Genomic DNA, 72,089 nt, shown 5'->3' with positions numbered 1-72,089 from the left:
CAAGCCACGTACACTTTACACAAGCCGATTCGACGAAAATTTTGCAGAAGTGGCATCGATCATCAATGGCAACCCGATTTAGACGATGTCTCTCGTTTCGCCACCTACAATCGTGGTTTTCTAAATTAGCCTGGGTCGTGCCATTGTCTTCCAAATCGAACAATGAGTTAGTGCGATCCCTGAAACTGGTGTTGAAACAAAGCGGTCGTCACCCACTTCGATGGTAAACAGACAATGGCACCGAATTTTTTAACCAAGCTTTCCAAAACGAATTAAAGAAACTAGACATTCATTTATTCAACACCGACAATTCCGAAACCAAAGCCAGCATCGTGGAACGATTTAAATGCACCTTGACAGAAATGCATGTGGACATATTTTATGCATCACACTCTCACGTACATCGACGTTTCTCCGCACTTGGTTCAAGCGTACAACTAATCTTACCATCGAAGCATCAGACGTGCCCCCCCCCCACAAGAAGTGACTCCCGACAACGAAGTGATTATTTTTGGGCGCCTTTCTGGTACGTCCCCGATGGTGGCTGTCCCTAAGAAACGTGGAGTGTTGACAGCAGGAGATTGGATGCGCATTGGCAAAACCAAACCCACTTTCGACAAAGGTTACTTACTAAAATGGACCACCGAATTGTTTAGTGTCACTGGACGAGTGCGTGGCCGTCATCCTGCAGTCTATAAATTGGAAGGCATAAACGGCGAGTGTTATAAGGAACGTTCTACTTGCCCGAGTTACAACGCGTGTACAAAAAATAAGACGAAGTGTACGCCATCGAAAGCATTCTCGAACGACGAACCCGAAAAGTGGGAAAACGTCGTGTCAAAGAAGTCAAAGTGCGTTGCAAAGGATATCCTCCCAGTTTTGATTCTTGGATCGACGATTCGCAAGTCATTGACTGTAAAAAGAAGTGACCATTTTGCCCTTCCACGTAGCCTCAGCTACTGCTACCACCGCAGTGACAATTCCTTCACTGAGTTCTTCTCTGCAAGTTTACTAAAGCAACCCTTGTGGGTGTGGTGTGGAGAACGTGTGCCTAAATAGCAAATCGCCTATTTCTGCCAATCCTTGTGGTGTATTGTGTCATCGGTGCAGCCATTGCCAATTTGAGCTGGCAAAAGAGAGGCAAACAATTGTGGACTATTTTACTGAGCAGCTGCATCGGTTAGCTTCATCCCAGTCCTTCCCTGAAATATTCCACGAACGGAATCAACGGGAGTCTTGTTTCCAACACCAGTCACCACCCACAACAACAACCACAACAACATCAATCCTCTTTTAGACACTCCTTTGACTTCATGTGACCCGTCGGACAGCAGCAGAGCTATGAAATTATGAACAACAACAACCAATTTTACTTAACGTTCCCGAGTGACAGTTCCATGAAGGTGTTTCCCAACAATAATTTGCGTTGTTACACGGCCATATTACCTCAGGCCATCCAATTAGATCATGAAAATCATTGGTAAGTGGCTTTGGTAGAAAGCATTCATCCTACACAAGTCCTAAATGTCCTTCCAAATCAAAACGTTTGTGCGGTCGAAGTCTCGAAGATATTACGAGCAAATGCAAAAGTACTTGAATACCAAAGTAGATTATGAAATGAGAACACATAAGTCAAAAGTGGACCTATAACTTGATAATTCCCCCAGGCTATTATTTCAGCGGTCAACATTTGGTGAACACGATTGCTACCAGGTTTAATGCCGTGTTTCTCAAATCTTTGGAGAGTGTCAGAAAAGTGTCACCAGTCAGTACCATACAGTGGCTTGTCACCTACTGATGAAATTTCCGTAGGGTAAAGTGTTGTCCCTTTTATATTGTCCCGAATTGTTTGAAATTTTGGACGGACGTTGCGATGAGGATGGCAATTATCAGGAAAAATTAATTGCCATTCATTTCCGATAACGATTATTTTACAAAGTTATTATGTTCCCCGGTAGAAATGAATCAAGGACTCAGTTTGATCTTTGTAATGCCGATGTGATGAAGTACAACGTGGTGGGACACACCTCCTTGCCGTTACTGCGTATCATTCCTTTCAAAGTGGATTCTACCACGAACACTGACGAGGAAATACCTATCAAGCTCACATAGAATTTGTACATCCTCACTATTTACCCTTCAGCAAGTAGTATATTTACACTGTCAACATTGCTATAAAAGGAGATCTATAACAAAATATTCCACTTACCAAAGGGAAAGTCACTGTGAAACTCCATTTTCGAAAACTATTCTCTAACGACTCGTAAGTTATATATACAGTGTACCGAGGCGTCGCTGGACTGTGAGGACATGGTTTAGGAGATTTGTTAAAATAAGCCTTTCGTTCGGTGGCTCCTGTTTTGAAACCGATGATGAAACGAAGATTGCACCTCTGGAAAGATGCCGCTTTGACGCACGGTAAAGAATTTCTCCAAAATGTCATCATAGACAAACAAAATCTTAAAGAAGCTTTCCCGAGAGCAGGCAAAAATGTTTTGCTTCAAACAGGCAAATATATTTTGGGCCGACGAGAAACGCCTATAAATGCCCTGAACAATGCTGAGTCAGTCATTGCTGCTTCCCTGACGCCAGAGCAAGGACAAGGCAGAGAGAGACGACGAAAATACCCCTTCAGAAGAATTGGCACTCATAAAACTAGAAAGACTGAGAGAAAAAAAACCGTCAGAGACTTAGACGCTTTTGATTATTAAAAAAATGTCACAGAGAGAAAGAACGAAAATGATGTGCCGAGAGTCTTGCACCTGTTCCAAGTCGGAACTGGATAAGTTTGCCATGCCACCCAATTTAATGACCATGCAAGAATCCCAATGGGTCGAATTTCATCCCGTCTCCTCTTTGACGGATTCGGTTCACATCGAGTTTGAAATCAAAGGACAGCCAGAAGATGACATCTATCTGAATAGTAGTTATTTGAAAAAGAAAGTAATCGAAGCAGTGCCAATATAGACGACGGAAATAATGTAGTCCCCGTCAACATTGTCATGCATTCCTTGTTCAGCGTAGTGGATTTGTACTTGAATAACAAACTAGTCATCAGCAGCATGATACTTACTCTTACCGCGCCTGCCTGGAAAATCTCTTGACGTAAGGAAAAGAGGCCAAGAATACTCATCTGGATGCTTGGGTGGTAAGGAAACCTGACACAGCAGACGAGAATAAGTTTAACGACATAACCGCGAGAGAATGTGTCGATCTTAAAAATGTAGGCTATCATAGCCGTGAAGAGAAAATCAAAGCAAGTCGTAGCTTATAATTGATGGATCGTTTCCATTTTTACATGTGGTTGCAAAAGAAGTATTTGCTGAACGATGTGGATGTTAGCCTGAGAGCGAATCTCAGCAGTGCCGCTTTCTATTTGACGGCTACGGCTACTGATGATACCACTTACAAAACCAATCTCGAAGAGGGCCAGACTCTACGTGCGACATGTGAAAGTGTTACGTAAAATGGGAAACGACATCAGTTACACTTTGAACAGACCGACCGCCAAGTAGCCGATACGACGTGTGGAATTGAAAATTTTCACCATTCCCGCTGAACAGCGATCTGTGATTGAAGATATTCTGATCCAAGGACAGTTACCCAAGCATTTAATCCTTGGCATCGACAAGATTTCAGCCGTCACCAAAGCCTACAATGAAAGTCCTTTCCAGTTTAAACATTATAAAGTGTCCAAGATCGAAGTCAGTCGATGGCAAGACTTTGTGTACCAGACCTTTCGAACCTAAGTTTGACCTGAATAATTACTTGAGATCGTACTTATCCTTGTACGAAGCTACCGGACAATATAGACCAACACCAGTCACAGAATTAAGTACGAAGAATATGCAGGAGGCTACACTTTGTGGGCTTTTGATTTCACTCCTGACCAAGTCAGCGACGAGGAACATTTCCACCCAATAAAATCCAGTCCGATTCGTGTGAAAATCCAGTTTGCAGAAGCTCTACGCGCAAACAATACGGTGAACGTCATCCTGTATGCCGAATTCGACAATACGATAGAAATAAACAGTTTGAGAGAAGTCATTCTAGACTATTAGAAGCAATGGAAGACTGTAATCCCTCTTTGAATGTTGGAGAATCTATGGAAATGGAATGGGATGGTTCCTTGGAAGCAGAACCCCAAGACAAAGAAGAAAAGGACATAGTGATGAAGTCCAGATGGCCAGGACAAGAACAACATTTTGTCTCCTGTTTTGCCAAACACCTGACAGAAAAAAATACGGAATGTATCAAGAAAGATTGCTATAGATGTCGAAACGATCATCCTAGTTAAATTCAACACGATAAATGTCTGATGCTGAGTCAAGAAGCAGCCGTGTTGCATCAGTGGTTAAAAGACTTGCATGATCATTCCTCTCCTCCATTGATGGCACTGGATATCCATCGTATCGAAGCTCTCTTGGCCCAGAGTGCGGAGACGAAGCGAAGAAACGGTTACTTGTCAGAGATTTTCAAGCAAAATGTTAGGATCGAATTGATGACTTATCATTACGTGTGAAACAAAACTCAGAAAAACAAAGCACAAAAATGGATAAATGGGAACTTTGTTACCTTTTGAACCCCAGTTAGTGCACTACTTCTTGGAATCCTGTCGTGTGTGCTAAAGATGAACTACCTCATCGCAAACTTCAAGATCATCAAGATTATGTCATCAACGCGGACGACAGTCATCTACCATGAACCCACTGGGTAGCCGTCTACTTTCCTCAAGAAGGTTGTGTAGGGTGTCTTGATTCGTCTGGATTGCCACCTTTGGAAGACGACATCATTGACTTTATGAAAAGAAATGCCCAGACGACACGATTCAATAATGTGAAATTACAAGGCACAGATTCCATGGTGTGTGGTCAATATTCGGTGTATTTTCTTTATCAAGGCAGTCTTGGATCTTTTTTAGAACATTTAGTGACTTATTTTGATCGTCACTCATTAGAAACGATGAGAAAGTAGATCGATGGTTTTGTGACCATTATGGTTATCTTTTGTCTTTAGCTAGGAAATGTGGTGTAGATCAATGGCCCAGTAACTTCCATCGGGAGTCTAGCTTAACGTCACGACGTTGTCAACCTTGTCAAAAACGGCTTCTTATTTGAAAAATTGTTAGTTTGTATGATTGTTTGAAAACATGTTTCATGGTTACATTTTGTTTGAATAAAAAATGTTGTGTTTTTTAAAGAAATTGTATGTCGTTTGTTTTCAATTTTTATCATGATACATGCTCTTTGATTTCTCTCTATCATTCTCCCTCAAATCAACAATTCTAGTGGTTCTACCCAACAAAAAATCGTAGGGATGTTTCCTATCGCGTCCATATAAAGCGAGACAGTCTCCAGTCTGACCATCCGTTGTTGACTCATCCTCCTATAAAGATGTGTTCAAGACTAGCCAAGCTGAACGAACCTTACGTGAATTTACACCGTGTCAGAAAAAGCCTAATACCAAAGCCTGAAGACATATAGAATGTCAGAATGCTGAAAGTGACCGAAGACTTGATAGAAGAGCTCTTGAGATAGGAAATCAAGAAGGAAAAATAAGAATGACGGAGAATTATAAACATCAGAAGCAAAGAGAGCAAAGAGAACAGCAGCACAATCAGGAAACAGACAGAGGATTTGTTGACTGCCGTGTAGACAAGATAGAGTTTTCCCTTCTCTTTCCGAAGAAGCCGACCTTATCCTGTGGGAAAGCCTGCTGCCAGACGTGGACGCAATCTTAGACGATACACGATTGCCATAACACCCCGTCCACAAAATCAGCCCTTTTCAGGGCTATCTAATACTTTAGAAAAGACATACTGATTGAATTGCCAATTCTGTGTTAGTAAGTTAAAAATAATAGAAGTGTATCTGTAAGCACTTCATTTCTGTGTTTTATGTATAAAAAAATAGAAGTGTGTCTATAAGCACTTCGTTTCAGTAGCTTGTCAAATTGTGTGTAATTTTGATTGTAGTTAGTGCTTGTAGGTAAAACAGTGAGTGTTTTGTATAGGTCAGGACGTTCCATGTTTTTTGTGATGATGTGGGTCTTGTAAGTTGTGGTAACACGGGATGTTTTTCTTCACTTCCGCGCTTGACAAATATCAAAGGAGCGCTCGTATGTCTGGCTACCCATGTGTATGCTATATATGTCTATGTCCCGCCAAACGTTCTAGAGTGTTTTCCCGCTCCTTGGTCCCAATAGAGGTCATCCACATGCAACATTGTTGCAATATTGTTACCAACCTTCAGTACCGTGACGTCACCTCACCTGTTCCATTCCTATTGTCCCTATAGCAATGGTAAGTCCCATTGTCCCTGAAAGGTCCCACGAACTTTTTGACAGGAATTTCCATTGTCCCTATAAGTCTTGTCCCCAAAGACTCCCACGACCTTTATGACTGAGATTTCCATTGTCCAAAATGTCCCACTATACTATTTAAGGGCTACTACTAAATTCATACTTAACTATTATGTTATTTTCTAGGTAACCTGCATATCTGCATACACACTCTCACTATTGTTGAGTGTGAAACGTAGAAAACTAGAGATAAATTTTTTTTACATCGTTTGACATTCCTAAATCTTTACGCCTGAAAACTATATCCTTGACTGTGTGTGCCCACAGAAGTTAGATTTGTTGAGAAGTGTCGTCCTGAAGAGTGAGTTGCATCTTCAAAGCTTCAGTTTGGGTGTAATTTTTAGTAGGGAACAGTGACAAGTTTAATACCGGGTATATCATTTCCTAGCACAAAAGTAATGACAGATATTAAACTCGCAGATTCACCTATGATAAACCAACTGCATCAAGAATTTCCGGTACAGTATGTACAGGAGATCAGAAATACATTTAAACTTTCAAAGCAATTATATGTATGTATGTATGTATGTATGTATGTATGTATGTATGTATGTATGTATGTATTGTGTGTGTGTATGTATGTATGTATGTATGTATGTATGTATGTGTGTGTGTACTGTATGTATGTATGTATGTGTTGTGTTGTGTGTATGTATGTATGTATGTGTGTGTATGTATGTATGTATGTATGTATGTATGTGTTGTGTGTGTATGTATGTATGTATGTATGCATGTATGTATGTGTTGTGTGTGTGTGCATGTATGTGTGTGTGTATGTATGTATGTGTGTGTATATATATGTATGTGTTGTGTGTGTATGTATGTATGCATGTATGTATGTATGCATGTGTGTGTATGTATGTATGTGTGTGTGTGTGCATGTGTGTGTGTGTGTGTTATTCTACATGGGCTGGATCTAAAATTGGACTGATGGGGAGAATTTTGAAGTTATAGATATGTAATTTAACGTAGTCACTGACATTTTGTCTTTTCGCAATGTAGTTTTGAAAAGTAATGTAACATAAACTCCAATTTCGCCATTCATATATAGATCACAGTTAGGAAAATAATTCATGTATTCTGCTCATTTTGCTTCACATATTTAGTAAAAATAATTCTATTAGGTTCGATAAAATGGAATAGAAGTTTATTTTTGGCGACGCTCTCTCTCTCTATCTCTCTCTGTATGATGACAACTAAAAGGTAAATCAGTGCAATTGTCCCAAAACTTGCACATGTATTGGTTTTCACTCTATATTTGTCAAGAAATAGAAGTACGAAAATGTGTATCAATGAATTACCAGATGCTCTATACAGTGTTTAATGAATGTTTATCGATGTATGACCAGAGGCTTTATACAGTGATTATTGAATGTTTGTCGATGTATGACCAGAGGCTTTATACAGTGTTTATTGAATGTGTATCAGTGTATGATCAGAGACATTATACAGTGTTTATTGAATGTTTATCAATGTATGACCAGAGGCTTTATACAGTGTTTATTGAATGCGTATCAATGTATGATCAGAGACTTTATACAGTGCAGTGTTCATTGGTTGTGGATCAATGTATGGCCAGAGGCTTTATGTAGTGTTTATTGGTTGTGTATCGATGTATGACCAGAGGCATTATATAGTGTTTATTAGTTGTGTATCGATGTATGACCAGCGGTTTTATACAGTGTTCATTGGTTGTGTGTTAATGTATGACCAGAGGCTTTATACAGTGTTTAGTGAGTGTGTATCAATGTATGATCAGAGACTTTATACAGTGCAGTGTTCATTGGTTGTGTATCAATGTATGACCATAGACTTAATACAGTGTTTATTGGTTGTGTGTTAATGTATGACCAGAGTCTTTATACAGTGTTTATTGAATGTGTATCAATGTATGACCATAGACTTAATACAGTGTTTATTGGTTGTGTGTTAATGTATGACCAGAGTCTTTATACAGTGTTTATTGAATGTGTATCAATGTATGACCATAGACTTAATACAGTGTTTATTGAATGTGTATCAATGTATGACCATAGACTTAATGCAGTGTTTATTGAATGTGTATCAATGTATGACCAGAGGTTTAATACAGTGTTTATTGAATGTGTATCAATGTATGACCATAGACTTAATACAGTGTTTATTGAATGTGTATCAATGTATGACCATAGACTTAATATAGTGTTTATTGAATGTGTATCAACGTATGACCATAGACTTAATACAGTGTTTATTGAATGTATATCAATGTATGACCAGAGGCTTTATACAGTGTTTATTGAATGTGTATCAATGTATGACCAGAGGCTTTATACAGTGTTTATTGAATGTGTATCAATGTATTGACCAGAGGCTTTATACAGTGTTTATTGAATGTGTATCAATGTATGACCAGAGGCTTTATACAGTGTTTATTGAATGTGTATCAATGTATGACCAGAGTCTTTATACAGTGTTTATTGAATGTGTATCAATGTATGACCAGAGTCTTTATTCAGTGTTCATTGAATGTGTATCAATGTATGACCAGAGGCTTTATACAGTGTTTATTGAATGTGTATTAATGTATGATCAGAGACTTTATACAGTGCAGTGTTCATTGGTTGTGTGTTAATGTATGACCAGAGGCTTTATACAGTGTTTATTGAATGTGTATCAATGTATGACCAGAGTCTTTATACAGTGTTCATTGAATGTGTATCAGTGTATGACCAGAGGCTTTATACAGTGTTTATTGAATGTGTATTAATGTATCACCAGAGGCTTTATACAGTGTTTATTGAATGTGCATCAATGTATGACCAGAGGCTTTATACAGTGTTTAAATGTGTATCAATGTATGACCAGAGTCTTTATACAGTGTTCATTGGTTGTGTGTTAATGTATGACCAGAGGCTTTATATAGTGTTTATTGAATGTGTATCAATGTATGACCAGAGGCTTTATACAGTGTTTAAATGTGTATCAATGTATGACCAGAGTCTTTATACAGTGTTCATTGGTTGTGTGTTAATGTATGACCAGAGGCTTTATACAGTGTTTATTGAATGTGTATTAATGTATGATCAGGGACTTTATACAGTGCAGTGTTCATTGGTTGTGTGTTAATGTATGACCAGAGGCTTTATACAGTGTTTATTGAATGTGTATCAATGTATGACCAGAGGTTTTATACAGTGTTTATTGAATGTGTATTAATGTATCACCAGAGGCTTTATACAGTGTTCATTGAATGTGTATTAATGTATCAGCAGAGGCTTTATACAGTGTTTATTGAATGTGTATCAATGTATGATCAGAGACTTTATACAGTGTTTATTGAATGTGTATCAATGTATGATCAGAAACTTTATACAGTGCAGTGTTCATTGGTTGTGTATCAATGTATGACCAGAGGCATTATATAGTGTTTATCGGTTGTGTTACCAATGTATGACCAGAGGTTTTATACAGTGTTCGTTGGTTGTGTGTTAATGTATGACCAGAGGCTTTATACAGTGTTTAATGAATGTGCATTAATGTATCACCAGAGGTTTTATACAGTGTTCATTGGTTGTGTGTTAATGTATGACCAGAGGCTTTATACAGTGTTTATTGAATGTGTATTAATGTATGATCAGAGACTTTATACAGTGCAGTGTTCATTGGTTGTGTGTTAATGTATGACTAGAGGCTTTATACAGTGTTTATTGAATGTGTATCAATGTATGACCAGAGGCTTTATACAGTGTTTATTGAATGTGTATTAATGTATCACCAGAGGCTTTATACAGTGTTCATTGAATGTGTATTAATGTATCACCAGAGGCTTTATACAGTGTTTAAATGTGTATCAATGTATGACCAGAGTCTTTATACAGTGTTCATTGGTTGTGTGTTAATGTATGACCAGAGGCTTTATACAGTGTTTATTGAATGTGTATTAATGTATCACCAGAGGCTTTATACAGTGTTTATTGAATGTGTATTAATGTATCACCAGAGGCTTTATACAGTGTTCATTGAATGTGTATCAATGTATGACCAGAGGCTTTATACAGTGTTTACTGAATGTGTATTAATGTATCACCAGAGGCTTTACACAGTGTTTATTGAATGTGTATCAATGTATGATCAGAGACTTTATACAGTGCAGTGTTCATTGTTGTGTATCAATGTATGACCAGAGGCATTATATAGTGTTTATCGGTTGTGTTACCAATGTATGACCAGAGGTTTTATACAGTGTTCATTGGTTGTGTGTTAATGTATGACCAGAGGTTTTATACAGTGTTTAATGAATGTGTATTAATGTATCACCAGAGGTTTTATACAGTGTTTATTGGCTGTGTATCGATGTATGACCAGAGGCTTTATACAGTGTTCATTGGTTGTTTATCAATGTATGACCAGAGGTTTTATACAGTGTTCATTGTTTGTGTGTTAATGTATGACCAGAGGTTTTATACAGTGTTCATTGGTTGTGTGTTAATGCATGACCAGAGGTTTTATACAGTGTTCATTGGTTGTGTATCAATGAATGACCAGAGGTTTTATACAGTGTTCATTGGTTGTGTGTTAATGTATTACCAGAGGCATTATACAGTGTTTATTGGTTGTGTGTTAATGTATTACCAGAGGTTTTATATTATGTTCCACATTTTTTGTGTCAGGTCCTTAGGCAGTTGTTTATATGACTAAAAGCACAATCAGATTTAAGGTTCTGATGGGACCACTACCATGTATTATAGCAAAAATGTATTCCATTTCAGTGCTGATAACTACAAAAAGTGACAATGGGATATGAAAATAGTTTCTAGGGAGGTTCTACCTTGCTGACAGAAGTATGCTAATCTCTCTCGTGAAGACCTAAGCCATGTCTTTAAGGTGTTATATAGCGGTGTGGTGATATGAATTATTATTGGTCACTTATGGCAGTACACTGCACATGCCCTTATGAAACCTTGCTATCTCCACCGGACTACTGGAGAGCTTCCAAGCTGATCCGATGCTAACACTTTGTTCCAGATACCAGGCTAGACCTGAAAAGATACAATATGTTCACTTAATTCTAGAAAACAGTAAGATGTAGATCAATGAAGTTAAAATGTGTTATATATGGTGAATTCAAAATAACATTAAGGTTGCAAGCATGGGAAAAAATATTAGACTTGACAGAGTGAGACTCAGAAGTGTGAAGCAATGGCCATGTATTAAAGTGATAAATTCATCCTAAAAATATATGATGTTTCTAGAAGCATATTTAGCCATTTACAGCTTAAATAATTAATCAGGTAGACTATGTATCATAAAGTTTAAGGCAATATTGGTGCAGTGAGGTTTGATCATTGGTGCAAACATTAGTACATACCAGTATACACTGGAAAGTCAAGTGACAATGTACTAAATTAAAATATATTACTATAAGCAATCTTATTCATGAGGAAAATAACAATTTTAGATATTGCAAGTGAATACAGTCAAATGTGGCCACACAGATCAGCTATAGGTACCAATAAATCCTATATCATCAACTAAATGGGAAATTCTGGTCCCCAAAACTTGTAAACAAGGATGGAAATTTGCATATGTGGGACATATACAATGTACTTGTTAAGATCAAATGTGCAAACATAATTCAAATGATCTGTTTGAACATTTATAGCATATTTTTAAGAGTATTGGTTACCAGTTATTAAGCTCATTGATTCAGTAGAATCAGATGTCAGCTGATGCTACAATACCGCACTCTGTCAAAGTACGAAATAGAAATATGTTACCATACATAGGCATATTCATGATGAAAATAACATTTTTGGATATTTTCAGTGCACACAGCCAGAAATGTGCCTTACAGATTCACTATATGTATAATGTCTGCCTATATGATGTACTGAATGTGAACTTTTGATCCCAAACATTCCAAAATATACGGATATTTGTTCATGTGGGATATGTAACCATGTTAAGATCAGTTGTACAAAGTTAAATTCAAATAATCTGTTTGAATATTTCTTATGTAATCTTTAGAGTGTCAGTTAACAAATATTATTAATAATTACCCGTACAAAATAATTAGGTGGATTCCACCTGGAACTTAAGCAGACTCCAGGCGGAATCTGCCTAAAATGTTAAAAATCTGGTTAATACAAAGGCGGACATGAAAAATTTGAAAAGTCAAAGATGAATCCATCTAAGAGTCCGTCTAACTCTAAGATGGACTTTTGTCAAATTCCTGCTAAAAATACATCTTTAGGTGTAATTTTGGACTTGGTTGATTTTCCACCCACCATCTAGGTGGAATTAGGAACTTAGTCACTGGCATCTATTATATGAAAGGCGGAATCTGGACTTAGTTTATTTTCTAACCAACATCTAGGCGGAATGAAGAACTCAGTCATTTACATCAGTTAAATAAGGCAGAATTTGGACTTGGCATTTGTGTGTCTGTAAAGTTAAATGTAAATTTTGACTTTTTTTATTTGTGCAGCAGCGATGAACTGAATATTTGTATCATATTCATTTTACAAAGATAATGCTATTAAATTACATGAACGATTGAAAGAAATTTTTTGAATAATACATTTTTTAAAAAAAATATGCAGGTTTCTATTTTATTTGATATATTCAAGCTTCGATGATGTGACCCAACAAATTTGAAAACAACATCAAGGTTCAGAATTTCTGAGGTGATGTATTTATTCCACAATGAATCTGTTGCTTCAGAGATTAGTAAACTGTGCAACATCTCAGAGTCAATAACTGTACTTGCCTCCAAATAGAACTAAATTCCATAGTTATCGATAAAGCAATCCCTTACTTTTACTAAAGGCTAATAACTTAGACTTGCACACTGCTTCATAATTTCCAATTTATGTTTAAAAAATGATGTCTTGAACTATTTAAAACCTTTTGCAAGATGTTACTGGGGTATATCACTAATGGTTTTGAACAAGGATGCAAACTTGAGTGATTCACACTAACTTCTTCAAGATCACACTTCAAACTCAGTGGAAAATATAAAAATTGTGTGTCATATTCCAAAAAATACCACCACCACCCCATTTCAAATTGGGGTATCCAATTTTAAGCTGTTGACTCTTTAAAAACACAGCTTATAAGTTGCCCTATCCACAGAGTTATATGATAACAGTACATTATTATTCTACCGTGGCAAAGAACTCAATTAAAAGATCTGAAAAACCAAAAATGAATACGAGCAACTTGATTTCTTTTATTTGTTTATTATTTCATGCGAGAATTAAATCTGCTTATAAAACTAAAATGCAATGATAAGCACACACTGAGACAAACCTCATATGTTCTGGAAAATGTACAAGTTGGTTTTGCTGGGCTTAAAATACAAAAAAGATCAGTATAATGAAGTTATATACCATTTTCACTTTAATTGATTAGTCAGACATGTACCAGCACTCAATAAGCAGATAATAATCAACATCACTGTGATGAAAGAACCCTAGTCATTCCTGCATGGTTCATCTACAGTCTACATGTACCTATTCAGTCTTTATTGCCAGTAAGAAAATACTCTGAAGTCTTCACATTGTTCTAGCAGTCATTTCTCTTGAAAAGAAATTGGGATGAATATAACTGTACATGTCCATATAACAAGGATATTATTTTCTAAATTCTGTGGGAATTAAGTACACAAATAATTATATTTAAGTGATTCACTGTTAATTATATTCAGCATGTGCAGGAACTGTCCTTAATTTTACTGTCTCTAGCACTCCTTTGACGCAGACAAATTCTTCAGCATGTTCAGTAAAGGCTCAAAAACTATAATCTTTACACAGTTTTCATGTTTCTGAGGTTTTATTTCACTTTTATCAAATGAGATTATTTAATGCAAATAATTAGTTTTAGAATTGTCTGTTTTGTCATTTCTTATACAAATCTGCAGCAATTTCCTCCTGGACTTGTAACAGGACAAATGACCATTTGTAATAAAAATACACAGTCCATATGTTGCAGAAAATGCACTTTAATCAGATTCCAACTTGTTGGGAAATCTGCAAACGTAGATTCTATTTGCTCCTGGATATTCAATGAGCATACAGCTTGAAATAAGATTCTGAATAGGTACCACCTGAAGATCCTTTGTTTTCATTACAGCTAATAGGCTTAGTTGTTCTCCATAATTCAAACACTTTAGCTTTTCTATGAATGTTAGTGTTTTTTGTTCTCCATTTTCTGAAATTATAATAAAAAAATCTTACTTGTCCAAAAGATCTTCCCTGTCTACTGTCTGTACTCAACTGTAGAGTTGTCCCTATTCAACATTCGTGAATAAGCTAGTCCATAGATCACATTATCATTAATTTCTACTCTGCTGAAGCTTCTAAATTTAGGTGAAACTGGTTCAAAACCAAGAAATGAATATAGTGCTTTGTTTTCTTCCTCTATGAGAGCTTTTTCTTTCACTCCACCTAAGATATAAATACCATTATCAATTCTGTCACCTCTTTTTAGTTGGCTTGGTGATTCAATTGAATTATACAGTTTTTCACAAAAAGATCCTTTTTTGATGCATTTTTGCTTCAATTCAGGTAACTTCTGCACGAATGACACTCCTGTCACAATCTGATTGTCTATATTCTGTGTGCCCCTTATCATTCTGAGAAGAACACCATTTTTGTCTTCAAATGAAAAGCAACTGTGCGTGTAAAGCGGTCCAAGGTTGTGCACGCTGTCTGGAAGATGAAGAAGTTGGTGAACATTCAGTCGCATAAAACATGTGCCATACATGGTCTCAAAATATCTGCAAAAGTCAAGTAGCATATGTTCGGCTCGTTTAATGTCATTTTCATTTGAACCAAATTTCAGAAGAATGTGCATAGCATTTACAAGTAATAGATAATGAGAAAATCTCTCATGATCTAAGACACCATGTAGCACTGGTGCACCAAAGAATAACAGAAAGGACCGATATTCGGATGCCTTCCATTATTTCAGATATTGAATAGATCGTGGTAACCTAGTGATATCGAGTGTTGGACAAATATTTAACAATCTTTCATCTACTTCACATAATTTGTGGTAAATATTAAATGGTTTCTTATTGTGTTTGGACAGAAACCACAATTCTAGTAAAAGCTTCTGCACACCAAGGAGGACGCCATGCATGTAGTCTATTGCAATCCCAGTAACAATATTAAATCCAGGAAAAAACAGTAACCATGATGGTCCTTTGATACCCTTAACAGCATAATTGCCTGTATTTCCAGCATCCTGATTTTGAACAGCAGTTCTGGCATTTTCAGTCACACTATTAACAGTTCTTACAGGACCCTTTGGAGTCATTATATCAAAGGGAAACACTCTGGCCTGGCCTTTTCCAACTGATGCAAAAATACCCTGCTGCTCACATTTCCAGCATGAATATGCACCATTGTACTGCACGTGATTGCACAGCAGACTTCTGGCAGGAAGATATGCAGTACCATAAAGTAAAATACCCTTACATATGAAAGATCCTTTTTCTGGAGACTGACATTCAATGCCCTGAAACAATTCCTTCATAGGTTTTTGAAGAGGTTTCAAAAATGTTCCCATAGATGGTTTCTGACTCCCAAACCACAAGCTTGCTAGGATCATATTCTCTTTTTTCATCCGTTGTTTGTAAGGTAGCTCATTTATAACAAGAAAAATTGGCCAAACCGACACTTTACTGCTTTTGAAAACTGGTGCTCCATCTGTGTTAAATGTAAATGAAATGTTATTTGGGTCCCTTAGCAATCCTAGTCCGAGTTTCCTCTGACCCTGGCCACCCCATTTTTTTATATTTGGACATTTATGTTGGAGTGTAGGGTCAGAGCGCATTCCCATTTGGTGTCGGCATGGGGTAGCCGCTTTCTAGCCGACCTAGCACACTTTAACGACCTTTCATCGAGATATACCTGCATGAAATCGATAGGAATATGATTTATTTTCTCAAAAATCGTGAGCCTAGCATTCGTCATGTCTTTAATCCCCTGATACACAAGACGAAAGCACGTCGTTGCTAAAATTTGACCTGGATCTGGCCATTTGTATTCCTAGTCACATGACTACACAACTCTCGCAGCCGACATCTGAATGACATCAGAGGTCATCAGTCACGTGATATCAACAACATATCTTTACTAGTGTTGCTGTAGGAAAACAAATCGAACATATAAATAAAAGTAATGTAATTTTTATAGAAAAATTAAAAAACAAACTTCTCAAAATATTTATTGTGAAAACAACGACGAAAATCTGTAAATGTTGCATAAATTTTGAAGAAAACCAGATTCACTATGAAGAGCACGTGTCAATGTGATAATCACGTGACACCGACAAAAACGTCGCAGACACGTGTTGGGTACTTCTTGAAAACGGTTTTCTCCACCCTGCTGCGATACCGACAGGTTTCTGTTCGTTGCTCTCAGAATAAATATGTTGAGAATTAAGTGTGCATTATATTTATTTACAAATATTAAGTGACTTCTATATAATATGTCCAAATTCTATGTACAACAACTTGGGAAATTTGTTTATTTCGATATCACGTGACTATATGACCTCTGATGTCATTGACATGTAGGTTCCGAGATTTGTATAGTCATGTGACTCGGAATGCAAATGACCAGATCCAGGTCAAATTTCAGCAACGACGTACTTTCGACTAGTCTGTCAGCGGATTAAAGACATGACGACTGCTATGCTCACGATTTTTGAGAAAATAAATCATATTCCTATCGATTTCTTGCAGGTATATCTCGATGAAAGGTCGTTAAAGTGTGCTGGGTCGGCTAGAAAGCGGCTACCCCATGCCGACACCAAATGGTGTCGGCGAATTCCAACTTTTTGATAGGGAATGCGCTCTGACCCTACACCCCAACATAAATGTCCAAATATCAAAAAATGGGGTGGCAAGGGTCAGAGGAAACTCGGACTATAGCAATCCATGATTGTCAAACTTAGATTTATAAAGCATACCATCATAAATGTCTTCATAATGGCCACTTGGTGTGTTTCGCTTGAAGCGATGTTGAAGGTTTTCATAAAAATCTTCCTGGGAAAACAAGTTTTGAATTTGCTTTTTTAATGGTATTTCCAGAAAATAGTTTTCCCTACTTCTTTCAAAGGGCTTCGCACAAAACTCAAATGAACATGTCTTACGTGAGCTATCTTCAATTGGTCCTAAACAGTATGAACAGTAGTAGTGATACACTAAAGGATTACGCAGGTTTGTAAAATATTTTTTAAATTGATAAAGTTTGGTACACAGATTGTGTCCACTTGGAAGAGTGAATGCAATTATATTAAGCAAATGTTGCATTGCATCACCAACTAGATTGTACTTTGTTGTGAAGACTGCCAGCAGTAGCATGAGAGCTCCAACTGTGACACAAGATCCAGGATATAAAAAAATTGAATCTGCATCATGTATCTGTTCGTCTTTTGAATTTTCATGTAAACCAAGTGTATCTTCTTCATCAGAATCTACAAAAAGTATATCATCACGTTCCAGAATCTCATTAGCCTCAAAAATTTCATTCAGAATTTGGTCTAATTCTGGGTCTGTGGTTTTGAGATCATTCTCTATAACTTTGTTAATATCAAAGCCTGCAGGACCATCATCTCTAGGACCACCATCTCTATCCTCCTCCTGAATAAATCAAAAATAAATCACTAGAATTATAGATCTTTATATATAATACCATAATTTTATAACATGCTAGAAACCTTTTTTGGGGGGTGGGGGAGCAAGGTAATTAGCATGAGGGAATGATGTCGTACCTGCTTTAGTATATTCTGGGTGTGTACTAATTATAATGCAGATGACATATTCCATGAAAGTTTCTGAGTGAATGTGACAAAAGAAAAGGTCTATATACACAATAATCGAAATTCTGGCATTTTAACACACACATACACATACACACAACTCTCCAGCTCGTGTTTGTTTGAAATATTAGGCAATGAATATGACATAATGTCAAAAGTTTAACACATCATTACTGATATAGATTGCAATCTTCTTAAAACTATCTACAACTATTATCTTTATTACTAATATTTGATTTAGCTTACATACTTTAAATACTACAAATTCTCGTACCCGCGGTTACACTGTACCTAGACAAGCAGCAGAGAGACTGAGCCCACCAACTGTTTCGTCCAACAGGACCATCTATCAAAAACATTTCTGATAGAAGGTCTTATTTCGCAAAATAAACCCTTCTAGCCAGAAACTATGATGACTAAATCCTCTTTTCTGGCTAACGGGGTTATTTCGACAGCGATAACTCGCTATAAAAAAAAGTTTCTTCACGGGGGGGGGGGGGGGGGGGGGCACGACGAAACACTTTGTGGCTCAGTCTCTCTGCTACTAATCATTTTAGGATTTCTGTTGTGAATTAAAAATTTACGTTAACAATAATGGCAAATATCGGAGAAGCACATTCCGCTAGACTAGCTCGAGAGCGACTAGAAGCAATAAAAAAATTTCTTCCTGTACGAGATTCTGTCAGAGAAAAATTACAGCAACGACAGCAAGCACAGGAAGGTTTCGCAACGACCACAGGGGAATTATTTAAACCTATCACTGCAGTCACTGGAAAGGTTTTAACTGCTATCAAAGGACGAACTGAAGAAGAGGCTGCAATTGAGGGTGGAAAACCAGAGCAGGGTTTGCTTCAAGCAATAAAACAACTTAGTGAACAACAAGTAGCAGCCGCAGCTGATCCAGGTGCAGTAGGTCCACTTGCAACTGTCAAGGAAACATTTATTAAAAAATTTACCGAAGATGGTATCGACGAAATAAAAAGTATTCCACTGAGTACCGTAGATGAGCTTAGAGATTTTTCTGTTTGGATCGTCGAAAGTTATCGTCGCAGACATGAATTTCTAATTTCTAAAACCAGAAGCTGTCAAGGGTATGTCTCAATCAGAGTGGGGTGATTATGTGTATAAAATAAATCGAGATATTCCCCGAATATCAAAAGGTGATGACACCTATAATTTTATAAAAACAGGAATAATTGGGTATAATAAAGAACTGAGAGCTCAAGCAAAAAAAATAAAGGAAGAAAAAAAAATCGCGAAAATGCAAGCGAAGGAAATGCAAAAGAAAGTTACCGCAGAGATAGATCAATCACCGCCACCTGTACCACCTAAACGAAAAGGAAGACCTAAAAAAGAGAAACCAGCGCCGTCTTACTCTGCTCCAGAGGGGGATATTTTTGAAGAATTGGAGTTGGTACCTAAAACCGGGTCTGGTTTTATTGCTTGTCCTAATAGTATCGTCGATGATGTATCTCGGCTAGAAGTGCTCATCGGAGGAAAACGTGCCGGAAACAACTCACCAGAAATAATTAATGAAGCGGCTGATATCTGTCAACGACTATTTCAGCGTGGTATCATGGATATCGACATCTACCGTGAACTTGTTAATGAACTCGCAGATGGTTATTACAGCGACTAATAATTTTAGTTAGAGAAAACAACAATTAAATAAAATGATCATACACGATACTCGACCCAGTCCAGTCAGAGTGGTGAATTCACGATTACCGGTCTACAGAGCAACCTACGGAGATGGTCTCAGTGATGTTGTTACGGGTTTGTTTTCAAGGATAGCCCCTAAGGCGTTACCGATTGCGAAACAACTGTCGATGAAAGCGATTGATGTTGTCAAGGATAAAGCCCCTGGAGCAATTGTTAATCTTGCGGGTAAAGCATTTACGTCAATCAAGGACAGACTGTTACGGTTAGCACGTAGACCTAGCGCGGTTAAACCACCGCTAGTAAAATTGCCGAGCACTGAACTTATACCCGCGGATGTCAGTAAAGTAATAAATCAATCCGCAAATCAAAAACTTGCGGCGCTAGTAAACCAAATACCCGAACAAATAAATACGAGCCTGATATCAGGAAGTGGTCTTCGTTTTAGACGACGACAACTTTATATAATGTTCAAACGTGTATCTGATCCAGCGTTCGACATGGATGCACCAACGCATAAAGATGAGTCCGTGCGTGATTATCAGTATTATTCCTACTAGGCAAGATCACCCAATCAACGGGGGCGAATTGAATTACAAGTGCATGATACAAGTAGATATTTCTTACCCGCTGAAGCATTCCTTGAAGTCACGGGTGAAGTTGCAACAGATGTTATCGCTAATACACCATACGATAATAATGTCCGAGTTGGTCTTGTTAACAACGGCATCATGGCACTATTCAGAAGTGCCTCATACAGCATCGATGGAAAAGAAATTGAAACGATTCAGGATAACGCTGACGTTGCCACAACAATCGTCGGATTATCACGATACTCAGATGATTACACTAGATCGGCTGGTCCGACTATGATGTTCACCAAGGATAATAGTGATCATCCTGAACACAGACCTTATGAAATAAGACAACCAAACAACCGTGCTGCATCTCCTGTTGCTGTTGATACAGTAGAAAATTTATCATTTCCCATTCCTAATTACAATCTTGGTTTTGCTACACGTAAATTAATGTTATCGGGTAATCGCAGAAGATTTTCATGTGCAATTTCGCTGTCTCACATCTTTGAATTTTGTAGAGGTGTCAGAAAGGTTATTTTTGGAGCCAAGCATACAGTTGTACTTGTTAGAAAAGGTGACGACAACGACGCTATCTGGCGAGACGGTACTGCTGGTGTTGCTGCCGGTAAAGTAGTATTATTCAAGCTTGCGTTGTGGATGCCAGTGATGTCCCCATCGATCACTGAAGAGCAACAGTAGTGAAGGGGGGCACTTTACGTACAATGGGAATTAGCATTACAGACCCCCCTGGGTTAGATTACCTACAATGGAAATTTAACATGGCGAAAAATCGTGGGTCAGATTACGTACAAGGGGAATTAACATGGCGATAAATCGTGGGTCACTCTACGTACAAGGGGAATTTAACATGGCGATAAATCGCGGGTCACTCTACGTACAAGGGGAATTTAACATGGGGAATAGAGTTTGGGCTTGTTTAGGGACAAGGGGAATGGAACATGGGATTTTTTTCTTTTTTTAAAAAAAATTTTTTAAAAAAGGGGTAGGCAATTCAAAGACTATCTCTTTTCGAGAAATATGGGGGCCCTGGAAAGGGCCTTTGGGTTTGTCTTCTTCTTCTTTTAACTTCTTAACTTCTTCCACCATCCTCTTATTTTGTTCATCATTCCTTTCTTCTTTTTCTTTTCTGTTTCCGGCAACCAGTCCGGGTGGCCCATGGCCCGGAACTTCTCTTGGATTTTCATCCAGTTTGTGTTCAGTTTATCGAATTCATCCCTTTTTTCTATTTTCTTCTTCTTTTCTTTCCTTTGACCACTTTTCTTTGATCTTCTTGACCTCTATGGTCAGCACATTCCTCATTAGTTCTTCAGCTTTCTTAAGTTTTTCTAACCCCCACTTTGCGAAACACCAATCTGTCCATTCTACAATGTCTTCTAGAAAGCACCTTGCACTCGTCACATGATCTATCGCTTCTTTTAACTTACCCACTTTGACATACGGTGGGTTAATTAAACCTCTGATTCTCTTCTCCTCATCCTCTATCATTTCTTTTACAATATTTACGGATAAGTGGAGGCTGGTTACTTGTCTTGAGACGAAGTCTTTTGTCACTGCATACCTCCATTCCTGTTCAACCCTTTCTACTACACTCAATCCATCCACCATCCAATACCAACTTCCCATAAGATCGTTGTATAAAGCTGAAGCTGCTGGCATCTTCTTGTTTACTTATTCCGTAGAATGGGTTCCAATGACCAACACTGTTAGTTTTATACTGAAAGCGCGGACGTGATGGAAAACATCCCCCTAAAAACATAAAATTGATCTTACCTAGATCATGACCCAACATCGCGCGTACGTGAAGGAAAACATCCCCCTACTTTCTCATTTCATATAATATAACCACAACTATACTCTCTACATACGCTAAGAATCAATGAATAAACCCATAATCTACTATTCACACAAACTTACTTCACCATTTACAAACACAAACTTACTTCAACATTTACAAACACAAACACACACACACAAACACATACACTTTCACTATTAAAAAAGAGTTAGTGTTTATTTTCACACTACTCTACCTACACACATTGGCAAATTAATCGTTATTTCCTTTCTAGAGTATTGGGTAGCTCTAAAAAGGGCTGTTTTTTTTGAACTCCTGATGCACCTATCTAATGGTTGCACCTTCCTGGCCTGGAGCCACACACGCATCTTCTTCCCCAGTCTTCTTTCACCTTTCTTCTGGGGAGCGCAGAGGGAGGATGATTCGCTTCAACACCCCAATCCTCTGTCTCGGGAATATTGAACGACATCCTCTCTTCTCTTTTCTTTTCCTCTTCTTCCCTCTCTCTTCTCTCCTCCTCTTCCTTCTTTACTCTTGCTTCTTCTACTATAGCCTCCGCTGATAGTTCGTTTACTATGCGCCTGGCATATTCCAGGTGCATCTGGAGTTCTAGCAGCTTCACAATCCTTGTATTCATTGTCTTGCTGTTAACAGGTCGACGATGGGCCCAACTGACGATTTGTTTTTAATTTATACTGAAAGCGCGGACGTGAAGGAAAACATCCCCCTAAAAACATAAAATTCATCTTACCTAGATCATGACCAAAAAAACAACAACAACGCGCGGACCTAAAAGAAACACTCACTCACTCACTTTTTTATGCTACCCATCACTATTGTAAATTTTTTTATAAATCACTTCAATAGACTATCCACATACCCAAATCAATCCAATCTAACCCCAAATATACACCTCTAACAGCCAAAAAACAAACAAACATCATTTTAATCTACTATGCATACCAACTTACTTGATCACTTACAAACACACAAACACACAATCCTATACACAAACACATTCCCTCACATTTTTTAATAAAGAGTTAGTGTTTATTTTCACACTACTCTACCTACACGCATTGGCAAATGGATGGTTATTTCTTTTCTAGAGTATTGGGTAGCCCTGAAAAGGGCTGTTTTTTTGTTTTGCTATGGCATTCTTTTTTTAGTTTCTAAGAATGCGATGTCCTCTGAGGATAGACTTTCTGGCGATAGGTCTGCTTCTTCGGAAAGAGTAGAAGAACTCTTTGGTGTCGATACGACAATCGACAAAGCCTCTGTCAGGTTCAGGTTGCTGCTGCTGCTGCTGTTGTTGCTGCTGTTGCTGCTATTGCTGCTGTCTCTGAAGTCTGTACTTCTCTGTCCATTCTTCTTTCTCCCTGTTCATTTCTTCTCTGAAGAGCTCTTCTATCAGGTCTTCAGTGATTTTTAACATTCTCACATTCTCTATTTCTTCTGGCTTCGGTATCAGACTGTGTCTGACCCTATGCAAATTCACGTAGGCTTCGTTGAGTTTAGCTAGTTTGGAGCACATCTTCGTAGGAGGATGAGTCGACAATGGATGGTTAGACTGGAAACAACCCCCGTTCTTAAAGTCAAAGCGCGGACGTGAAGGAAAACATCCCCCACACGGTTTTCGAGCCGCAACGTTTAGTGAGTGTCATAAGAGGGATAGTAAGAAATCAAAGAGCATCAATCCAACATTCTTCTAGCTAAACAAAAGACAAAGACATTTTTTCAAAACACAACATTTTTTATTCAAAAATCACTTAACACTAAACAACAACATTTTTTAACAATAATCCAACACTATAACATCAAACAATTTTTTTTCAAATCACAAACATTTTTTCTCAATGGACAATTTACTTTAAACAGGGCTGACAACGTTGTGAATGAAATTGTGATTTCCACTGTTGGAAATCATTAGGCCATTGATGGACACTACGTTTCCTAGCTTGAGACAAAAGATAAGCATAATGGTCACAAAACCATCGATCTACATTCACATCGTTTCTAGTAGAAGAACGAGGATCGAAATGAGTCACTAAATGTTCTAAGGAATAGCCCAGGCTGCGATGATGCAGAAAATACACACAGTACTGTCCACACACCAAGGAATCTGTGCCTTGTAATTTCACGTTATTGAATCGGGTGGTTTGAGCATTTCTTCTCATAAAGTCGATGATATCGTCTTCCAAAGGGGGCAATCCGTACGAATCGAAATATTCCACACATCCTTCTTGAGGAAAGTAGACGGCTACCCAGTGGGTTCCTGGGAGATGACTGTCGTCCGTGTTGATCACGTAAGCTTGATGGTCTTTAGGTTTGCGATGAGGGAGTTCATCTTTAGCACAGACGACAGGATTCCAAGAAGCCGTATACGAACTGTGGTTCAAAAGGTAATAAAGTTCCCAGGTATCCATTGTTTTGTGTTTTCTTCTTCACAGGTAATAATAAGTCGTCAATTCGATCCTGACTTTTTGCTTGAAAATGTCTGACGAATAAACGGTTATTCGTTCTGTTTCCTCACTCTGATTCAGGAGAGCTTCGATACGATGGATCTCTTGAGTGATTAATGGTGGACAAGAATGTTCACGCAAGTCTTTATACCACTGGTGCAACACGTCTTTGTTCGAGATGAGACTCCATGCTTCGTCCAGATACTCGTCCAATTTTTCTTCTTGACTTAACATTAGGCATTTATCGTGTTGAATTTGACTGGGATGATCGTTTTGACATCCATAGCAATCTTTCTTGATCAATTCCGTCATTTTATCGACCAAGTGTTTGGCAAAACAGGAGACTAAATGGGCTTCTTGTTCTGGCCATCTCGACTTCATTATGATCACTTCTTCTTCTTCCACAGTCTCCTCACATTTCATGTCCAAAGTTTCTCCACTAGGTAAAGAGGGATAACAGTCTTCCATGACTTCTAGTAATCTAGAATAACTTCTCTCAAACTGTTGATTTCTATGGTATTGTCAAATTCTGCATACAGGATGACGTTCACTGTGTGATCTGGAGGTGGATTTGCAAACTGAAGTTCCACACGAATCTGGCCTGATTTTATAGGGTGGAAATGTCCCTCGTCGCTGCCTTGGTCTGGAGTGAAATCAAAACCCCACAAAGCATAGCCTCCTGCATAATCGTCGTACGAAATACCGTGACTGGTGTTGGTTCCTAACTGCCACGTGGCTTCGTACAGGGACAAGTACGATCTGAAATAATTCTTTGCGACACCAAAGATGGGCTCAAAGGGTCGGGTACACAAGGTCTTGCCGTCGCGACTGACTTCGATCTTGGACACATTGTAATGTTGAAACTCAAAAGGATTTTGATCGTGGGTTCCGTTGAAGGCTGAATTCCTGACGATACCAACAATCAAACGTTTGGGTAACTGTCCTTGGAACAGATGATCTTCGATCATAGATCGCTGTCCAGCAGGAATGGTGAACGTTTTCACTTCTACGCGTCGTATCGGATACTTGGCAGTCGTTCTGCTCAACGTCTGACTGACGTCGTTTCCCACTTTAGGTAACACTTCCACACGACGCACGTAAAGTCGGGCTTCTTGAATGATAGTTTTGTATTCGTTGGCATGGGCCATCAAATGGAAAGTGGCACTGCTACGATTCAGTCTCAGACGGATATCCACCCCGTTGAGCAAATACTTTTCTTGTAACCACATGTCCAAATGCAAACGATCCATCAGTTCTAAACTTCGCCCTTGCAGAATTTTCTTACGACGGTCGTTAAACCCCACATTGTGAGGATTGTCATCTTCTGTCAGGACTGTGTCGCTAAACGTGCCTACACCTGCTGTGTCAGGTTTCCATACCACGCAAGCATCCAGATGACTATTCTTGGCTTCTTTTCCGTACGTCAAGAGATTTTCCAAGTAGGCACGATATGGGTAAGTATCCATGCTGCTGCTGACCAGTTTGTTATTCAAGTACAAGTCCACTTCGCTAAATAAGGAATGCATGAAATTGTTGACAGGAGCTACTCTAGCATCGCCTCCTGGATTGGTGTTGTCCGTTTTGATCACTTTCACTTTCAAATACAGGTAACTGCTATTCAGATCGATGTAATCTTCGGGTTGTCCTTTGATTTCAAACTCGATGGGAGCTGATTCCGTCAAAGAGGAGACGGGATGAAATTCCACCCACTGGGATTCTTGCATGGTCATCATGGTGGGGGGCATGGCAAACAGGTCCAGTTCCGTCTTGGAACAAGCGCAAGACTCTCGGTGCATCATTTTTTCTCTTTCTCAATAATCGAAAACGTCTAAGTCTCGAACGGTTCTTCTTTTCTTGGCCTTTCTCGCTTGAAGTCTGGTGAAAGGGTGTTTTCTTCGTCGTCTCTTTCTGCCTTGTCCTTGCTGAATGCCTGACTCGGTAGCGTGCAGGGCATTTATAGGTGTGTCTCGTCGGCCCAAAATGTCTTTACCCGTTTGCAGCAAGACATTTTTGCCTGCCCTCATGAAGGCTTCTTTAGGGTTTTGTTTGTCGATGATGACATTTTGGAGAAATTCTTTGCCTTGCGTCAGTGCCGCATCTTTCAAGGCGTGCAATCCGCGTGTCACCATCGGTTTCAACACCGGAGCCACCGAACGAAAGGCCGATTTCAGCATGTCTCCTAAACCGTGTCCTCGCTGTCGAGCAACCCCTCGGTACACTGGATACATGACTTACTTACGAATCGTGAGAGAACCGTTTTCGAAAATGGAGTTTCACCGTGACTTTTCCTTTGGTGAATGGAATATTTTGTCCCAAATCTCCTTTTATAGTAATGTTGACCGTGTCCAAATACGACTTGCTGACAGGCAAATAGTGAGGATGGACAAATTCGCGGTGGACGTGATAAGTGTTTCCACCTTCCTCGTCAGCGTTCGTGGCAGAATCCACTTTGAAAGGAATGACACGCAGTAACGGTACAGAGGTGTGTCCCACCACGTTATACTCCACCACATCGGAGTACACAAACATCAAATTCAGTCCTTGGTTCAGTTCTACCGGGGCACGAAATAACTTGTTAAAAGACTCGTTGTCGTAAACGATGGGTGATTCGTTGTTCTTGAGTATGGTCATTCTCATGTCCATGTCTCCGCCCAACATGTCAAACAATTCAGAACAAAATAAAATGGACATGATTTTACCCCCGTCATATTTCATCAAGAAGCGACGAGCTGTTTTGTGGTATTCCATGGTGATACTTTTTTTGACACTTTCCAAAGCTTTCAGAAACACGACATTAAACCTGGAGGTAATGGTGCTCACCAAATGTTGACCACTAAAATAATACCCTGGGGGAATGAACAAGTGATAGGTGGTGTACTTTTGATTTTTTGTGCCAGGGGTTTTCTTGTCATATTTGCCATAGGTATCCAAGTACTGTTGCAATTGTTCGTCATGAACTTCCACATCAAAAACATTTTGATTGGGAAGGACATTGAGGACTTGGGTCGGGTGAATCATTTCCACTAAAGCCACTTCCCAATGGGCTTCGTGATCTAAGGGGATGGTCTGAGGTAATTTGGCCGTGTAACAGCACAACGTGTTGTGGGGAAACACCTCCATGGAACTGACACTGGGTAAGGTTAAGTAAAATTGGTTTTGGTGACTCATAATTCCAGAATTCTGTGGCTGTCCGAGGGGTTATTAATGGACGTCAGAGGCGTGTCTCCTCCCAAAATGGGGTACTGGTTGTGGTTGGAGTGGTGACTGGCAATGGCACTGGACACAACGTTCCCGTTCGAGGAGAATTTCAGGGAGGGATTGGGAAGCAGGTAACCGATGCAACTGCTCAATAAAATGGTCCACAATTGTATGTCTCCTTGTTGCAAACTCAAATTGGCAATGGCTGCCCCGATGACACAATACACCACGAAGATTTGGCAGAAAAAGACGATTTGCGTTTTAGGCACACGTTCTCCACACCACACCCACAAGGGTTGTTTTTGTAAATCTTGCACAGAAGAACTGGGTGAAGAAGGACTGGTCGACGTAGCTGCGTCTGCTGTGTGAAAGGGCATGATGGTCACTTCTTCTTTTTATAGTCGATGACTTGCGAAGCGTCGATCCAAGAATCGAAACTGGGTGGATATCCTTTCCAACGTACTTTGACTTCTTTGACACGTCGTTTGCCCACTTTACGGGTTCTGCGTTCGAGAATGCTTTCGATGTCGTACACGTCGTCTTCTTTTTTGGTGACACGTTGTAACTCGGGCAAATAAAACGTTCCTTTGAGTACTTCTCCGTTCATGTCTTCCAATTTATAGACGGTAGGATGACGGCCATGCACTCGTCCAGTGACGCGAAACAGTTCGGTCGTCCAGTTAGGTAAGTAACCTTTGTCGAAAGTGCGTTTGGTTTTGCCAATGCGCACCCAATCTCCTACGGCCAACTCTCCACTTTTCTTGGGGACAGCCCTCGTCGGGGACGTACCGAGCAGGCGCTCAAACACCAGCACTTCGTTCTCGGGAGTCACGTCTTGCGGGGCACGTCCGATGCTTCGATGGTAAGATTGGTTGTACGCTTGTACCAGGTGCGGTAAGATGTCGATGTACTTCAGAGTGTGGTGATGCGTAAAATATTTCCACATGCGTTCTTTCAAAGTGCGTTGAAAACGTTCCACGATGCTGGCTTTGGTTTCGGGATTCTCGGTGGTAAAAAAGTGAATGTCACGTTTCTTTAATTCTTTTTGGAAAGCTTGGTTCAGAAATTCGGTGCCTTTGTCCGTTTGCCATCGAAGAGGGTGACGACCGCTTTGTTTTAACACCCGTTGCAGGGCTCGCACTAACTCGCTGCTCGATTTGGAAGTCAAGGGCACGACCCAGGCAAATTTGGAAAAGACGTCGATGACACAAAACAAATATTTGTAGCCACGATTGTAGCTGGCCAAATGAGAGACATCGGCTAAATCGGCTTGCCATTGATGATCGATGCCTTCCACTCGGGTGCGACTTCTGGCAAACTTGCGTCGAATGGGTTTGTGTAAAGTGTAGGTAGCTTGTTCTTGTAACCATCGTTGCACTTGAGGTAAACGGAGATTTTTCAGTCGCGTTTTGGCAGCACGATACAATTTTTGAACTCCTGCGTAACCTGCAGGATGGGAGGGATCGTAGTAAATGCTGGCTAAGACTTTTTCCATTTTTTTGTGTTGATTGGTGTGTTAATAAGGCACCCACTCTTGGAAGAGGCTACTCTTTTTCTCTTGGGGTATTTTCTTGGATTGCAAGGCTTTGCGTGTGCGACCGGCAATAGGTGTCGAAGAGGAGGATGTCTGAGCGGGGGATATCGGTTCTTGTTTCACTTCTGTCTTCACTTCTGTCTTCACTTTCTTTTTCTCTTGTGAGGAAGAAGGGGTGGCCATCATCTTTTTAATCCATCCAATTCTGGAGGTAGGTGGTGTTGTTAACTTGCGTACTTTTTCTGGTGGAGTTTGAAACCCTTCCTCTTCTTCTCCTTTTTCTGTCTTGGTCACGGGTACTGGTGGTACTGGTACTGGTACTGGTACTGGTGATGGTGCTGGACTTTTCATCAAGGTCTTAAAATCTTTCAAAGTGGGTAAAGCTGTTTCGTCTAAAGCTTTCTGGTGAAAGAGTTGCAGTCTTTGCAAGAGTTGACCGTACTTTTGCGATTTTTCTGTTTCGGACAAATCTTGGCGATCCATCAAGGATTGCAATTCGTGTTGTAACTGGGACATCTCGCTCAAATTGGGATTGGGAGGTAAATGCGGGGTGCGTTGTTCTTGCCACCGATGGTATTCCATCCATCGTTTGTAAGGCACTAAAGCTAGTTTTCGTCCTTCCATGGGGTTGTCAGGGGTCGATTCTGAGATCTTGGGACTTCCGAGGGCCTTTTTATCTTGCTCCCACCAGTCCTCCCAACATGGTTCCCAAGACTCCTTTCAGTATGGGGCCTAACAAGAGAGGTAAAATACCTCCACGTTGCACTAACATCTTCTTTTTTTGACGAATGGGAATTTTCTTTTGAACCATTTGGCGAAGAACGTGACGATGTTTGCCTAAGCATTGTTTCTGGTGTTTGGACAAAGGGATCGTGCCTTTCAAAACGTTCAAACAACATTCGCACACGGTATCGATGACCTCTTTGGAGGCCGTTTGAATGAGTTTTTTCGTAGGGGTGGAGAAGCTTTGGACAGGACAGATAACAGGTCCCCATGTTTGGCTAAACGTGGTGGCAGTCCTTTCCTTTTCTTTCCTTGGGGTTTTCTGGAGGGTGACATCTTTGAGTCTTTAGGAGCACCTAAAAACACTGATACCCTACTCGGTCACAGGCCTTTTTTATACTGGAACGCGTCGCCACTGATTGTCTTTACGTCGTATCAGTTTGAGGACAGGCATGACACGTCGTGCAGGGGTACGCAACGGACTAAATCGAGCCAGTTCTTGCTTGGACAAATCCAGTAAACTTTGTAACATGCCCGATCTTTCATGGACTTTGATTTTGGGAGAAGGTACTTTGTGAGCCGCAGCCACTGCCGCTAAATTGGAAGGTCCTGCCACTGGGGAAGTTCTTTTGGGGGTCATCAACGGAGAAGTTCTTGGTGTGATCAACGTCTCCAAGTACTCTTCAGTTCCTGGTGACATCAACGGAGAAGTGGATAAACGTGAGGCTGCCGGAGACGCAGTCACCGCTGTGGCAGGTCGTGGTTTGCGAGTGTAAGGTTGCGTCCTGGCCGAAGTGCCTCTCTTGCGACTAGTTTTCTTCTGTGGACTTTTCTTTTTCTGGGGACTTTTTCTCTGTTTCTTTTTCTGGGGGCTTCTTTTCTTTTTCCGGGGTGGTGTCTGGTAAGAGGAGGGTCCTGCCACTGGAGAAGTTATTCTTCTTGGGGACCTGGTTTTTTTCTTTTTCTTCTTGGGGCTTCGTTGGACTTTTGTCTTGGGGATAACTTTGGGGGCATTAGGATCCCTCTTAAGAGTGAACGAATGATGACCCCTCCTAGAGTACCGCTCCCTCCAGGTTTCAAAATGATTTGTTTTTTGGTTTGAGTGTCGATGCGGGGATCGGCCAGTTGGACCAAAGCGACTTTGTTTCGATCGAAAAAGCGTTGGGTTTGATGAGGAATCTGAATGATTCCTTGGAGTAATTGACGTGCCGTCACCGTGAACCATCGTAAGACTTCTTTGAGACTAGCTTCTAAGACACGGGCTCGTGTTTGTGGATCTTTTTCTCGACTGATGCCATACAAGGCACGAATCAATTTGACGGGAAGATGCGACTGAAGGGACGTCATGTTCACACTGTGTGAGACAGACGAAAAAGGGTCTGAGGTTTTTATAGAATTTTTTTCATGGGGAGTGAAATGAGGTCGAGGACGGAGACGTGTACAGGACAGGCCCTCCGTCTTGGCACCAGTGGTGAAACAAGTGGGTACGAAATCGCAAATCCTCGGGGTCGTAGGTTTCAAATCGACGAGTAAATAGGCGTGTGGTGTTTGAGTGGCATCGTCGTACGCCTGAGTCAGCCAAGGCGTTCCTAACTGTTTGGCTAAGACTTGCACTTGCGATTTATCTCGAGGGCTTTTAAACAAGACCACGTAATGCGCATTGAGACTGATGGTGCGATGGGCTTTACTTTGTTGAAACAAATTTTGGGTGATGTAAACGACACTGGCATTACGGTGATGCCCTTTGCGCGTGAACCACAATTTAATTTCTTCTTCGTCTTCTCCTAACATGTCGTCGAAAATGACCAAATGGGTTTGACGGGAGTCAGAGACGATGCCGTCGTCTTCTTTAGGAATGCCTTCCACAAACACGATGGAATCGCCTTGACTTTCTCGCAAGAGGCTGTACGCCGATTGCCACTCTTTGTAACACCACACGATCCGTTGAGGGGGCCGATCAATCAAATGATGTTTATGTTCGATCAAACGTTTGACGAATTCGGTTTTGCCAGAACCGCTAGGTCCAGCAATGAGTATGTTAAAGGGATGGCGAAGATACAAAGCCTCCCAACTGGCACGATCTAAGTGTTCGTCGATGACTTTGACAGTAGAGGAAGAGGGAGCAGAGACAGTAGAGGTAGCCATGGTGTGAGAAATGTCACTTGTGACACGAAAAACAAACAAGACAAGAGTTTATATACTTTTTCAGAACACGTTTATTGAATGTTTCAAATATGAACACGAAAGACAAAAATACATACAACCCAAATAGTGATGTACAGGAATATAAAACACAGCAAAGCGATCAAAGTGGAATATAAACAAGTGTCTGTACAACATGTTTTGGGTAACCAAGATGTCCTAGGGACAGTGTGTAATGTTCTTACAGTCTCTACATGAGGTATTGTCACACAAGTGTCCTCCCGGAATGACCTTTCAGGAATGTCCATGACAGTCCTGTCCTGAAGCGAGTGGTTGTTCTCGGTGACGGGTTCTTCTGGCACCGTCACTAACACAGGTTGAAAAGTAACTTTTTTCCTTGAACAACTCTTGTGCATACTGGGCCACTTCTTGGGTCCAAGCCTCAAAACCCCCCTTTTTCCAGTCACGAACATCTGTCCAATGAGGGTGTAAGTCACAAGCTACACACACATCGTCATACACGTCTTGGGTAGCTAAAAGTTAACGAATCTTTTTTTCCTGTTGAGGTCGAGAAGTATCCAGATGAAACCGCAAGGCTTTGAGCAAAAGGAGTTTTTCGTGACCATTTAAGGCCATGGAGGTGGTAAGTACTGATCGTAAAGAGTCCACAAAGAATCGGCTGGTAAACGAAATCCCAGAAAACAAGTCACTAAGACACACACCACTTGTCGTCCCAAATTGAATGGATACAGTTCTTGTAATAATCGATGGTAATGATCCACGGTTTGAATATGGTCATTGAGTTCCTTCCACGGAATCTGTTGGATGACATGTGACATAAACCGTGGCATGGCAGCCTGTTTTTATATTCTCTTTTTTTTGGATGCAATACACGTACTTTCTAGCCAGAGATCTTCGTTCTCCAGTAGGGAATCTAAATCTTGCATACTGTAACCGAAACGTCAGAGTTCGTTTAGGTGTTTCCTCTTCCGCTAAGCAGATTCCACGTAAAATATGTTTGTAATCCTTTAACTTGTCTTCCTCAATGCGTTGCACTAGGTGAATCTCGAAGTAACCATAATCATGAACATGTCGATCATTAGCGACCTCAAAGTTTTGAACAATGTCTGACCATTGAAAGAATTTCTGACGAATCAGTTCTCTTAGACGAATCAGTTCTCTTATACCATTCAGGTACCAGTGGTTAAAGATCTGGTGACGTATCGGATGCAATTGTTCTTTACGTTTGACTTGTATTTTGACCAGCTCTCGGTAAATGCGTTCTCTCAACTCCACAGGCAAAGCACGAATGTTCTCTTGTAAAGTATCCATGAATAGGTCATACTAAATCCTCTTTGGTCTGACACGAGAAATGTACTGTTTGCACAAACATGGTTTTAATTCAGTGTCGAATCTAAATCGTTTCACCACTAATCTACACATTACAATTCGTTCAGAAGTTTCCTCTTTCACCAAGTTGACATTGCGTGAAAGATGTTGGTAATTCGTTAACTCTTCCTCTGGAATTCGATGCAGTACGTTTACAATGTAGTAGATAGAATCGTCCATACCAAACCATTCCTTTTTATATCCAGGAGGTCGTTGATCAATGTCTGTCCAATGGAACACTTTCAACTCAATCAGTCCTTGTATAGCCTGAAGGTACCAGTGGTTCAAACACCGGTGACGTAAGGGATGCAATTGTTCTTTACGTTTCACTTGTATTTTGACCAGCTCTCGATAAATGCGTTCTCTCAACTCCACAGGCAAAGCACAAATGTTCTCTTGTAAAGTATCCATGAACAGATTATTATGGTAAGAAGTTACTTCAATGTCTCGGTCCCACTAAGGGTAAGTAATGACAATTCGGTGACCATCGAGCATGTTCTACGTAGGCCGAATCTTGCGGTTCCCAGTGGTGAAGTGACACACCGCAACTGAAGCACTTGACTTTATCTCCTTCGCCCAAGTAGAAAAATCCGGCTCTGGCTAATTCTTCGGGGGTCGGTCCTCCCAGATACTTTGGCCATTTTCCTTTGAACGATTGAAGACGATATTCCGACAAACGCACAGGAAACGAATATTCGTCTTTCACAGGTTCGTTTCGATGAGGGTTGGGTGACATGGGTAGGAGTTTGCTCAGGGCTGGATGACATCCGTAGGGGGGTAGACGTGAAGGTGAACATTCCCCTTTAAAACGAAACCCAGTAAAATGTCCAAGAGGACGAGCGGCATCACTTTCGCATCCCGCAGGTTTGACACGCACAGCATCGCTTTCCATGATAGGGGTAGGGACACTAAAGTTCCCATGATGCTTTACGGCATCGCTCAGGTCACAACGTACAGCATCGTACACATCGCAAGGCTCACAATCGTACTCGTCTGCAAACTCCGTTACGCAATTACAATGGTAACCACATGGACAATCGCAGTTTCCTTCCGGACATTTTCCGTCGCAATGCCTGGGTCTTATCCATCCAGTATTAGTCACACTAGAGGAAGATACAACTTTTTTACAATCCCCAAACTGGAACGATGTCTCTTTCAAAGTATTCATCTTGTTCGCTCGGTCTTGGTAGTCCCAATGAACTATCGATCTTGCCTAGGGTTCCTTTTTATATACAGACCAATACCAACGTGACCGTACGGTAAGGTGAAATGATTGGGAAGTCGCACTCGCTTCTGGTATACAATTTGATAGACTTTTTCCAAGGGTCGACTGACGATGTGGTGAGTGGGTAAACGTACAATCTTGTTAGGTTGGTGAGTGGTCACTTTAAAGTTTCCATCCTCTCCCGATTGCAAGGCTTCTTTCAATACCCCAAAGTTGACCACTCGACTGGTACGATAATTCAGAGTCAGTCCTTTCACTTTGCATGTCGTGTGCACTTCTCCTTGTTTGTCCCGGTATTCGTAGCCGTAATTTTTGGGACCGCCACTGACGAAACTTAGAATCTTGTCGTCGGGATGCTCGTCTGTCCAGGCTCCTAAACGGTCTCCTTCGATGTTAGGGTGATGTTGAATCGGGTGATGGATGTAAATGCAACTGTCCGTGTCAAAGTACAGGACGCGTTCTTCTAACAGTTCTAAAGCTTCGTACAATTTTAAGCGAGCATGGGCTGTCACGTAAGCCGCAATGATGACATTTCCAAAAGGGTCGTCTTGTACAAAGTCCAGATCTTCTTCGTAATTGACCAAGATTAAATTCTCTCGAACGACGTCCACGTGTTTCATGTATTTGGTTTTGTCGTGAATCATCTGGAAGTAGCGGAAAGGTTCTGTCAAATATTCCGTCTTGGGTAAACACGGTCGTTTTGCCATTTTACCCCACAAGCAATTTAACATCACTTTGGCAAACGATCGCCTGCCTTCGTTTTTCTCGATGTGGTCTAAAGTGATGCCTTCTTGTTCGTAATATTTCTCTTTGAATTTTATTTGGTCTTCGGGAGTGTGACACCAGGACGGATAGCCGCTGGCTTCTTGCTTCAGTTTCAAAAAGGCATCCACGTAGTCTGCGAAAATGCCTTTCTGAGTAGGGTCACCCTTGTGGTATTGTTGTGTCTTGGGAAAGTGGCAAATTTCGTACACTTCTAACAGTTCGTATCCCATGTCCAGAACTTTGAACAATTCTACGCTGACCCAGGTTCCCGTCAAGGCCCGTTCTTCCTGGCTGTGCTGACAAGGTTGGTCTTGGTTGCACGTTTCGGCACAAGTACGGCACAAGGGAAACATCAGTTTGCCTTGACAATGGTGAGGTAAGACGGGATGGTATAGGTTCGTGGGAGGCAAAACTTTACACTTGATCAAGCCTTCGTATTGTCGAATGTTTTTCAGGTCGATGTGTTCCGTGAACAATTGCGGGTGCCCTACAGGAAAGCGACAATATTTGCACACGTAGGGATACAGCGAACACACGTCCAAGTATTTGATTTCTTCTCCTTTCTCTTCGTCGGCTTGGTACAGCAAACAGGTGGCATTGGTCCTTCCTCCGTACAAACTATCCCTCGGGTTCAGCGGGTCCATGAACTGGTAACTTTCCACAAGGCGTTTAAACTCGGGATCGGTTTTCATACGGTGATCGTACTCGTGTTCCCACATTTCCACCACTTGGTATCCTTCCTGTTCTAACTTTAGGCGCCGCTGACAAGTGTCCTGGTACAAGTCTTCCATGGTTCGTTGCAAAAACTGATTTTTAGTGCCACGGTCAGGGTAACAGACCGGACATCCGTGAAATAAGCAACCGTTAAACTCGTACACGATCTTGGGGTTTTCTAAGTCCCAACCATCGACCGAATACGTTCCGATGGTCTTTTCGCCACCTCCGTTGCGAGCATGCTGAATCCACTTGTCTTCCTTGTCGCACAAGTAATGTAACCAACGTAGGGCTTTGACCGAGTATTGACGTTTGACAAAGTGGGTCGTTTGAGGGCTGATGACAGCCACGGTGTTTTCAGGCATGAATCGTTGTCGATACACTAAGGAACACGCTTTGGCAATGGTGCAAGCTTCTTTCAAAGGATCGACCCCTCCGTGTTCCATGAACAGTTCTCGAAATTTTCCACAGCAACGCCGTAAAATGTCCACGTCGGAACGACAATACTTTAACATTTCTTCCTGAAAGTCGAAGGGGTCAGAGGCGTGAGCCTGGTACCAAGCGTAGAAAGCTTCTCGTTGTTCGGTACGCATGTTGTCGGGGTCGTAATAGTGAGCCTCAGGTAAATGGGGTAGAACGGCGTGTTGATTGGCTTCCGTATTGAAAAAGTGTGGAAAGTACCCTTTAGCCATTTCTGTGATTCCAAACGTTTTAGGCATTCGGCTCAAAGGCATGGCCAAGTAGCTCATCGAATCTTTAAACTGTACTTGTTCCACTTGCATGAAAATGATTTTGGCTCCGTTCAAAGTCACTTTAGGACGCTCGGTGCCATGTTCCGTATAGTATCTGAGAAGAAACTGTCCATCGTATCCGGAGAAATTGAGAGCCATCACCGTGGCATGACGATGACAATCTCCGTAAAGTTCGATGTCCTCTTGGCTCCACGTCTTGTCGACGGGGTCTAAGACCCATTGGGCAAAATCGGCTAGCGTGTTCGGTCCCCGAAAGATTTTTTCACGCCCTCCAGGAATTTTGCTGCAGTGAGGGCAATGACTGATGATAGGTTCTTGAATGCACTTCTCGCACGCTCGATGAGCCACGCAGAAATTAGGAATGTGAATGCCGGTCTCTTGCATGCATTCGAAATCGAAAAAGATGAAATTGCCTTTCTTCTTGTGACCATCCTCTTTCTCTGGTGGGGGCTGGTATTTTTGCACGTAGCATTGGTGTTCCAAGTCCACAATGTGGTGACAAATGTGACATTTTTTCTTTCCTGAACATACGTGTGCCTTGGTATTATTGGTACGTATGACTTGTTCACACGTAGGGCACAATCTCAGAAGTTGACAAGCGCATTTCTTCTGTGAACCTTGCGTCTTCAAATGTTGTTGGTAACAAGTAGGGCTAACAAACGTGCGCAGACAAGTCGAACAAGGCACTGGTTCTTCGCTCAGACAGGGTTGAGAGGCCAAACATCCTGAGCATTTCAATCCACAATGCTTGTGTTGCTCTCGATTATTATAACCATGGTCACATTTCTCACAGTAATAACTGTATCCCAGGAATCCGGTGATACTGGTAATGGTATCGAAATGGTCATCGTGATAATAAACGTGAATGTATTTTCCGTCCTTAAAATGTTGGCCTCGAAACAACAGAGGCCCGCGCATTTCTTGAGGGTGCACTTTCAAGGTGTAGCGTGGAGCTAGGGCATCTTGCAATTTTTGCATCTCAGGAATGCCACAGGGTGTGTCTTTGGACAGGCCAGCTTGTTGCAACAGGAGTTCTGCTTCGTTTCGTTGTTTGGCTCGATGGGAACGTTGAATAGTGTTCCAGGTTCTTTTCCATTCTACCGTGTCATTCTTGTCGGCATAGGTTCGTCCCACCACGATGGCACGGGCTAAACACATCTGGTCATGAGAGTTGTTAATTCGGACGAGACTCTTTTTGGTGTTGCGAAGGTCGTCCACCAATAACATCTTTTTGCGTCCAGTTCCTTGAGGAGGAGAGACGTGGGTCATGTCCAATGTGGCTTTTCCATCGGTGATATCAAACTGGTCATTAGATTGTTGCACGTGTTGAATCTTGTCCATGACTTTGGAAGCGGTCAATTCTGCAGGGGTGCTAAACTCGATCCAAACAGGGGATTTCAAACCGTCGTGTTGTATGGAAAGTCTCAAGCGATCGTCTTCTTTGGGTTGACATTGCTGCTTGAGTGCAGTGAGCAAAGAATCCCACACCTCAGTGATGAACACTTCTGCTTTCTCTAACGGCACTTCAGCCTTGAAATCTTTAAACTTCACTGTGTATTTGTAAGCCGTGGTTCTAAATTTTCTAGAGGAGCGCTTTTCCGTCTCTCGAATGGAATAGTACTTTTCAGGGTTGACTAAGGGTGGTGAACTTGGTTTAGAGGGTTCGGATTCTGGTTCACTCATGTCCTCTTCAAAATCACTGACATGAATTTGTGCCAAGATTTCAGCCCTGGTACGAGGCGATAGATCACGTTTCTGCCTCTTACTTTCTTCTTCTTTCTTCTCGAATGAATTAGATCGTTTCATCTTGAAAGCAAAAAGTCAAATGACTCAAGTTCAAACACCATGAGCTACTTTATAGTCATAGCAGACCAGCGTATATAAAAGGGTGTGTGTCTTGTCCTTTCACTATTCATTTCACTCTCAAGCCGAGCACAACGATGGAAGAGACTAACCAGATGGAACGTTTTGTCAGAGCTTTGCGAGGGGTCGATTAGAAAATTCTCTTCAGACCAGCCTACGGACTACTCTCCTTCCTTTAGAGATAAAAGTCAAGATACTTGCTATATCTGTCAGAAGAAAGGGCATTGGTCTTCAGAGTGTCCAGACCGTGAAAAAAGAACAAAAACAGGGACTAAAAAAGACAAAAGTCAAGATACCTGTTATTATTGTAAAGAAAAAGGACATTGGTCTCCAGATTGCCCAAAAAAGAAACAAGAGGAGTCAGAAGAAAAAAATGATTCTTCAGAAGAAGAGAGGGATTCTTCGAAAGAAGAGAGGGATTCTTTAGAGGAAGAAGAGGAAGAAAAAAGACAATTCTATTTACAAGAGGCAAAGAAACAGGAGAAGAAGAAAAGAAGAAGGGAAGAAAATGAGGAAAAGACGGTGAAAAAATTCAAAAAACAGAGAGACTAAACAAGGAGACAGAAGAAGTCAATGAACTTTTTATTAAAGTGTTGTGTTGTGAATTGTGAATTGGATTGTAAAAAAAATGGAGAAAAGAATAAATTAATGATATAAGGTAAGTGTCTTTGAGTTTTGATTTTAAAATAAGAACGTACACTCACGCACTCATACACAGACACGTACTATAAGGGTAAAATGGGTGGGTTTTTTTGAGTTATTGGCAAATTGAAATTGTATTTCTTTTCGAGAAATGTGGGTGGCCCTGAAAAGGGCCTTTTTTCTTCATGGTGAAGGGATGAGTTTAAGCAATCAACTTTAACTGCCTTATGCCTTTGCCACGGCCAAGGCCTACTTCTGGACTGCGTAATGTTGATGATGATGATAATGATTGGGTTGAAATCACTAAGGGTGGCACGGTAGGCTTAGTCACAGGGTTGACGTGTTTAGCTCGGGAAGGTCGTATTCTCTTCGGTCGTGATAAAGAAGTCTGATACATTTGTTTCAGACTTCTTAACTCCGCTAAAATGTTCAACAGTACCGTGACCGTTTGATTCTCACCCTCTTGTTTCTTTGCTGCTACTTCTTCTTGCTGTTGCTGCTGTTGTTTTTTTCTTACCTCTTCTTCTTGTTGCTGTTGCTGTAGGAGAAAAGCCTGTTCCGCTTCCTTTTGTCGTTGTATAAATTTCTCCAATTCTTCTTTCTGTCTCTGTCTAAAATTCTCCACTTGCGGTAATGAAGAAGGTAACGAAGGTTCCGGAACAAATTCTTGCGAGGAGAGAAAATCCACAAAATCCCAATTCACCTCTTCTGAAAGTAAGTCCGGGTTCCCTTGGGCGGTCTCCGCTGCTGGTGCACCCCATTGGATCGTTTTCTGAGTTTCCGTCATGTTGAATCACTGTCGCATAGATTGACTGCACACAAGCGCTAGCAGATCTATATTGACTACGTGACGTCACAGACTGCTCTCTTCGGATTGGATGCGACTGGCTGAATTTTGTAACGCGTGTTCGGATTGGTGAATGAACTCAATCCGTTTCAATCCTTTCTGTCCCTATAAATAAGCGCAGTTCACTGCATTGATTCACCTATTGTCGGAGCCTCAACATGTGGACAGACGTTGAATCTTCAACCCTTGTGTCAACAATGATGTTCAGGACGGACATGCTCATGTATGTCCGATCCAAGTGGACCGTTGTCCACAGGACCAGCAGCAGCCTGTGGATAAGAAGAGTCTATATAGAGAGACAAGGTTGCCTCAAGAGGACTCTGATGTATGGCCCTGCTGTAAGACGAAGTTTGAGGACAAGAAGATGTCGCAAATGCCCTTTATGTTAAGGGCATATTAACATAAACCAAAGGCCCTTTTCAGGGCCAGCCATATTTCTCGAAAAGAGATAGTCTTTGAATTGCCTACCCCTTTTTTAAAAAAATTTTTTTAAAAAAAGAAAAAAATCCCATGTTCCATTCTCCTTGTCCCTAAACAAGCCCAAACTCTATTCCCCATGTTAAATTCCCCTTGTACGTAGAGTGACCCACGATTTATCGCCATGTTAAATTCCCCTTGTACGTAGAGTGACCCACGATTTATCGCCATGTTAATTCCCCTTGTACGTAATCTGACCCACGATTTTTCGCCATGTTAAATTTCCATTGTACGTAATCTAACCCAGGGGGGTCTGTAATGCTAATTCCCATTGTACGTAAAGTGCCCCCCTTCACTACTAGCAACGGTTGCTCTCTTTCATGGACGCAGGTGGTAAATCATTGATATCATGGTTGACAACATCTACAGACTCCATTCAGGGTGCCGGTGCTGGGCAATTCACGTGGCACATAGCATCACAGCAGGGGGTGTCAGCACCACGACATATTTTCGTAGCACTCCAGGCTAACGCAAGAGTAAATAATCAAGCACAATCGCATATGATATTTGACAAACTTGCTGTCTCTGAAGTTTCGCTGCGAATAAACGGACATCAAGAACCATCCGAGGATATAGTGATAGATTTTGGAAATAATCAAGTTGCAGGTGCATATCATCGTCTGATGACATTTATGGGACGTGATCAAAATATTGATACCGGCTTGCAGATATCACAGTTGGATTTCACAACGTTGTATCCGATTTATTACTTTTCGCTGGAACATCTTGATCTAACCAAACAATCGGTCGTTGATATACACTTCAAGGCTAACGTTGGTGAGTTTCCCGCTGCAGTTGCTGGTCCACCTGCAATTCCTGGTGGTTTTAGAGCGATCGCTGTCATACTCTCCGATAAAGCAATGCTACTTGAAGGTGTTGGTGGACGAATGAGAGTCATCGATGCTCCAGTGGAAAATATGTAACATTGCTAGCAGCACGTGTAAACAATTAGATCAATATCGTATTAAATAATTGTCATATAGTTACGTCAATGTGTCACTGACTCCTGGTCAGGTGAAGAAATTACAATCGAAAAACGCGAGCACATGTGGGACATCAATAACGTTAAAGCACGATCAGCTAGCGGGCGGTCCCAACAAGCTGTCGCTGACTAAAACTCAGCTAAAACATTTCAACAGCGCGAAGCAGGGCACGACTGGAGTTCGAATTGATCTCTCTCCGGCCGCGGTCAAAGATATGGTCAAAAGGGGAGGTATATTTCCTCTTCTCGCAGCGATACCAGCACTGATAGCTGCTGCTGCTCCCGCAGTCGCAAAAGCAGCCGCGTTAGGAGCTGTTGGAACCGCAGCTGGAATGGCACTAAAGAAAGCCACCGGGAAAGGATACAAAAAAAGGGATCCGGTCTAAGACTACCGGGAACTCCGGCGTCATGGTACCCAAAAAGGTTTTGAAAACACTTACAGCATTGAAGCTTCCAGCTTCTAATTTTGATTTACTTAATGCCGCTAAACAATTACGCATAAAATCCTTCAAAGGTGTATTTATGCGAGATGAATTACCAGCACGACCGAATAATCCAGAAACAGGAATTATTAATCTCGACAACAAGGAAGGCCCTGAAACTCACTGGGTTGCTGACGCAATCGATCCGCGTGGAATTATCTATTTCGATTCGTACGGGCTAGCACCGCCAGTTGAATTTTTCAGGTACGTCCAAGGATTTCCAATTCCAGTTTGGCAGTCAACGTTACCAACACAAACACTAACCGATCCTCCGATATGTGGTCAAGAGGTTTTGAATGTTCTCGCCGCGATAACAAAACATCCAGCGATTCCTCCTCACAAAGTCGTGCATGAATACACGTTGAAAAATCGTCAATGATTTCCAAATTTAAACAACCCCATAACAGATAATGGTTGATATTTACGGAAGATCAAGCAGAACCAAGGAAGAAAAAAAAGATATCGATTTATCTAAGTATGCGACCAAAGATGAAATTGATGATCTTTTAAATCTGACCGGGATAGACCCAGATGAGGTTGTTATTTTTCAGGACAGGCACGGCAAACTAAGAACCAGTAACATTAAGTGGAATGACATAATTCGCAGGGTTATTGGAGCTGTCACGGACAACATCGTTGTATTCACTGACAGCGGCAGAATCAGAGATTCGTCGATATCAATTGCGATGCTGGGAGATGATGCACGAAAAGTCGCAATGGAGCGTGTAGCGAAGACCGGTGATACAATGACAGGTGAACTCAGCATGAACGGCAACAAAATAACCGTTCTAAAAAATCCGGAAGGTCCCGAAGATGCCGCAAACAAACAATACGTAGACACCGTTGACGGTAAACTAGCCACGTTGCGGGCAGAGTATGATGTTCACGTGGGCGCGTTTACAAGATTTCGAAGAAACTTTCAAAAAACCGACGAGACCGTGGATAAGTTCTTTGGGGCTCCTTTGGTCGTCGATATGAAGCTTTCTGAAATCAAAACCAACATTGACACGATCAAACAAACACGGCAGGATATCGTATCGGGAATTCCTGAGATCGTTAACAAAACCAGTTTGATTAAAGTCCCCACTCGAGTTACCCCCGGGCATATCACCAACATCGTATACACGGTATCATCGGGATTCGCAACATGGTCCCGACAAAATAATACTATCAAATACACAGCAACGGTCACTGGCGTGTACAGGTTGTCTGTGTTTGCAGCCGCTAAATTTGAAATCTTCACAACGTTTCCCTGGAGACATTCCACCGATAAGTATTCCGGGGTTGTAACTGTAATACTAAACAGCGGAACCGAAGAAATATTTATACTTGAAGCCGCAGACAAGAAATTAACCGCAACATCTTACTGGTGGTGTTTGGAATTCGTCGCAGAAACGCCTCAATTGGTTACCGCGTAATTGAATAATGAAATCAACATCAACGACAACACCGATGACAGAGTCATTAAGCGCTCAGCAATACCGGTATGATCAGGTACGCGAATGGCAGTCAACGTTGAAAAACACCATTGACAGATGCGCAACAAAAATAAAAAAATACAAACGCCGTGTGACCGCGCTGGACATAACAGTGTATTCGGTATCCGCGGTAGTTGCATCCACGGGTGTGCTATTGTCTGAGCTGACACCAGTAACTGCTGCAATCGCGATCACAAGCACAATTTCAGCATCAACGACGATCGCAGGAGTCGCCAACATCATCGCGAAAAAAATATCTTCGTGCGCGATAACAAAATTACACGAGTATACCCGGGTAGCCAACGCGGCCAACAGCGTCTACTCGAAATTGTCCTCGTTGATATCATCCAGCGTAGACGACAACAACATATCAGATTCTGAATTCGCGTTGATATCCAGCATTTACAACGATTACGAGCGCGCAGCGAATACTGAAACCGCAAACGGTTTTCATTTGAAAACCAACAATAACAATAATGACGGAGATACCTCAGCATCGAGCGCTGCTCGACATAGTCGCGAATACAGCTCCGGTAAAAACATCAATGATATCAGTGTCCTCGACACAACCTGAATTCGATATTAATTTTCCAACTGCAATTCCAGTAAATGAAATAGCGCTGGCACAACTACGAGTATATCACAGTTGGCCCAATATCAGGTTGACATCATTTCACAGACAGTTGCCAAATAACTCATTTGTTTTTTCGTATCAGAATAGCGCTGATGGCACATCAGATTGGAACGTCATTGCGTTACCCACTGGGAGTTATCAGATCGAAGAAATCAACAAAGAAATACAGCGTCAAATAAAACGTATCACCGGAAAAGAAGCAAAAATATCAATCACTGCACACGAGCCAACACTGTCAACGGTCATCGAAATCTCAACACCGGGTTACGCCGTTGATATCTATAACAGTTCAATCAGAACAGTATTAGGATGGCCTCGAAATCCACCACCGGCACCACCGATATCACCCGTTGCACCCGAAAAATCCGATTATATCACTGACGCGAAGTCATATCACGGAATTACACCCGGTTATAGGCCGCGTCTGGATGATATAAAAGGTGCAACGGTGGATAGGTGGATCCCGCCTCTTAGTGACGGCGGCGATATTGTGTTGACTTTTACTCGTGCAACATATTCAACGGGAGTGGGAGGATTAGGATTTCGTGTTTATCTGAGCGAAATTACTGAATTTTTTAAAACTATTAATGTGGCGCACCGCACGCAACTAGCGCATCTACGGCAACGCTTCCAAGAACATCTTTCCGATGTAACAGGTTCACGTGGAGAAATTATTAAGCAAATCGAAATATTAAATCAGATTGCTTCGGATATGGAATATATTAACCAACGAATGATTCAGGTAGTAACTAACAGTAGCTCCATCATTAAACAACAATTTTTGGATAAGTACTCGCTGACCGAAGCTGAACTGTCGAATTTTAAATTACCAGGATATGTTTCCCCGGTCATCTTGCGAAAATTCGTCACTGATATCGTCGATGAATACTTCGATGACATACTTGCACAATACAAGCGAATACTACCAGAACCCGTTATCTTAGCACACAATAATTCCACAGCGAGCGATGGCCGGCATATTTCTCCGGGCATCGTAGCAATCACGGATGTCGTCGCGGTCAATCTTGTATGTGATGTCATCGATGGCAGTTACAACATAGACACGACAACATCGAATCAAGCCCAGAAAGGGTTTATACTGTATTTATTTACTCCTAGAGAGCCACCTGGATTTTTGATTGTGCAAGAGCCAATCAATCCGGTATCGTTGCGGTGTCATAATCCGACGCTGACAAGGATGAATTTTAAAGTCACTGACCAGCAACATAGACTGTTGGACCTGCGTGGGGAGACTGTTAGTATTAATCTGCTGGTGAAATCGTGAAACGATTTCCGTCCTAAGGACTTTCATCGTGAAACGATTTCCATCTTAAGATTTTCATCGTGAAAATACAAAGTATTTTTCAAGGACTTTCAATTAGCGATATCATATCATAATAATGTCCAAAAAATCTTCGAATTACCAACAGTATGATGATGATGATGAAAATCTCTCTGACAGTGAAACACAGCGTGTTGTGAATCACAGCGTGATTCTGACAGTGATTTTGTTGTCAGTGATGAAGATGATGAAACACAAAGTGTTTCCACTGACAGTGATTTTATTGACAACGACGACGACGACGATGATAGCACTGTGGGAAACGCTAACGACATCACCATCAGCGACAGCACTGTCATAATAAATTATATTAAATGAACGCGAAAATAAGAGTATGTATCAACACGTGAAATGTTCCATCGTTGACAAGCGCGCGCTTGAAGAATTCATCCGAAAAATATTTACCGGAAATCATTTCCCGGGCGTTGTTAAAATAATCATCGATAAACACGGCAATGATGACTTTTTACTGACAGATTTTCAGCTGAAGCAACTCCGCGAAAACAATATCACGATGATTACTTGTGATGCAGACCAAAACCTCAATGTTGCTCACTCGTGCATTTCACGGGATCATCTCGATAAGATACTGCAGTGAAAATCCTTTGAAAATATTTTAGTTTATAACACATTTTTTACCACTGACCATTCTCCCGATTTCATAGGGGTATTTGCTAGTAAAAATCAACGAAATCGTCCATTTCACTGGTTTTGATAGAGTATTTGCTAGTAAAAATTAACAAAACAGACCAGCGTCGTGGATTTGATGGGGTATTTGCTAGTAAAAACCAGCGAAATTGTCCATTTTCCTCGATTTGATAGGGTATTTGCTATGAAAACCAACGAAATCAGACAGTTGCAAAAAAAATACTATAATAATTATTTTTCCTGCGGGATTTTATTTTTTATTATAGTATTTTTCTGCAACAGACCAAAGTCACGGATTTGATGGGGTATTTGCTAGTAAAAATTAACAAAACAGACCAAAGTCACGGATTTGTTAGGGTAATTGCTAGTAAAAACCAGAGAAACAGTCCAAAGTCACAGATTCATAGGGGTAATTGCTAGTAAAAATCAAAGAAATTGTCCATTTTCCTCGATTTGATAGTGGTTTTGCTATGAAAACCAACGAAATCGGACAGTTGCATAATTTACACAGTAAAAAAGAATATTACTTTTTTTTACTTTCGATTTCACTTCTAGGTACCCGATTTCACTTCCTTGATTTTATCAAGGTATCTGACGAAGTCAAGGTGAGGTATTTTTACTTCCCGTTGACTTCGTGAATGACTTTGTCATCCGTGACAAAGCTATCATTGCTTTCTAAATTCTCTGGATTTTCACCCTTGACTTCATCATCCTTGACGAAGTCAAGGGACATACAATGCTTTAATTGTTAATTATCTTCTTTGTTTCATACTCGGCTGCCAGTGCCAGCCTGATCTTTTCGATTGCATGAGACAGTGGAACAAATTCATTTATTTGTGTCTCCGCTACGCTGGCCAGCGATTAATACAAATTATTTTGGATCATCTTTAAAAATTGAGCAGGAAGAATATAACGAGCATTTAGCTTCGTATAATGATTCAAAATCTGACAGAATAGTTTCAACATTTAGTAATATTTTAAATCCTTGTTTTTCTAATTTTTGAATAGCATCAATCACATTATTGATATTTTCTTGATTCATATTTATATATATTTTTAAATATTTAAAATAAAAAAATAAACAGCAGTCATTGATGAGCGGTTAGTCTTATACTGGCTTATAGGTCTCCACGAGGTCCTTTCAGACTAGATTTTGTCAACTGTGTTTTGAAACACTTTGTGTTTTAGGTGATTTTTTTTTATTTTTCAGATTTTTTTTATCTCAGTCTTACAGAGCTTTTCTTATAGCTTCTCGGCATCCTCGTGATCGGTTCTTTTAGCCATTTTGTTTCTGACCGTAGAGCTTATACATCCAATGACCGCTGTTTATTTTTGGGAGCTCCACTGTGCATATATCCCCCCCCCCAAATCGAATCCCAGGGGTAAAACGTACCCCCCACGATTCGACGTGGAGGAGGATAATGCACACAAGGCCCCTGCTGGAGCCCCCAACTATTATAAAAACCCTATAAATCGGGCCCGTCGAACAATATGTCCGTAACGAGGATTCGAACAATGGCGTTTGATAGCGCCGGGACGAAAGTCAAACCCGTTACCATTGTGCCACTTTCCAATCTGATAATACAGGGTTTAAAAATTATCATATACTGATCTACCTGTGAAATTTATACAGGTAGTTATTTACTTCCTTGTGCAGAAAGTCGTCTGCTCGTACCTGTCACCTTGACTTGTCAAGGGGGAAATAATTGTATCATTGACTTGAAAAATCCTTCGGATTTTCACGCAGTCACTGCAGATTTATCTCCGTTTGGAAAATTCTCGTGATAACGAAATATAATTTTCTGATTATTATACTTTTTTGACAACGCGGATTTGGTAATATTTTCTGCAACTTTTCCTACTGAAGCCACACAAATACCAAAATACTTGCCAGCTGAGGTCATTGAGCGAAATATTATTTCTTCTTTTGTATTTAAGTTTATGGAAACAACTGCCCTAGACTCTCTCTTCCCCCCAGTATTACCAGCCCTACAATTTTCGCTCTGCGTCACAGCTCTCAAATTGGATAAATTATTATTAAGTTTCTGTCCATCAATGTGATCAATTACAAGACCTTTTTTGATCTCTCCGCGAAAACACTCGAACACGAACTTGTGAATATAATAGTTTTTACCCCCAGCCCTAAACATTAAATAACCAGAATTGCTAACAGCACCAACTGGTTTTTTCAACCTGCTATTTCTAACTATTCCCTGTCGTGATGCTTCATAATTTTTAATGGTTGGATGTGAGACAAATTCTTGGCTCATTTATATAATAATGTATTTGTCTAATTTATAATTTGTCTGAAAACCTAGTTATATAATCACTCTCGGATTTTAGCGCGTCTCCGTTATTTTTTTTATTGTAATATCGCTTGAGTTCCCGGTATCGTTTCCCCCCGCACCCCGCACATAATTGTGTTTTACCCCTGACACCAATGCCACATCGCAGGCAACGAATAGGTCCTGTGCTTCCTCGTTTGATGCTCTGTATATGTTCACCGCAGAATTCCTTCCTACAGGGCTTACCACAGACTGTTACAGATCCAACTTTTAACCATCTGCAGTTGTTCATTGTATATATAATATTTTCTTATTTAAATATTTGTCTTAAATATAACATGGAGGAGTTTTCGAGGTTATCCGCAGTTGGCGGCGGGAGATTCGATCTTGACAGGCTAAACCCGGATCCACGACGACGGCACCTAACTGATCTGTTCGATATTATCAACGAGGGTTAAAAAGAATTCAGCGACGACGGCGCATCTCATGCATGGTCGACATTTAAAATTATCCGCGACGAGGACATCATCGATGCTACAATGACTGATCCCCGAGCAAAAATAATTATTGATTATATTAATTTTCATCAACGTGAAAAGAAATATTTTTTCAGAATAAAATTTATTGTCAACGTTGAAGACGATACGTGGATTATCCGTGACAAACTCGACCCTGTTCTTGCTAACGGAAAGACCGCTCTGTTAAGCAGCAATTGTAAACCAGGAATGCTGACCGGGATTGATATACCATATTACGCTCGAGCGTATCCTGTAACCGCAGTCATTTATGGAATATACCCGGTAAAAAAAAACAAAAATTGATAAACTCGCTCCGATGCGAATGACTGCGTCGACGTTGAATTGTGTAGCCGAGCGAGTAATGGAACATTTTAAAAACACAAAACGAGGAAACGGTTTAACCGATCTGCGACGTGAAAAAATAACAGCCTGGGGCGATTCGGTTAAAGATACCGGGGCAACAATAAATGATGTTGCTGCGCTATCAAGAAAATTAAAATAATAACAGTAAAAACGCTAACCGGGGAAATATTATACAGTTCGAAGCATTATAAAAAGTCAGGAACACCGATTGAAATTATTGATCATAATTCGCACGCGTGGACTGATGCGGTTACAATATTTCCACGAGACCGTGTTGTCAAGTTTTATTCTGGAAACATATACGAGGTTATTTACGCGCTGAGTAAAACCGACCCTGTGTCGGTGTGGTTATTTAGGAGCTCCGAAGATGGCGACTATGATCAATTTGTGAGACCCAGCGGAGAATTATACAGAACAGAATCGTTGCACCAACAAATGAAAAAACTCGCAAAAATGTATATGAAAGATGCTAGCGATGAGCAATTATTGGTTAATTGTTTTACAGTTCCAAGTGTTGCCGCTCACGCCGCCAGAGAAAGAAATTCGTGGAGACCAACCCGAAGTCAGTTTCTTTCGGATATACAATTAAGTTGTGTCGAGTATGGTCATGGCGGGTTGTGGAATACCCGATATGACTACCGGGCTATGATTTCCGTGAATATGATTGCCTGCTACCCAGGAAGCTTTCTCGGAAACGGCGAGTGCCGCGAATACTTTGCGCGGTTTGGACACCCCACGAACTCGATGACACGAGTCGCCGTAAACGGCAGTTTACCCGACGCTGACCTGACAGGATTTGCTCGTGTGACTTCGTTTGAATTTGCCACGGGACTTCATCCGATTTGTTATGTTTGGTTTGGCAGACACTTCGTCGAAAAGCGCTGGGTACCAATAGTGTTATTGCGATACATGCTTGACAGCGGCATACTGGTATCGTTGACTGTCAGCGAAGCAATCATATGTTATCGACCGCAGACATCAGTTTGGTTACCAACACCCGAGCGTGTTACCCTCGAAGAAGTTATCGGCGAGTATGCACGAGAGTGCCCAAATGCCCCGATGGATGTCACTGTCAGTGAGGCTCCTGAAATTCTCAAGATTAGGCTCAAAAACAGTGAAATCACAGCGAAAGATCTTGGACGAAGAATAATCGGTAAATTTACTCAGGGTGCAGCATTTGATCATAAAATGCATCACTCGCGGTTGATTATCGATGAAGCTGAATTGGATTTTATAATCGCCGACGCGGTTGCCAGAGACGTATTTTGTAACAGGAAGGATATGTTCTTGTCCGACGGGAAAAAGTTGGGCACAATTGTAAGTTATATCGACGGAGAATCGCCTCAATACACACATTTGAGATCTTCAATGCTGGCTTATGTTTCTATAAATTTGTTATCAATGGTAAATCGATTTCCTGGTAACGCAGTCAGAGTTGCCACGGATTCATTTTACATCGACAAGAAATATTCAGAATCACTGACCGATATAATGAAATTCTGCGGCGGAGATGAATGGGGTTCGTGGAGAATAAAAGCCGAGATGTTGCACGAGTATTGTGAATCCGCTGATGTTGCAACAGAGGACGATTATTATAAATCAACAATGCCAGAAATATCTTCCGCACCGTCTGTGGATGATCCAATCACCAGACATAAAACTGTTTATTTGAACGGGCCGGGCGGGTCTGGTAAAACAACTCGAGCGATTGAATTATTTCGGAATTCAGATATGATTGTGCTAACACCTACACACAGACTTGCCAGAGAGATGAAACAGCGAGGAGTCAATTCTTGTACTTATCACAGCTTTTTCAAATACAGCGGCGGTGTATGGACGTCAGATCGAATGGGCACAAAATATATCAATGATATAATAATTTGGGATGAGATATGTACGGTGCCGCTGGAAACGTTAAAAACATTTCTTGATTGGCTGTTAACGAAAAATACCGCAGTGATTATGTGCGGCGATCACGGTCAACCACCTCCGTTTGTCGGCGCATCTCCGCATGATTGGCTGAGGAATTTTGTTGATTATCACGAAGAAGTGTCTGATGATTACCGAGCACTTGATGCAACGCTGAAAGAATTTAAAACACTAATCAGGCTACAACCGAATAAAATTCAATGTGAAATTATGCGCGAGATGATCCCTGAAACTTCGATGAGCGACTTTTTACAAGTGTGGAAACCAGACGATTTGATAGTGGCGAGTAGAAAGATAGTCAGAGACACACTTCAACAACAGCTATTTCGGTTACAAAAAATAAAGTTTCCAATGCTGCCAACGCCGTTATGTTATAGACCAACTGATACACGACTACAAAATATAGATGTTGATATTCCAGGAAAGACAGAGAAACAGAATTTAGTATTGAATGATATTGTGTTAGTTGACATCGATGCTGTCGAGGATGCACTAGCGATGAATAAATCCCCGTGGACACTAGGATACGCAATGACAATTCATTGTTCTCAAGGACTAACTATTTCAGATACAACTGTCTGGATCATTGATGATCGAATCGAATGGTCAAACTTAGTCTACTTGGCGGTGTCCAGAGTCAGAAGAATATCTCAACTGCGAAGAATTGTCTTGAATGAATCAAACGCTGATAAAATTAATAATGAAAACAACAGCAACATAATAAGAAAAAAACTCGCCGGTTACAAACAGAGTGACAAAAAAAATAATCGCGATTTTGATCTTGACGATGACTTCGTCGTTGCGCTGAAAGAACAACAGAATAATCACTGCGCGAGCTGTAATTGTATAATGCTATGGCAGTATTCGAATAAAAATTCAAGACAATTTACCGTAGACAGAAAAGATAACAGTCGCGGTCATTCACGTGATAATGTCCTGTTGACCTGTCTTGAGTGTAATCGACGTCGGGGTGCCAGCGCTAGTTAAGTCACTTCAGTGATTTTGGCGGCAATTGTGTGTCCTTGGGAATTACCTGAAGTTGCTCACGGGTGAATCCGCGTTGAGGAGCAGTTGAATCCAACCTGTAGATTGCTGGTCTGCCAGTGGATCTTGTCACGGTGGATATGCTATGTGTGGTAACACTCCAAATGGGATCAGTCGCTCTCTTTACCACCTTCAAGTTCGCCTGGTTCATATAAATATCTTACAGTAACATTACCCAGTATCGGCTGCGCTGAAGAATCACGTCGTACGGGTATATTTTTTTTCGTGATCGCGATGGAAGGTTTCATGTTGGTTGTTCGAGTTATTTCATTATTTAGCGCAGCTATCACGCTTGGTAATCTTGCAACCCATTCTCGCGATCTCGTATCTTGAATAAATTCCTTCGCGTATTGATATCCAAATAACCGCTCAGCATGTGTTCTATTGAATCGCTCAACAATTACCTGATCACGGTGAATTTCAGTGTGTCCTCGTCGTATGGTGACGTTATGTTGTTTCATCAACGATGATACCGCACCTTGAAATTCTTTGCCAGGATCAACTTGTAGCAGATGTGGCCATCGTAGACCACCTTGTGGTCCAGGTCCTCGCCGATAAATTCTTTCAAACGCAGAAGCAACCTCAGATGCTGTTTTAGTTGTTAACGGTTCCGCATCTTTGTATCTACTGGCAACATCAACTATGGTTAACGCGTACTTGTATGTGCGTCTTCGGATAGTATCATGTGGCAGAAATAATATATCAGCTTGATGAACCTCATTTGGCACACTAACATCGAAATGCGCGAAGTGAATTTGTTTGGGGCGCGGTAGATAAATTTGCCATATTGCCTGTCGGGATAACCAATTTTTGGCAGTAACCGTCGTAACTTTTGCTGCTTCAGCGAGTTTACTAATTGCCGCGTTACCTCTCCAGTATCCGCTTGGGGAATAATAAATCGACTCCATTATATACCAGTACCTAACGCTAATTTACCCTTCATTGCAGTTTTTATCAACCAGGATGCTAACCTTTCTTTGAAAGATTTATCAGGGATGGCATTTAACGCATGAATTAATTTCACGTCTTCGAGATGGCGCTGTTGCAAATCTTTGCTTCGGTAAGCTACATCATGAGCATGGCACGCTGCATCGATAGCGTTTATCGGGTACTCACCGGGTTTTGGTTGATCCTGAGCATCAAGTCTGATATCAAGTCGGGTTCCTGGACCACAGTAAGTATATCCTGGAAGATGTTTTTCTCCTGGGTATTTAGCCCACGGAGCTCCTGGCAGCGCTGTTAACTTGGCTGCGATATCACCTCCGCTTTTTTTTAATAAATCTAAATTTTTTTGTGCCACATCGTTCACACTTGCCCGTGAGCACTTGTCGATTATTTTTTGTTGTAATTGTTGTCGTATCCGTAGTTGGGGTACGTGCTCGGCATTTCACACAATATAAATTCATATTATTTTATGATATATCTAATGGAAATCACTGACTTTTCCGCGACAAAGCGACGAGAGCCAATCAAGCATAACTCAGTGCTACCAAATTCAATCCGAATGATTATCATAGGTCCATCTGGGTCGGGTAAGACACAGCTGTTGTTGAATTTGATAATGAAGTGGATGAAATGGGATAAATTATATTTGATTGCCCCGTCTGTGGACGATCAGCGATGTTATCAAGTGCTAAAAGATTTTAACGAGAGTGCAAAAACAATCAGTGAGACCGACGAAAACGTAGTTGAATTCATAACTGACATAAATGATGCACCCGGCATTGATGACATCGATGGATCAATTAACAGCTTAGTTGTGTACGATGATGTCATGCTGGATAAACAAGCAAATCCCGCCAGGATATTTTCCCGTGGGCGTCATAAAAACACTGATGTCATTTATGTAACTCAGCGGTATACACAAATTCCAAAAGTGATCAGAGATAATTGTAACGTTCTTGCGGTGTTTAACGGAATTGACGCACACACGTTGCGAAATATTCATCAGACTTGGTGCAGCGGAGACATGGACCTCAATAAATTTAAAAATTTCTTTAGTCATGCTCAACGAAAACCACACGGGTTTGTGACGATAAATTTACATGATCCTCGGACACGATACCGAGTTGGGTTAGATACATTTTTTAACTAAAAATCCTAAAATGATTAGCAGCAGAGAGACTGAGCCCCACGAGAAGTTCGTCGTGCCCCCCCCCCCCCCCGTAAAGAAACTTTTTTTATAGCGAGTTATCGCTGTCGAAATAACCCCGTTAGCCAGAAAAGAGGATTTAGTCATCATAGTTTCTGGCTAGAAGGGTTATTTTTGCGAAATAAGACCTTCTATCAGAAGAGTTTTTGATAGATGGTCCTGTTGGACGAAACAGTTGGTGGGCTCAGTCTCTCTGCTGCTAGACAACATATACCGTAACACACTACATAATTTATGCCTGACATTCAATGTTTTTCCTTCGCATTATGTACATAATCTGTTAAATATCTACAGGGTACATTCAAGAAAAGTACACACACCCACCCCCACCAAAAAAAAAATGTCAAGACTATCTAACGTCAAGTTTCTGTCATTACTGAAAGGTATTACATTTTTGTGACACTGTAACCGAGTAGTTCCTTTAGAATACTCGTCAATGCAAACAGTTACGTCAATCTGATTGGCTGTGATTCAATAGTATGGGTTGAAAGCAGACGAAAAGCCAAAATTCGATGCTCACCCCACCCCCCTTTCCAAAAGAGAAGGTATTAAAGTTCACAAAATAATCAAAGCAATCTCTGGCCTGCTCTGAAATGAGCTTCTGTGCCAGGGCACCGAACATCAATTCTTTTCCAGGGGTTGGTTGCCTTAATAAAACAATGATTACTATTTTCCTGGGAAATCGTAAATACAAGTACGCGTATGCTTGTTTAAACTGTTTACATTTACACTGAATACGTTTTTACTATAAAAAATAAATCTACATGAGAGCAATACCCTTCCTCTCCGAATCCGCCCACCCCCACCCCCACCCCAAAAAAAAGTTGTTTCCTAACGCTTGATTGGGTGGGGGTGGGGGTGGAACTGTTCTTGAATCACTGGAATAAACAAATTAACAAATATTTACCGTTTCCGCTCCTGATAACTCCATATATCCATGAACTTCATTTTCAGATGCAACATCTTTACTGGTTTCAGCGGCACAGTTACTTGCTGTACAAGTCGGCTGTGATTCTACATAAATGAGTTTTGTCCTCACAAACGTATTGTCCATTTCACTTTGTGAAGTAGACAGTCTTGGAAGTTTCATTTCAGCATCATAATTCCTACTCCCATACGGTCCTCTGCGACGTTTCTGCGACTGAGATTCGTCCATTTTATAAAATAAAGGGTCTACCGAGAAAGACTGCTTGAAATATAATATGCTGTGACACAAAGATGTACATGCAATCCTTGTTTGGGGAACTATTAGGGAACGTCCCCAATTTGTTAATGTTCAAAAACAATACTCTACCAGCAGATTTCGATTTTGGAAATAGGCTTTGCTAACATATAAATAAAATAATAACTTTAATGTCTTGATCGAAAAAATATGTTCAAACCATTTTAATGGCAGCTTTATTTTTTTCAATTTTTTGTGTGTTTTGTTTTGTCGTTTGCCGATACTTCTATTTCATAATCAAATCCCTATCTTCGCCCCACACCTCTTAACCCGCTAGCATCCAGCTGCTTCATCAGCGCGCCAAGAGTTCAAACGGCCATAGAAAGCAGTTACTAGCTTTGAAGATTGTTAGCACGTGGGAATTCGATCAGCATTCGAAATTGTACTTCAACTTCTATAATGTTTGCGTGCATTTATTTCGTGGAAGACAATTCTTTAAGTTTTGTAGGACAGAAAAGTAAGCGCCTTCAACGTCTTGGACAATTTAAAGAGAGAGAGAATGTGAAAATGACCTGGGGAAAAGACCTGTTTTTAGGAACCATTGTGAAGATCCATGGTGAGTGTGTTTTGACTTATTCTATTACCTAAAAAATAAACGTAAGAGATCCTAATATGTTCTGGTCTGGTATTAGATTCATTTGTTTTTCTCAGTGTGTAGTAAACTAAAAAATATTTCTTGTAGTCCTCTTCTTTCATTCAATTGTAGTATTTCATACAAAGATATCTGTCATAAAAAATTTACCACGGTTGAAAATTTATGAAATATGTTATACAAATAAGGTCAATAACCAATGGATTCACAGGTGTTCTGTTCAGCAAGCAATAATTCCCAATAAGTGAATGTTCTGAAGGATATAATGCATGGGTCACACAAAAAAAATAAGTGGGATTTTACTTACCATATGCATACCAAGGTCATTCTAAATAAATTAAGTACTAGCAATCTGCCAGTTGCCAGCAATAAGCAGGAGGTGAAAGCTTCATTGTGAAATTGTACTCCAAAAGGTTGGTCTCTGTTACCGGTAACGTAAAAAAAATACATCGGGAATTTACATTTTGTTCTACATGACAATCATGGCAGTGATCTTAATGTCACTATGACTCCTACAAAATGTTATTATGAGGTTTCCCTTCAGACTTCAATTGAAACACTTCCTATGATATCAGGTTTCGAATAATATTTGTGACAATTTAAAGTTCAATATGGCCACCTTGGCAGCCATCTTGAAAATCTTACTGCTACTTCTTCTAAGTGGATGGTGACATATCAATATGAGATTTTCGCTAAAAGACTTCTTTTTCGTATCTAGTTGTTCCCATATAAAAATAGTGCTGATCTGGCCTCAAATATATCCATCATGGCAGAGAAAGCACATGTTCTCAGACTCCTGAATAGTGCACCTCTCTTTACAGCCCCAGCTCCATGGAATTCAGGCTCCAAGCTGGCATTTACACTAAATTTCTTTAAGATAAGGAATAATTTTTATAAAGGCATTTATACTTTTCTACTAATGAATAATCATATTTTCCATTGAAATGTTACAAATTCTGCTGCTGTCACTGAGTGTGGTTTTGAATTTAAATTGAGAACAAAAAGATAAAGTTGATCCTATTGGTGTACCTATAATTTTATGTCCTTACTTTATAACGATAATATGAAATATATATAAAAGAATGAAATATCTGGTTCAAGTTTTATGAATTTGGCTTTTAGGCTTTCATTCTTTGCAAAACTGAAGCAGTTGCATTATGTTGACCGTTTTTGTAGCTTTACTTTAATTTTTCACTGCCTTATATTTCAGAAAGTGAAGATTATCTCACAGATTTTGCTACAAAGGCAAATGCACAGATTTTAAAGAAATTAAAGGAACTACCTTCAGAGGTACCTAGGGAACTGTTTACCTTCGATCATTTAGCCAAAACTGATGGTAAGCGACAACACAAGGAAACAAAAAATAATAAAAGAAAGCCGGCAACAAGAGAAGGATTTTAGCCCAAAGAAAAAGAGCAAAATATGCAGGCTAAAGGTAACACTAAACAAAAACAAAAGAGTGTAGACTCAACCAACCCGACAGTTGTAAACAGACAAAGAAAAAAAGTAATGGAAAAGTCAAATTTGTCCATCTGTATCTTGTTAATGAGCGATATCGACAACCAGTTTGAGAATGATTTCTCATTACGCCCTAGTGAATCATCTTCAACATTGATACCTGACCAGTGTGGAGAAACAACAGTGAGGCAGGACTACCTATTAACAAAGTCCCCAGTACAGCGAAATGATGTTTGTTCTCTGCAAGTATTGGAACCAGTCCAAATTGCAACAGTTGAAAATCCAGTAGGTGATAAAGTACCACCATCTGCAAGGGCATGTGCATCCACAGCAAGAGAGAAGGAGCCACCAATGTACACCCCACTGACGGCTACTTGGTCTTTATGTACCAGTACTTATAGACCAGATGATAACCCAGGAAATCTCTTCAATCATCCAGGTAAAAATCTTTTAGGATTGTAAAGTAACCAGTAGCAGGCAAATCTTGTGAATGGCAGAGTGCATTTTCAGGAGCTTTACATTTAACAGTTTCCTTCTGGGTCATACCCACTATGTAATAAAGACCAAAGGGTACAATCCAGTGAAAATGATAACCACTATATCTAGCATCAAGCTCCTGTGGGGTGCATTAGTCTTGTTTATATTTACAGCCACAATAGCACATCACAAATGAGAAATTTGCCTCAGATTAGACTATTTTAAATTGAAATTTGAGGGATGCAGTAAATGATCCAAGTTTGCAGATAACCAGTTTTGGATGACCAATATCAATCATTAATCTTAAAGAATCCTAAGTAATTACAGATTTCGAAGTATAATTAATATGCCAAATGAAGCTAAGTAATAATTTACCAAATGCTGGACATGTGTGCATAGCACTGGATTTGGATTTGTGCACCACCACCACAAACAAGGAAAACAATTATAATTGACAAACTGGATGTTATGTGGAATAAGGTTGATGAAGATGCAGGAAGCTTTTATTTTCACATGTTTAATTTTTCTGCTTCAGTTAATGATATCGACAAATTGTTATTAAACTTGGTCATAATCAAAGTATGTCTCCACCAGTACAGTGTAAGAATGCAAATATACTGGTGAGGCAGTATTTCTCATGGTGGATTGCTAACAACTTGCACATGTACACTGCATGGTCATTTTTCATGTATTGGTAATATTTTATATTTTAAAATAGTTAACTTGTGAACACAAGTTCACATGCGCAGGCGAGTATGGCCATGTCCATTGTTTTTTTTAAAAGTCTTTTTAAAAAGTCTTTACACTTGTTTTGTTACCATTCCAGCACCTCCACCAGCCATTTTGGACTTGTTTGAAGGTCTATGTCAACCCCATGTACAAAATTATCTACAGTTGTTTGTTCATCACTATAGAAATCAAAGACAGAATGCCAGCAGCTTCTTCCCAAATGAGACAAACTACTCAGAGGTTGGTAAAATTCATAAATAAATCAAGAGCTAAAAATGTTTTACCCTTTTTGTCAAATCCTCTTTGGATGAAGTTGCCATAGTGCTTATTTTGGCATCCATGTGTGTGTCCAAATGTCTTTCCGTCACTCCACACCTTAAATTAACCTCCTTGTTTTAGTATTTTTTTTAGTTTCATTTCATTTTGGTAGCATTTGATCTGATTTGTCCTTCTTTGGTATTGGAATATAGCTTCATTATACAACTGGTCAATATTTAATTGAACTAATGCTATAATTATCTAAAATTGGGGTGTGTTCAACATGCAACACATGTCATCCTTCTTATTTTACCAAAATGCAAGTTTTGGGATGGAAGTGGTTACAAACGCAATCCATTTATTTTCTGTCCACATTATTTGTAAGTAAAACTTTCCAAACATAACAGCATCCACCATGATGTGAACATTTGAAGGAAATGATAAGAAGCCAAAGACATTTTCATTTTGTTTAATGGGTACAATCTTAAGGGCCAGCTGTAGGTTAGGGCATATCAATGGCAGCAGCATAAAATGTAATTATCAACTCTCTTTCAGAACGACACAGAATGGACTACACAGCCATTACTGCAGTCTCTGCAGGAAAGTGAAAACGGGTTTCAGCAGCCATTACAAAGCAGTTTTTATGGAGCCAACAACTGCACAAGTTCACAGGATTTATTTGTACCTTCAATATAGCAGGATTGTAATCCTAATCCTGTGAACAGACAAGACCATGAGCCCCACTCATTTCCACATTCTCCATGTGTGAGTCCAACATTACCAAAAGCAGCATCTACCCCAAGGCGATCACCAAGAAAGCTTAAATACCAGGCTGATGTTTCTGGTGTTGAGCAAGAGAGAGATGATGATGTAAGTGTTGTATTGTTGGGTATATATCAGAATTACTGTAGTAATAATTAACCTCTGTCCACCATGATTTGTAAAGATATAGAATTAGGTTATGTCTGTGCATTTGTTATACTGTCATTGTTAGATTATAAATAAACCGATGTTAAAGATGTGTTATATATAGCAGACAAGTAGAGCCAGCTGATTCCTAATTTTACTAATTAGACTTTAATTTTTTTTCATGGAAACGAGCTAGAAATTAGCTGCTTTCATTTTAGGACAGTATCTCCATTATCATGAGATATGTTTAATGTTTATGAAGCTTGTTGGTTGTATCTAATAGTGGTAAGAACATATACTGTTTCCTTTGTATGCTCATGCTTCAGTAAGACACAGCATAATGGAAATTTGCTTTTAGGTCATTTAGGAACTGTAGCCTGGTAAACTATTCCATCAACACATGTCTAGCCTTGTTATCTCTAATTTATCAAGACCTTTTAAAATTCTATAGAAATGTAATATCAGTTTAGCCACTTTTGTAGCCTATAGGCCTCTTGTGCTTTAACAAGTGGATTTAATACATACTCTTTACACCAAAATTATTCTCAGTTTGTAATTATTTTGAATTCATTTGTCACCAAACATATATTAAGTTAGTTCTCTGCATTCTTGTCCTTTCAGATCATTCTTATCATTTTTTTTTGCTCCTACCTTTTACCAATAACTGATATAATTTTTCATCCCTTATTTTATGAAGCCCCTCAGTACTTTATGATCTGTCAAGATTTTGACATCTATCCCTGTATCTATCTCTTCATTATTGGCAACTTTATGAAATGCTAGTGGCACAAATTTTCTTAGTTATTCTAGATTTAGCTTAACAAAGCCAAAATCTATTGTTAGTAGTTGACAAAAATTATGTACATAAGTTTTATTTCATTATTAATTATATCCGCTTATAAACTGCTTGTGTCAGATATCAATGATTTTAAAAGGTCTTATGAGTACTTGGATTTTGTATTGTATAACATGTTCATTAAAATATTAATTTTTTAATTTTTCAGACAGTCAAACTACTTGCTTCATCAGATATTGTTGTGAAACGATCTGAATTGCGAAAATCAACTTCTGCAGCAGCTAAAGCAGCACCCAAAAAAGCAGCATTCACACTAGCCAGCAAACTCTTGCCACAACTGTTTTCATGGCAAGAGTTGGCCATGTCTCAGGGACAAGGCCTGCGCACAAAAAAAGCTGGGGACATAAGACCACCCTTGCATCATGCTAGAATAGAAGCTCTCAAAGGTAATCACTATACAGGGAGAGAATCTGATGCTTCTAAAGATAGAATATCATAAAATTAATTGTTAAAGTAGAGCTAAACTAGGAGCAAATTATGATGATGCTGGAACTGAGAAATGCATTCAGCAAGTAATACATTAATTACTAGCTTATCATATTACATATTTACATCATGGCATAACTCAATTGATACAGTGCTGTTGTACTAACTTTGAACTGAATCCAGTTTATATGACTTAAAATATATTGCACAGATTCTTAACATTTTCGATACAACAATTACGTAATAACTGGAAAAGTTGTATCTAATCTTGCCATTCACAGGGAAATTGCCTGAGAATCCCCAAAGTTCAGTAAATTGCTTATGTTGATTGGGAAATGATAGCGCATGTGTGTGTGATATAGGTCAAAACTTGAGCAGATTCAAAACAAGATTGCAGATAACTTCAATTAGATATTGTAATGTCATTAAACCTGTGTTTGCAATATGATCTTATAAATCCCATTTGAAAAAGGTTTTCATACATTTTTAAGTGTATTTTTGATTTAATATTACGTTATCAAATACTCCGAACAATAATTAAAATATGTGTTGTATTGTATGTTGAAAGTGCTAAATTGACAAACTTGATTGAGACCAGAAGTAAGATATACAGTACACCTTGTTGAGCCACAGTAGAATGGTATTTATTGTATGTTTTATTTTTTTTTTGCCAGATTATGTGATAGCATGGTGCACTAAAAATGGAAAAGAGGTAAAAGAGCAAGACATTAATGACGCTGTAACTGAGCAAGTCAGTTACGCAAGAAAGAAACTGAAGTCACAGTGAAAACATTAGAACTGCTTTGTTCTATCGCCAGAACAGTTTAAAAATGTTTTGTTTGCAGTGACTAATTGATGCTGTTAATTTGATTTTCATTTGAAAACATTCATTTTTTCACATACATAGTTTTAGGTTTTGGAGAGAGTTTAGGAAAAGTGGCTTGATTAGCTAAAAATATTGTACAAATGTGACATAACCCAGTTTTTATAAAGCTTGTTTGTTATTTGCACATGTCTTTCTTTTCAGAATGTACTAATTGATCTATTTATATTCTCTGAAAAATCAGGTTGATCAAATAAACTTTAGTTATTGTGTATCAATGTGTTATTCCTACAAGCATAATCTGCTAATTATTTAGCTTTGCAGATACATATTAGTGTGTAAACTTACTGAGATGAATATTAATTATAACTGTCAGTTCATTCATGCAAGCAAGTTCAGAGCTGGTAACATAATTGTAAATTCCTTACATTTAGAAGTTGGGTCCAGTTCATAATTGTTCTACCCTTTTTAATTATTTTTTTCCATTTAAATGATGTTCATGTATTGTGTTGTTGGTCAAAATGTAATAAAAATTGGAATGAGTAAAATGTTGAAATCAATTTTGTATTTGCTGTAAATTATCCACGTCTGTAATCCAATGCAATAAACTATCTATAAGAAGTAAATAGGGTCACCCTAGGGCAATGGGGACTTAGCATTAAAAAAAACCCTGGGTCACTCTAGGGACAATGGAAATTTAACATGGAGAAAAACGCTGGGTCACTCTAGGGACAATGGGAATTTAACATAGAGTTTGGGCTTGTCTAGGGACAAGGGGAATTGAATTGGGATTTTCTTTTTTTTTTTAAATTTTTTTAAAATTTAAATTTAAATTTAAATTTAAAAAAGGGGTAGGCAATTGAAAGGCTATCTCTTTTCGAGAAATATGGCTGGCCCTGAAAAGGGCCTTTGGGTTTATGTTAATATTAACATAGATGGCATCTGTCACATCTTCTTCTTCTTCTTCTTAAACTCCTTCTAACTGCCGGTCCATACACAAGTACCCTCTTGAGACATCCTTGTCTTTCTATGTAAACTCTCCTCATCCATAGACTAGTATCTGTCCTATCAACAACAGTCCACTTGGACCGGACATACATGAGCATGTCCGTCTGAAACATCATGGAAGACACAAGGGTGGATGACTCAACTGTGGTCCACATCTTGAAGCGACGAGAACAAGTGAATCAATGTAGTGAACTGCGCTTATTTATAGGTACAGGAAGGATTGAAACGGATTGAGTTCATTCACCAATCCGAACACGCGTTACAAAATTCAGTCAGCTCGCATCCAATCCAAAGAGAGCAGTTTGTGACGTCATGTGGTCTATATAGATTCGCTAGCGCTTGTGTGCAGTCAATCTATGCGACAGTGATTCAACATGACGGAAACTCAGAAAACGATCCATTGGGGTGCACCAGCAAGGGAGACTGCCCAAGGGAACCCGGACTTACTTTCAGAAGAGGTACATTGGGATTTTGTTGATTTTCTTACCTCACAAGAATTTCTTCCGGAACCTTCGTTACCTTCTTCATTACCGCAAGTGGAGAATTTTAGACAGAGACAGAAAGAAGAATTGGAGAAATTTATGCAACGACAAAAGGAAGCGGAACAAGCTTTTCTCCTACAGCAGCAGCAGCAAGAAGAAGAAGAGGTAAGAAAAAAGCAACATCAACAACAGCAAGAAGAAGTAGCAGCAAAGAAACAAGAGGGTGAGAATCAAACGGTCACGGTACTGTTGGACATTTTAGCGGAGTTAAGAAGTCTGAAACAAATGTATCAGACTTCTTTATCACGACCGAAGAGAATACGACCTTCCCGAGCTAAACACGTCAACCCTGTGACTAAGCCTACCGTACCACCCTTAGTGATTTCAACTCAATCATCATCATCAACGTTACGCAGTTCAGAAGTAGGCCTTGGCCGTGGCAAAGGCTTAAGGCAGTTAAAGTTGATTGGCTAAACTCACCCCTACACCAGAAAAAAGGCCCTTTTCAGGGCCACCCACATTTCTCGAAAAGAAATACAATTTCAATTTGCCAATAACTCAAAAATGAACCCCACCCCTTTTACCCTTATAGTACGTTTCTCTGTATGAGTGCGTGAGTGTAGCTTCTTATTTTAAAATCAAAACTCAAAGACACTTACCTTATATCATTCATTTATTCTTTTCTCCATTTTTTTACAATCCAATTCACAATTCACAACACAACACTTGAATAAAAAGTTCATTGACTTCTTCTTTCTCCTTGTTTAGTCTCTCTGTTTTTTGAATTTCTTCACCGTTTTTTCCTCATTTTCTTCCCTTCTTCTTTTCTTCTCCTGTTTCTTTACCTCTTGTAAATAGAATTGTCTTCTTTCTTCCTCTTCTTCCTCTGAAGAATCCCTCTCTTCTTCTGAAGAATCCCTCTCTTCTTCTGAAGAATTCCTCTTTTCTTCTGATTCCTCTTGTTTCTTTTTGGGGCAATCTGGAGACCAATGTCCTTTTTCTTTACAATAATAACAGGTATCTTGACTTTTGTCTTTTTTAGTCCCTGTTTTTGTTCTTTTTTGACGGTCTGGACACTCTGACTTTTATCTCGAAAGGAAGGAGAGTAGTCCGTCGGCTGGTCTGAAGAGAATTTTCTAATGACCCCTCGCAAAGCTCTGACGAAACGTTCGATTTGGTTAGTCTCTTCCATCGTTGTGCTCTGTTTGAGAGTGAAATGAATAGTGAAAGGACAAGACACACACCCTTTTATATACGCTGGTCTGCCATGACTATAAATTAGTTTATGGTGTTTAAACTTGAGTCATTTGACGTTTTGCACTCAAGATGAAACGATCCCATTCATTCGAGAAGAAAGAAGAAGAAGAAGAAAGTAAGAGGCAGAAACGTGATCTATCGCCTCGTACCAGAGCTGAAATCTTGGCACAAATTCATGCCAGTGATTTTGAAGAGGACATGAGTGAACCGGAATTTGAAACCTCTAAACCAAGTTCACCACCCTTAGTCAACCCTGAAAAATACTATTCCATTCGAGAGACGGAAAAGCGCTCCTCTAGAAAATTTAGAACAACGGCTTACACCTACACGGTGAAGTTTAAAGATTTCAAGGCCGACGTACCCTTGGAGAAAGCAGAAGGGTTTATCACCGAGATGTGGGATTCTTTGCTCACCGCACTCAAGCGACAATGTCAACCCAAAGAAGACGATCGCTTGACACTATCCATAGATCACGATGGTTTGAAATCCCCTGTTTGGATCGAGTTTAGCAGACCCGCAGAACTAACCCCTTCCAAAATCATGGACAAGATTCAACACGTACAACAATCTAATGACCAGTTTGACATCACCGATGGTAAAGCCACACTGAAAATGGCCCACGTCTCTCTTCCTCAAGGGACAGGACGCAAAAAGATGTTATTGGTGGACGACCTTCGCAACACCAAAACAAGTCTCGTCCGAATTAACAACCCTCATGACCAGATGTGTTTAGCCCGTGCCATCGTGGTGGGACGAACCTATGCCAACAAGAACGACACGGTAGAATGGAAAAGAACCCGGGAGAACATTCGAAAATCGAACCGAACCAAACAACGAAACGAAGCAGAACTCCTGTTGCAACAAAGCTGGCCTGTCCAAAGGCACACCCTGTGGCATTCCTGAGATGCAAAAATTGCAAGATGCCCTAGCTCTACGCTACACCTTGAAAGTGCACCCTCAAGAAATGCGCGGGCCTCTGTTGTTTCGAGGCCAAGAATTTAAGGACGGAAAATACATTCATGTCTATCATCACGATGAACATTTCGATACCATTACCAGTATCACTGGATTCCTGGGATATGTTTATTATTGTGAGAAATGTGACTATGGTTATAATAATCGAGAGCAACACAAACATTGTGGATCGAAATGCCCAGGATGTTTGGCCTCTCCACCCTGTCTGAGCGAAGAACCAGTGCCTTGTTCGACTTGTCTGCGCACGTTTGTCAGCCCTACCTGTTACCAACAACATTTGAAAACGCAAGGTTCACAGAAGAAATGTGCTTGTCAACTGCTGAGATTGTGCCCTACCTGTGGACAAGGCATATGTACCAATACTGCCAAGGCACACGTATGTCGAGGAAAGAAAAAATGTCACATTTGTCACCACATCGTGGACTTGGAACACCAATGCTACGTGCAAAAATACCAACCCCCGCCAGAGAAAGAGGACGATCAAAAGAAGAAAGCGAATTTCATCTTTTTCGATTTCGAATGTATGCAAGAGACTGGCATTCACATCCCTAATTTCTGCGTGGCTCATCCAGCGTGCGAGAAGTGCATTCAAGAACCTATCTTCAGTTATTGCCCTCATTGCAGCAAGATTCCCGGAGGACGTGAAAAAATCTTTCGGGGACCGAACACGCTAGCCGATTTCGCCCGATGGGTCTTAGACCCCATCGACAAGACGTGGAGCCAAGAGGACATCGAACGTTACGGAGATTCTCATCGTCATGCCGCGGTGATGGCTCTCAATTTCTCCGGATACGATGGACAGTTTCTTTTGAGGTACTATACAGAACATGGCACCGAACGTCCTAAAGTCACTTTGAACGGAGCCAAAATCATTTTCATGCAAGTGGGACAAGTGCAGTTTAAAGATTCGATGAGTTACTTGGCCATGCCTTTGAGTCGAATGCCTAAAACGTTTGGAATGACAGAAATGGCTAAAGGGTACTTTCCACACTTTTTCAATACGGAAGCCAATCAACATGCCGTTCTACCCCATTTACCTAAGGCTCACTATTACGACCCCGACAACATGCGTACCGAACAACGAGAAGCTTTCTACGCTTGGTACCAGGCTCACGCCTCCGACCCTTTCGACTTTCAGGAAGAAATGCTAAAGTATTGTCGTTCCGACGTGGACATTTTACGGCGTTGCTGTGGAAAATTTCGAGAACTGTTCATGGAACACGGAGGGGTCGATTCTTTGAAAGAAGCTTGCACCATTGCCAAAGCGTGTTCCTTAGTGTACCGCCAACGATTCATGCCTGAAAAGACCGTGGCTGTCATCAGCCCTCAAACGACCCACTTTGTCAAGCGTCAATACTCGGTCAAAGCCCTACGTTGGTTACATTACTTGTGCGACAAGGAAGACAAGTGGATTCAGCATGCCCGCAAGGGAGGGGGTGAAAAGACCATCGGAACGTATTCGGTCGATGGCTGGGACTTAGAAAACCCCAAGATCGTGTACGAGTTTAACGGTTGCTTATTTCACGGATGTCCCGTCTGTTACCCTGACCGTGGCACTAAAAATCAGTTTTTGCAACGAACCATGGAAGACTTGTACCAGGACACTTGTCAGCGGCGCCTAAAGTTAGAACAGCAAAGATACCAAGTGGTGGAAATGTGGGAACACGAGTACGATCACCGTATGAAAACCGATCCCGAGTTTAAACGCCTCGTGGAAAGTTACCAGTTCATGGACCCGCTGAACCCGAGGGATAGTTTGTACGGAGGAAGGACCAATGCCACCTGTTTGCTGTACCAAGCCGACGAAGAGAAAGGAGAAGAAATCAAATACTTGGATGTGTGTTCGCTGTATCCCTACGTGTGCAAATATTGTCGCTTTCCTGTAGGGCACCCGCAATTGTTCACGGAACACATCGACCTGGTCAACATTCGACAATACGAAGGCTTGATCAAATGCAAAGTTTTGCCTCCCACGAACCTATACCATCCCGTCTTACCTCACCATTGTCAAGGCAAACTGATGTTTCCCTTGTGCCGTACTTGTGCCGAAACGTGCAACCAAGACCAACCTTGTCAGCACACCCAGGAAGAACGGGCCTTGACGGGAACCTGGGTCAGCGTAGAATTGTTCAAAGCTATGGACATGGGATACCAACTGTTAGAAGTGTACGAAATTTGCCACTTTCCCAAGACACAACAATACCACAAGGGTGATCCCAGTCAGAAAGGCATTTTCGCTGACTACGTGGATGCCTTTTTGAAACTGAAGCAAGAAGCCAGCGGTTATCCTTCCTGGTGTCACACTCCCGAAGACCAAATAAGATTCAAAGAGAAATACCGAGAACAAGAAGGCATCACTTTAGACCACATCGAGAAAAACGAAGGCAGGCGATCGTTTGCCAAAGTGATGTTAAATTGCTTGTGGGGTAAAATGGCACAACGACCGTGTTTACCCAAGACGGAATATTTGACAGAACCTTCCCGCTACTTCCAGATGATTCACGACAAAACCAAATACATGAAACACGTGGACGTCGTTCGCGAGGATTTGATTTTGGTCAATTACGAAGAAGATCTGGACTTTGTACAAGACGACCCTTTTGGAAATGTCATCATTGCGGCTTACGTGACAGCCCATGCTCGCTTAAAATTGTACGAAGCTTTAGAACTGTTAGGGGATCGCGTCCTGTACTTTGACACGGACAGTTGCATCTACATCGATCGACCGGGTCAGCAACACCCTAACATCGAAGGAGACCGTTTAGGAGCCTGGACAGACGAACATCCTGACGACAAGATTCTAAGTTTCGCGAGTGGCGGTCCTAAAATTTACGGCTACGAATACCGGGACCCACAAGGAGAAGTGCACACAGAGTGTAAAGTGAAAGGATTGACTCTGAATCATCGTACCAGTCGTGTGGTCAACTTTGGCGTATTGAAAGAAGCCTTGCAGTCTGGAGAGGATGCAAACTTTAAAGTGACCACCTACCAGCCGTACAAGATTGTACGTTTACCCACTCACCACATCGTCAGTCGGCCCTTGGAAAAAGTCTATCAAATCGTGTACCAGAAGCGAGTGCGACTTCCCAATCACTTTACGTTGCCGTATGGACACGTCGGTATTGGTCTGTATATAAAAAGGAAACCCTAGGCAAGATCGATAGTTCGTTGTGACTACCAAGACCGAGCGAACAAGATGAATACTTTGAAAGAGACATCGTTCCAGTTTGGGGATTGTAAAAAAGTTGTATCTTCCTCTAGTGTGACTAATACTGGATGGATAAGACCCAGGCATTGCGACGGAAAATGTCCGGAAGGAAACTGCGATTGTCCATGTGGTTACCATTGTAATTACGTAACGGAGTTTGCAGACGAGTGCGATTGTGAGCCTTGCGATGGGTACGATGCTGTACGTTGTGACCTGAGCGATGCCCTAAAGCATCATGGGAACTTTGGTGTCCCTACCCCTATCATGGAAAGGGATGCTGTGCGTGTCAAACCTGTGGGATGCGAAAGTGATGCCGCTCGTCCTCTTGGACATTTTACTGGGTTTCGTTTTAAAGGGGAATGTCGACCTTCACGTTTACCTCCCTACGGATGTCATCCAGCCTTGAGCAAACTCCTGTTCCTGTCACCCAACCCTCATCGAAACGAACCTGTGAAAGACGAATATTCGTTCCCTGTGCGTTTGTCGGAATACTGCGACTTTGAAAATCGTCTTCAATCGTTCAAAGGAAAATGGCCTAAGTATCTGGGAGGACCGACCCCCGAAGAATTAGCCAGAGCCGGATTTTTCTACTTGGGCGAAGGAGATAAAGTCAAGTGCTTCAGTTGCGATGTGTCACTTCACCACTGGGAACCGCAAGATTCGGCCTACGTAGAACATGCTCGATGATCACCGAATTGTCATTACTTACCCTTAGTGGGACCGAGACATTGAAGTAACTTACCATGTCGTTGACGAAGAAGAAACCAGATTGGCTAGGAGTCAAATGTTGGACATCACCGAGACCAGTATTTAAACTTCATTTCAAAAACGATATTGAATCATTACCTAAAGAACTGCAAGACAAGATTTACAAGGAAGTTTGGCAGGGGTTTGCCAGAGTGAAATCTCAATGGGTCACTGTAGAACTTTCGTGTCGAGAAATTCACAAGAGGAAAGTGAAAAAAGTCAACCAGTGTGTTAGATTTCTTTGGGTCAAGGGTGCATTCATCCTATTATATCGCTTTAGACCGTTTACATCAAAAGAGTTCAGTGACATTCTTGGACGTTACCCTGAATGGCAGTGGTCAGAAATTACTCACTATGTGGATTACTTTTGCTCTCTATGAGAAGATTCTGAATTGTACGGACTGACCTATTCATGGATACTTTACAAGAGAACATTCGTGCTTTGCCTGTGGAATTGAGAGAATGCATTTACCGAGAGCTGGTCAAAATACAAGTCAAACGTAAAGAACAATTGCATCCGTTACGTCACCAGATCTTTAAGCAATGGTACCTGAATGGTATAAGAGAACTGATTCGTCAGAAATTGTTTCAGTGGTCAGACCTTGTTCAATACTTCCAGGCCCCCGATGATCCACGTGTTGATCATTTTGGTTACTTCGAGATTCACCTAGAGCAACGCATTGAGGAAGACGAGGTAAAGGATTACCAACATATTTTCCGTGGAATCTACTTAGTGGAAGAGGAAACTTCTAATCGAAATCTGAAGTTCAGGTTACAGTATGCAAGATTTACATTCCCAACTCGAGAACGAACATCACTGGCTAGAAAGCACGTGTATTGCTTCCGAAACAAAGAGACTATAAAACAGGCTGCCATGCCACGACTTATGTCGTATGTAATCCAACAGATTCCGTGGAAGGAACTCAATGACCATATTCAAACCGTGGATCATTACCATCAATTATTACAAGAACTGTATCCATTCAATTTGGGACGACAAGTGGTGTGTGTCTTAGTGAATTGTTTTCTGGGATTTCGTTTACCAGCCGATTCCTTGTGGACTCTTTACGATCAGTACTTACCACCTCAATGGCCTTAAATGGTCACGAAAAACTCCTTTTGCTCAAAGCCTTGCGTTTTCATCTGGATACTTCTCGACCTCAACAGGAAAAAAAGATTCGTCAACTTTTAGCTACCCAAGACGTGTATGACGATGTGTGTGTAGCTTGTGACTTACATCCCCATTCGACAGATGTCCGTGCCTGGAAAGAATGGGGTTTTGAGGCTTCGACCCAAGAAGTGACTCAGTATGCACGAGAGTTGTTCAAGGAACAAAGTTACTTTTCAACCCGTGTTAGTGACGGTGCCAGAAGAACCCGTCACCCAGGACAGGACTGTCCTGGACAGACCTGAAAGACCCTTTCGGGAGGACACTTGTGTGACCTTACCCCCTACTATAGAACTGGTTAGAACATTACCCAAAACATGTTGTACAGACACTTGTGTTTATTCCACGTTCATGGTTATCATGTGCCTTTTATTCTTGTACTTAAGCCTTTGGCTTTTATGTATTTTTGTCTTTCGTATTCATGTTTGAAAAAAACATTCAATAAACGTGTTCTGAAAAAGTATATAAACTCTTGTCTTGTTTGTTTTCGTGTCACAAGTGACATTTCTCACACAATGGCTACCTCTGCTGTCTCTGCTCCCTCTTCCTCTACTGTCAAAGTCATCGACGAACACTTAGATCGTGCCAGTTGGGAGGCTTTGTATCTTCGCCATCCCTTTAACATGCTCATTGCTGGACCTAGCGGTTCAGGCAAAACCAAATTAGTCAAACGTTTG

The 72,089-nt window shown here is 40.5% G+C and overlaps 1 protein-coding gene and 1 pseudogene across 1 annotated transcript; one reads left to right on the top strand and one right to left on the bottom strand.

Annotated features, from left to right (window-relative positions):
- Nucleotides 1-13,569: 13,569 nt before the first annotated feature.
- Nucleotides 13,570-55,973, bottom strand: LOC149790396 (uncharacterized; annotated as a pseudogene).
- A 2,080-nt stretch (nt 55,974-58,053) lies between these two features.
- Nucleotides 58,054-61,668, top strand: LOC149790395 (uncharacterized). Its single transcript, XM_089973212.1, has 4 exons — nt 58,054-58,528; nt 59,393-59,535; nt 60,109-60,423; nt 61,467-61,668. Exons 1-3 carry the CDS (start codon nt 58,054-58,056, stop codon nt 60,247-60,249), a joined length of 759 nt encoding a protein of 252 aa, XP_089829338.1. The 3' UTR covers nt 60,250-60,423; nt 61,467-61,668.
- Nucleotides 61,669-72,089: the final 10,421 nt, after the last annotated feature.

Source organism: Sinohyriopsis cumingii, chromosome 10, assembly GCF_028554795.1.
Source record: "Sinohyriopsis cumingii isolate HCF-2022 chromosome 10, ASM2855479v2, whole genome shotgun sequence".
NCBI lineage: Eukaryota > Metazoa > Mollusca > Bivalvia > Unionida > Unionidae > Sinohyriopsis > Sinohyriopsis cumingii.
The sequence above is the reverse complement of the archived record's forward strand: the minus strand, read 5'-3'. Positions and strand labels throughout refer to the sequence as shown.

Bases quoted from the DNA above. Each gene is read 5' to 3' on its own strand.
- LOC149790395 (XM_089973212.1), top strand. From the start codon at position 58,054: ATGCAGGCTAAAGGTAACACTAAACAAAAACAAAAGAGTGTAGACTCA. The intron at 58,529-59,392 runs GTAAAAATCTTT...TTACCATTCCAG, and splicing joins AAATCTCTTCAATCATCCAG to CACCTCCACCAGCCATTTTG. The intron at 59,536-60,108 runs GTTGGTAAAATT...ACTCTCTTTCAG, and splicing joins ATGAGACAAACTACTCAGAG to AACGACACAGAATGGACTAC.